At 48.6% G+C, this 72,089-nt stretch overlaps 1 protein-coding gene and 1 long non-coding RNA gene across 2 annotated transcripts; one reads left to right on the plus strand and one right to left on the minus strand.

Annotated features, from left to right (window-relative positions):
• The first annotated feature begins 8,909 nt into the window (after positions 1 to 8,909).
• On the plus strand, positions 8,910 to 47,465 carry LOC146869278 (UPF0739 protein C1orf74 homolog). Its single transcript, XM_085653654.1, has 2 exons — positions 8,910 to 9,123; positions 45,626 to 47,465. The coding sequence occupies exon 2, from the start codon at positions 45,792 to 45,794 to the stop codon at positions 46,593 to 46,595; it is 804 nt and encodes a 267-aa protein (XP_085509780.1). The 5' UTR covers positions 8,910 to 9,123; positions 45,626 to 45,791; the 3' UTR covers positions 46,596 to 47,465.
• Positions 24,757 to 50,406, minus strand: LOC146869279 (uncharacterized). The gene is made up of 3 exons (XR_014981383.1): positions 50,260 to 50,406; positions 35,639 to 35,756; positions 24,757 to 25,253 (listed from the first exon to the last, which is right to left on the minus strand). It is a non-coding gene; the product is annotated as an uncharacterized LOC146869279 (long non-coding RNA).
• Positions 50,407 to 72,089: the final 21,683 nt, after the last annotated feature.

Raw genomic sequence — 72,089 nt, forward strand, 5'->3', positions numbered from 1 at the left:
GTTTTCACGAGTAGTCCTTTGCCCTTTAACCTCTTCGATTACAACAGAAGTAGAAGAGCTGGTTATGTAAAACAAACACAGGGACCTTGGAACTCTGTTGCTCTAAACCAGGGATACTCGGGGACGGAAGTTACGCATATTACAGTAACCAGTGACTTATTCTTTTCGGTGCCTTTGCTTTAAAACAGTTTTGTCGCTTCTCCTGCTTCCAAACCCATATGCAGCCCCTCCAAGTCTCTTGCTGGTGTCCTCACAGCAGACATGCCAACCCTCCCGATTCAGGCGGGAGACTACCGATTTCAAGGCTAGTCTCCCGCCTCCCGATTCCTGCAAGCAAAAACCCGATTCCTCGGGGTTTCAGCTGACAGGGCTTGGTATTGTGTAACGTGCTAATTCTTCCAGTAATAGTCAGAGTGGTGATGCAGGGGCTCTAGAAGGGGTGAAAAACCAACAAAGCCCCATTAACAAGCGAATGGTCTTTTAAAGACCTGTGAAGTGCTCGGGGGCGGCTGTGTGTAAGCTGTTTCTGCCTGGGCTGCCACACACGGAGAGGGGGGGTGGTATGCACTGCCAGCAACCTGCCAGGCCAGTGCACAACTCTTGCATCACCCTCTCTCTGCCTGCCATTGTGCTCCATGCTTCAGAAAGGTAAGAAAACAACGTGCGTTTCAAATGTCCAGTCCTGCAGCAGCACGCTTCCAAAGCCCCTACATGTCAGTAACCCGATTCAAGGCTCCATTCTCCCGATTTTTTTTTTTTTTTTAGATCTCCCACTTTGCTCTTATGAGATGTTGGCATGTATGAAATCCGCCAATGTCAATCAACAAATCGACTAAAGTGGAAGGGTTGACATCCAAGATAGCGCCCACTACCAGGACTACCTGAAACCAGAGGGGTAAGAATGGCTGTCTAAATAGAGTAAATCTTCAAAAGTGTTGGTACGTCGCAAAAGGGTCTACCCCCACCCAAGTATGAACCAACTTACTTTCAGATGGGCGACACCGTGGGGCTCAGCAGCTGTAGCTTTGCCACTCTAGCTCTTTTCAAAAACACCCAATCCCGCCCGAAGGCGCGCGCGCTGCCTCATGGGAAGGCTGCTAGGGCGAGCACTCTAAAGGCGGGGCCTATGTCGTACAGTTCCTCGGTTGCTATGTGCACCGTCAGGTTTCACTATAGTCGTAGCCACACGTGATGTAGAAAAATGACTAAAAGAAGTCCAACTTACCAACTGATGTGGAAACAAATTGAGCATCCAGAACACGAATGAACCCAACGTAATCTAATCATCAAACTTTGCTTATGACATTATGTGCCAGCTACGGTGTTATAATAAAGAATGCGGGGGTTTGTATGAAGAACACATTTGGCAAAAGTGGTGGGAATTTTCGCACCACTGAATGGAATGATATATTGTAAACCGACCTATTCATAAATGCCAATTGCCCCGAATCCAACGGGAAACTCTCTGTTTTAAAGCCAAAAGCTGCTTTATTTTATCCTCCTGAAAATGTCCAAGCAGCGGCTTTTTTGGATTCGGGGGCGTGTTTTTTTCTTTCTCTCCTCTTGCCATTGGCTGGAATGTTTACATTCCAGAGGAGAGAAAGAATCGAAAAAACACGCGCACGAATCTGAAAAAGACGGGGCTTGTTTGGAGAGACAAAGCTCTTCTCCAATGGCTGCCCAGCATTTAAGAGGACAGCCAATGGACAAGAGGAGAGAAGAGGGGCGGGTTCAAGCCCCACTACTTCGTCATTAAATCTCGCGAGCGAGACTGCGCAAGCGCAGCCTTCGCTAGCCGAGACCTAAAAAACAGCAGCTGACCAAACCCTACTGGAAAGTTTGGCATTTTATATGGACATACTATCTTAAATAATTTAACCTTTGGATAATTTTGGTCACTTGAGCTCCTTGGAAAGTTGTGAATAATAGAACTTTTACAGATTGTTTAACCAGTTAGCCAATGTTTAATGATCTTTATTAATGTTATTCAGATTTTAATATTGCCAAGCTCATTGCTGATAAAATGATATTTAATGGAAGAATAAGTTTAATTCTTTTTTTAAGTGTAAATTGTAACAATTTTAAGAAATCATAAACAAAAAACTTTTGACTTAACTTTCCAGTGGCTGTTTTCACTGATGCTAAAGTAGCGCAGAGGATTAAGATGCCTGCTGCAAAGAACATGCTCTTGTGTGCTCAGAAGTTTTAAGGCAACAATACAAATGTAAAGGTAATTTTGGCGATTAATGGTCCTGCTGGAGAGAGATGGAAGTTTTATCTAGTGGCTGTTTCCACTCATGCTAACATGCTAAAGTAGCGCAGAGGATTAAGATGCCTGCTGCAAGGAACATGTTTCTGTGTGTTCAGAGGTTTTCAAGCAACAATAAAAATGTTTAAGGTTACTTTAGCGATTAATGTTTATGTCAGGCAACAATAAAAATGTAAAGTAAACTTTGGTGAATAAAGTTCCTGCAGGAGAGAGACAGAGTTTTATCTAGTGGCTGTTTCGACTCATGTTAAATTGACGCAGAGCATTAAGAGCCCTGCAAAGAACATGTCCTTGTGTGTCTGTAGGTTTTCAGGCAATAATAAAAATGTAAAGGTAACTTTGCCAATTAATATTCCTGCTGAAGAGAGATCAGAGTTTTATCTAGTGGCTGTTTCCACTCATGGTAAAGTAGTGCAGAGGATTAAGATGCCTGCTGCAAATAACATGTTCTTGTGTGTCCTGGGATTCTGAGTCAAAAATAAAAATGTAAAGTTAACTTTGTAAATTAATGTTCCTGCAGGAGACAGATCGGAGTTTTATCCAGTAGCTGTTTCCACGCAAGCTAAAGTTTCGCAGAGGATTAAGATGCCTGCTGCAAAGAACATTTACTTGCGTGATCAGAGGTTTATAGGCGACAATAAAAATGTAAAGTTAACCTTTGCAAATAATGTGTCTGCGGGAGAGAGATCGGAGTTTTATCTGGTGGCTGTTTCCACTCATTCTGAAGTAGCGCAGAAGATTAAGATGCCTGCTGCAAAGAACATGCTCTTGTGTGTTCAGAGGTTTTCAGGCAACAATAAAAATGTAAAAGTAACTTTGGCGATTAAGGGTCCTGCAGGACGGAAATGGAAGTTTTATCTAGTGGCTGTTTCCACTGATGCTAAAGGATCACAGAGGATTCAGATGCCTACAGCAAAGAGCATGTCCTTGTGTATCGAGAGGTTTCCAGGCGACAATAAAAATGTAAAGGTAACCGCGGCAATTCACTTTTCTGTGGGATAGAGATCAGAAGTTTTATCTAGTGGCTGTTTCCACTCATGCTAAAGTAGCGCAGATAATTAAGATGCCTGCTGCAAAGAACATGTCCTTGTGTGTCTGTAAGTTTTTAGGCAACAAAAAAAATGTAACGGTAACTTTAGCGATTAATGTTCCTGCAGGAGACAGGTCGGAGTTTTATCCAGTGGCTGTTTCCACTCAAGCTAAAGTTTCGCAGAGGATTAAGATGCCAGTTGCAAAGAACATTTCCTTGTGTGTTCAGAAGTTTTCAGGCAACAATAAAAATGTATAGGTAACTTTGGCGATTAAAGTTCCTGCGGGAAAGAGATGGAAGTTTTATCTAGAGGCTGTTTCCACTCATGCTGAAGTGGCGCAGAGGATTAAGGTACCTGCTGCAAAGAACATGCTCTTGTGTGTTCAGAGGTTTTCAGGCAACAATAAAAATGTAAAGGTAACTTTGGGGATTAATGTTCCTGCTGGAGAGAGATGGGAGTTTTATCTAGTGGTTGTTTCCACTGATGTTAAAGGATCATAGACGATTCAGATGCTTACTGCAAAGAACATGTCCTTGTGTATCGAGAGGTTTTCAAGCAACAGTAAAAATGTAAAGGTAACTTCGACAATTAATGTTTCTGTGAGAGAGAGATCGGAAGTTTTTTCTAGTGGCTGTTTCCACTCATGCTAAAGTAGCGCAGAGGATTAAGATGCCTGCTGCAAAGAACATGTTGTGTGTTCAGAGGTTTTCAGGCAACAATAAAAATGTAAAGGTAACTTTGGGGATTAATGTTCCTGCTGGAGAGAGATGGGAGTTGTATCTAGTGGCGGTTTCCACTCATGTTAAAGTAGCGCAGAGGATTAAGGTGCCTGCAGCAAAGAACATGTCCTTGTGTGTGTGTAAGTTTTTAGGCAACAATAAAAATGTAAAGGGAACTTTGGCGATTAATGTTCCTGCTGGAGAGAGATGGAAGTATCTAGTGGCTGTTTCCACTCATGCTAAAGTATTGCAGAGGATTAAGATGGCGGCTGCAAAGAACATGTCCTTGTGTGTTTATACATTTTTAGTCAACAATAAAAATGTAAAGGGAACTTTGGCGATTAATGTGCCTGCTGGAGAGAGATGGGAGTGTAAATTAGTGGCTGTTTCCAGTGATGCTAAAGTAGCGCAAATGATTAAGATGCATGCCTGCTGCAAAGAACATGTTCTTGTGTGTTCAGAGGTTTTCAGGCAACAATAAAAATGTAAAGGTAACTTTGGCGATTAATGTTGCTGTTGGAGAGAGATTTAAGTTTTATCTCGTGGCTGTTTCCACTCATGCTCTAGTAGTGCAGAGGATTAAGATGCCTGCAAAGAACCTGCTTTTGTGTGTTCAGAGGTTTTCAGGCAACAATTGGGCCAGTTTGATTTCTAATGCTGAAGCATCACCTGGAAGGGCTCCCACTGGCTCATAACCTTAAATATTTCAACTGTTGGGGGTGAGCAGCACTCGCGGAGCCAGAGTGTTGGCACGAAGAACTCAAAATGTCATTATCCTGCTCCGGATGACAATTAGATGCCCCGATGGCAGGCCGAATAGAGCAGCGGGAGGAGAGCAGCGCCCTACTCGCTGACTGCCCCTCCCCAACATGCTGCCACGGCCCCGAGAGGCTGTGGCCGTGCTGGTCGGCACACCCAAGCGGCCAAGGCCCTGACCTGTTCTGAGATCCCGCATAGCGGAGAGTGAACAGCGCGGCCTGATTACCCCCCCATGCGACACTTGCCCACGTGGGCAGAGGCCCCGTCTCATCTGCCCCCAAGCCTTTAAAGACCAATACGCCTTGGAAAAGACCAATAACATTCGCTCCTGGAAACGAGGGGAGAAAGTAACTTTACCTGCTACCCTGGCCGAGCCACTGTGGCGTTGCCCATCGTGACACTTCCCCCAGTACCTGATGATGCTTGTCTGGGAGTAGCCGAAGAAAGAGGGTGGAAATGCACTGCTGGCTCTTGCCTGCACAGATAAACAGAAAGTAAAAGCCTTAATCCACATTACCGCCCCCGTGCTGCGTAAGTGGCCCAACACAGCCAAACGGAAATTATTGCTGAAGTCACGATGAGGCATGTAACGCGTGTTGAAGCGTTTGAACCAATGACCGGATGTCCAGTAAGCGGGCCGGGCCCAGTCCTACTGCATGTGCCACCCCAAAATCACAACCATTAAGACCCAGGAAATAAACGCAAACCTTTGGGATAAGAGTCAGAGACCTTGCACCCTAGGCCATGGTGACTCATGCGAGACATCCCCGAAACCGCCCCCATGGCCCGCAGACATTGCGCTAACCTGATGATTCCGAGGCACCGAGGGGGGCCAGGTGGGAGGAGAACCTGTGCCGAAGAGCCCAGCATGTGCCTGGCCAAGAAGCCCCCCACACCATAATCACAATGCAAGACCTTGTGTGCAAAAACTTCAAAACCTTTTCATTTGCAAAGCCCATTGCTCTTGATTTATCTACGACCTCCCTAGCGAGAAATTTCCTTTGAATTCTCCGATGTATTTCCCGGCATCTCCTCCACTATTAGCAGAAGGATGTACAGACTGTATGGCACAACTGGGAGACACAGAAATATGCTCTTCTGTATATGGAATTTGCATTACAGAAATCTGGTAAAAGGCAGGGGTGAGATGACTATGGTCAAAGGCAAAAGGGGAGCTTTAAGCAAGGCCCGCCATAAGCCCAGCCAAGCGCATCTAAGTGGTGATAATACAATACAATCTGACACGCACCAGAATGAGGCAGGTTTCCAACAACTATCGCGATTCCACTCTGGCCCTTGCTGTGACTTAGCTGGAAATCGAGATGTTCCCCATGGGCGCACAGAGAAACATGTCAAGGTGCCTGAAATCACGCAGCACCTCTCGCCGTCTGGCCACTAAAACAAGGCATTACACCAAGAATGTTTAATTACTCTATACCGTGCTAGTGATGAAATGCAGGAAACCCATTACAATAGTAATGAAAAACTCTGGCGTGTACGGAGACCATAACCGAGGGACAGTGCCACCCCGTGGCGTAAACACCTTACTGCACCCAGAGTATTGTACATGTACAGCTAATAATAGTGCAAACCCCAGCGGTCCCACATGCCTCCAATCACTCCAGGGACCGCTGACATGGGGACCTCAAGGGGGGAGCAGGGGCTTTGCGCACGCGACCCTGAATGCCTGCGCTCCCCTGATAACACCGATGCGGACCCTGGATGAGCGGCACGCCGCATCCCACCATTCAAGGCCTCTCCGAGGAACCAAGCACCATATGAGCCCTCAGTACAACAAAAGCGGGCCAACCCAAGCGACCCCACATGCCCCCGATCATTGCCGAGGCCGTGCACCGGAGTACCTCCCGGGGTGCAGGGCAGGGGCTTAGCGCACGCGACCCGCGGCTTGGCCTCTGCACCCCCACTGTCCCCTCACCTAAATACGGCGTGATGCCTGAAAGCACAACACAACCTGTGAAATCACAACCCATCCCCGAGAGCGAACGACTCACTGCAATAGAAATCAACCCGGCCACCGGAGGAAAAAACAGCACACCGACACCAGACCAGGCCTCTGGACGGAGCGACCAGAAAGCACACAATCGGCGTCAGGGCGAGGGGACAAAGAGGCCGCCAGGTGGGCGGGGGAGGAATTTATACCTCTCCCCGAACCCCACCCCGGCCGGAAGTAACGCACGGGACCCCAAGGGGGTCTCTGGACACTAGGCTGCCCAGTGTGCCATCTTGTGGCCCTAAAGGGGCCGCCCTCTTATGAGCACTGTGCACCACCCATAAGATGCTTGGGGGTAAGGGCCCAGATATTGTTTCCTCTTTTGTCCAACCTTACAAAGCTCAAAGACAGTTACGCTCTAGTGATCTTCATCTGGAGTTCGTTCCCAGAATTAGGAGGTCTAGAAGCGGCGGCCGCCTCTTTTCTTATAATGCCGCTGTATTTGCGTAAAGAATCAGATCACTCCGTCTTTCGTAAAAAGTTGAAGACCTGGCTCTTTCCACACTGATTGCCTTAGTCTAGTGCGGTCTCGACCCTAGCGCTGGGATGCCTTTGGGTAACCGTGCGCTTTATAAATGCTATTTCATTTCATTTCATTTTCATTCATTTCCCCTGCGGTGACTTTGTTGGTCAGCCTGCAGTGTGCGGGTATTAACCACAGCATCCCCGTGAACTACGTGGTTCATTTGAAAACCTGCAGTGCGCGGGTATTAACCACAGCATTGCCGTGAACTACGTGGTTCATTAAGGGGCGTTAGCGGACCGACCGTACATGGTCACACGTAACAGCGCGCACCTTGTTTTAGTTATTGTCTGTGTCTTCACCAGGTTTCAGGCTGGCCACTGTATAATTGTCATTTGAAATAGAATTAATACGTTGGTGCATCACATGTGTGTCTTGGGATGCATTGTTGCCAACGACGCTGAACCCTTTTACTTTGCAAGCTCAAAGCCATACATACCCTCGTTTAGTGCAGCCCTTGAGCACCATACAGTCGCAAGGATCTTTGCTCCGGCAGGCTCATGCGGCTCCTGTTCACTCGCCACTCCAGCCTCGCGCTGATCCACCTTCCCAACCCCCTTTATAAATGCATGCGCAGTCTGCTGTCGGGGGACGTGAAACACTAGCGCAAAACGTATTACTTCTGCTTAATGTTGATACAGCTTTCTAAAGGTGGTCACATAAACGTCCCTGGCTCCTAGCAGCGTGCAACTGAGAACATGCCCCTTAACTCACTGATCTATAGAACAGTAATACATTTTGATAATCTAATACTCCATAATACTCTAGTACTCCGTAATAGTCTGTAATATTCTAGTATTCTAATTCTCCGTAATACTCTGTAAACGCAAGCTTGACCCCAACCCTGCAAGATTAATCTCCCTAATCAGGCGCATCATTAAATCGTCGCAGAAAAGGATTCTTCTACACCAGTGAGTGATACTTCACCGCCTCTCTCGGTCTATGTCAGTTGTGTAGCTCTGAAGCAGTCTCGCTGCTCCAAGCCCCCGTAACTGACAGGGAGCGCTGCTTGTACCCCAGACTCTGCGAAGGGTGGGTGAGTCTCAGGACGGTGCTGCAGGGGGTCGGTGAGATCCACTCCTGTGATATCAGGCTTGCTGTTGACAGCCCTACAGCGCCTCCTGCTGCTGGACCAGGCCTTTAGCTTAAGCTCTGACATTATTTAGTGTAGCGCCTCATAATCAATGTAGCGCCAAAAAGCATCTAATTAGCAGAGCGCTGCTCCCAACGTTAAATTTACATTCCTTCAGAGTAGGTCATTTATGCCTGCAATATGCTGTACAACTACATCAAGGCAGCCGCTTGCATAAGGCAAAGTGGCACTAAATAACAGCAATATGTGGCAACAAATTTCACGACTAGACAATGGTCTTTTACTAAAAATAACATTACCGCGTTGTTTTTGATTAATTTACAGATTATCTGACACGGGCAGCTGTTCCATTCTTTAGTCACCTTTCCAACATGGCGGCACATTTATTTTAAAGCTTTAGAGCGTATTTGGATAAACGTCCATTTTTTTTGTACGTCACCAGCATCAAATAAACTGATCACGCACGTTAACACCATTATACTCCAGGAGACACAATGGCAGAAAGGCAGGAGCACAGATGCGATCTTTTTTGGACACGGTGTAATGTTCTTATTTAATGCTATATACAGCGGGTCTGACACAGTGTGTTGAGCCAGCTTTCCTTTAACGACAGGACAAAGACAAGAGCTTTCACATGGATACACTCTGTGAATCAATATAGTTGGATTATTTAAATCAAACCTGCCCTTTATCATCGATCAGCATGGCATCATAACCGGTAAGATAAGGGAACCCGACTTTGCACTCAATTGATTCACCGCTATATATTTTTTTAAGAGAAACACGCAGCATTTGTTTTCTATTGAGGTCCCAGCAGTTGCACACTGCAGCTACCAGGCTGCCTGTTTAATTGTGTTAGCGCTCATACACATATATATATATATATATATATTTTTTTATTTTTTTTAAAAAGACCTTTATTGTTATGTTCACGATACACCGCTTTGGCCTACAACCCTTCGGGCCGGCCGCATATTGCATTCATGCACTTTGTCTTAACTAACACAGCCCAGTGCCGTCAACCCGGGGGTACGGCGGCGCTAGAAAGTGCATTCGTATCACAGTGAAAGAAGGATAATGCAGGCCTCATTTTCTCTATGTAAACCATAAACAAACGGAGAGCTCCCAACGGCGCAGGCGCCGAACGAGCAACTACTCCCCCCCCTCCCCCCCCAAACTTCCCTAGAACCAGTCACCACTCGTGCCGTAGATATACTCTGTACCCATGGGCGGCTGCGGCACCCCACCTCAGCCCCGGGAGCCACTGAAACGTGGGAGTCCTATATAGCCCCTGCATCATCCTGCTCGACTGCAGGCGGCTCACAAATACCACCCCTAAAGTCATTCCATTTGGACCATACTTCCCCCCATTTCCTGGGGCACCCTCTCTCAATATATACAGTCTTTTCTCGCAGCATGCACCAGTCCATGTCGCCGTGCCAGTCCGAGAGTCTTGGTGGAGTAGGGCTTCCCCAGAGTCTGGCAATGTTCCGTTTAGCCACCATTTGACCAAGCGTCACCCAGAGCCTACCCTTCGGTGGCAGGTCCGTTGGCTCCCAGATGTTCAGGAGACACCTCTTGGCCTCCGGGCGAATTTCCACCTCCCATACCTCCTCCATGCACTTCACCACCCTCCTCCAATAGCGTTGAATCTGGGGGCAGTCCCACAACACGTGGAAGAAGGTGCCCGTCCCCCCACATCCCCTCCTACAAAGAACTGTGTCAACCCTGCCCATGGTGTGCAACCTAGTACAGGAGAAATAGATTCTGTGTAGCAGCTTGAGTTGGATCAGGCGCAGCCGGGCAGATATCGCGACCTCCCTAGGGGAGGCTAACGCGTAGAGCCATTCCTCATCATCTATCTCAAGCCCGTCAGCGACCCACTTGTCTCTAAGGGGCAGCAACAGATCAGGGGGGTTGTTAATTAGTTTTTTGTATGTGAGGGAGATGGCGTGTTCTGGGAGGTACCCATCCAGTAGCCTATCTTCCAGCGGGGAGGCTTGCGGCGGCTTAGTGTCGGGTGGAATATTGGCCTGTAAGGAGTGCCGCACCTGCAGGTATCTGAAGTATTCAGTGTGCGCAAGCTCATATGTGTCCTGCAGTTGGGCGAACGTACGGACCCCCGCGGGGCCCCAGATGTCTCTGATTTGGGAGATGCCTATAAGGTCCCAGTTGCGGAAGCCCTTAGTGCGTCCAAGATTACCCAATTGTTCAGACGCCCAGAGCGGCGTGGCTAGTGTTAGGACTCCCTCCCATCCGAGCTTCCTCTGGGCCATACGCCAGACTTGAACCGAGTGAAGGGTAGGACCCGTGAGGTTGTGCGTACCTCGTTTGGAGTAGAGTGCTCTCTCATAGTTCCCACCGGGAAGCAGCCACCGATCCATACCGAAGGCTGGGTCGTTCCCGTCACCATATGTCCCGTGATTTATCGCTGTGAGATGGGCCGCCCAGTAATACTTACGAATATCGGGAAGGGCTATACCGCCGCCGTACCACCCCAACGTGAGTTTATTCAGCGAGATTCGGGGCGACCCTGCCCAGAGGAGGTCCCGCAGCGCCGCCTCTATCGCCGCAAAGTAGGTGTTAGGGACTAAGTCGGGATAGTTTTGTAACGCATATAGGAACCGTGGCAACCCCAGCATCTTGAATAAGGCTGCCCGACCCAACAACGACATTGGCAGGCGCTGCCAGGCCTTGGCCTCCCTCTGCAGCCGAACCAACGGTGGCTTGAGGTTGCGCTCGTATAACAGGGTCTTGTCAGTCGTGATGAATATTCCCAAATACCGGAAACCGTCGTCCGCCACCCTGATAGGGCACGCGTCTGGGAGCCTCGGGGGGTCGCCCTGCAAGACGTAAAGATGTGATTTGGCCCAATTGATCCGGAAGCCAGAATTACGCCCAAAACTCGCAAATATGTCGAGTGCCACTATGAGGGACCTGCGCGGCCTGCAAAGGTATAAGAGAATGTCGTCGGCATAGAGGGATATTCTGTCCTCCCACCCCTCCGTCCACGCTATACCTCTGAGATCTACGTCCTGCCTTATCCAGGCCGCGAGCGGCTCAAGGGAGAGGGCAAAGAGAAGAGGAGAGAGGGGGCAGCCCTGCCTAGTCCCTCTGGCAAGCGGGAACACCTCGGACAATTTGTTATTAACCAGTACCTGCGCTAGGGGTTCGGTGTATAAGAGACGCACCCAGGCTATAAATTGAGGCCCAAATCCGAATTTATGCAGAACTGCAAACATGTATGGCCACTCTAAGGTGTCGAAGGCCATCGTGGCGTCTAGGGAGACCACCACTGCGTCTTCCTGCAGTCTGTGGCGCTGCCCCAGAACACCGTGCAACCGTCTGATGTTGAGGGCCGTGTTACGGTGAGGCATGAATCCCGATTGGTCCGGATGGACCAACGAGGGAAGCACTGCCTTAAGCCTGTTGGCAAGCGTCTTTGCCAGTATTTTGGGCTCCGCATTGAGGAGCGAGATTGGCCTGTAGGAGGCACAGGAGTCCTTGGGTCTCCCGTCCTTAGGGAGTGCCACTATAGTCGCGATGCGCTGGTCGCGGGGTAGGACCCCACTTTCCTTGCTTCGGTCGAACATGAGCTTCAAGTATTTGCTCGTGACATCCGGACGGAGTTTGTAAAGCTCTATCGGAAGGCCGTTGGGTCCGAGAGCCTTTCCCGGGCGAAGTTCCCCTATTGCACGCTGCAGTTCGGATTCGGTGATCGGGCCATCCATAGTTTCACGATCTTCTTCCGAAAGGGAGGGCAAGCGAATGTCCGTTAAGAGGACCCTGGAGTCCTCCTCCGGCCTATCAGACTCACTCCGATAGACCCGCTGGAAGTGTCTCGCGAATTGGCTAACTATTTCCCTGGGTTCTGTCACTACAGTCCCAGACTCGGTGCGTATTTCAGGCACCACCTTGCTGGCTTGTTGTTTTTTCTCCAGCCAGGCTATCAATTTCCCCGCTTTATCTCCCTGATCATAGATCGTGCCAAGCTTATGTTGAGCCACTGTTTGAGCCTCCTGGGTGACCAGAGCCCTATATTCCGCCGCCTTCAGCTGCAGTTTGTGTCTAGCTTCACAACCCCCCCCCCGCAGTCGCCTCCCCCTCCAGAGCCTCCAATTCCGCCTCAATCGTGGTAACCTGCAGGCGCCGCTCCCGACGTCGTGCCGCTATGACCGAGAGCGCCTCCCCTCTAATCACGGGTTTAAATGCCTCCCATAGGGTGACCGGGGAGTCTACGGAGCCAAAATTCTCATCAAAGTACTGGGAGATTGAGTCGGACACGTGTTTCCTGGTGTCCTCATTTTTCAATTGCCAAGCGTTCACGGGCACTATCCCTCCCTCCCGGTGAGTGCCAAAGACGATGTGTGTACGGACAGGTGAATGGTCGGAGATACCCCTAGGCAGGAGCTCCGTCTCCCGGACTGTCATATCGGGCTGCAGGAGGGTAAGGATATAATCTAGTCGTGAGAAGGAGTGGTGCGACCCCGAGAAGAAGGTAAAGTGGGTGTCTGTAGGGTGGAGCAGCCGCCAAACATCTGTGAGTCCGAAGCTGTCAATAAATTCCGCCAACCACCCCTGCCCTCGAGGGAGGTCCCGGGGAGGCTGCCTATCACGGGTTCCTGACACCACGGCGTTAAAGTCCCCGCCTAGCATCAACTGACCCCCGGGAAGGGAAAGGAGTAGCGCCCCCAGATCCGCGAAGGCCCGGGCCTGGAGGCCCGGCGGGATGTATATGGAAAGCAGGGTAAGTGTACGTCCCTCCCACCGTCCAGAAACAGCCGTGAAACGGCCCTGCGGATCAGTTTTGACCAGGTCTATATGAAAGGGCAGTGAGCGCCGCAGGAGGATCCCCACTCCCCGGGAACCAGATGTAAAGCCAGAGTGCGCCGCCAGCATGAAACCATACCTATTCAGTGCCTGACAGACATTACCCATCAAATGAGTCTCTTGCAGCAGCACCACGTCCGGCTGGTGCCGTTTGAGGAATTGCAGGACGATAGTGCGCTTAAGCCTGTCCCCCAACCCATTGACATTCCAGCTTAGGACTTTTAGACTCTTCTCCCATCGGCTATCCATCGCCCTTGCTCTGCAGGGTGCCTCGTCCCACCACCCCAATGTTCCGGCTGCCGCAGTGATGACCTAGTTCGTGTGACCATAAACTCCCCCCTCCCCCCCCCCCAACTCAAAACCCCCAACCTCCCCGCCACCCCTTGCCCAACAGATCCCCCCCTCCCTGCCCCCTGCTCCGTGGGCTCAAAACTACCCACCACCCCAATTAGCAGAGCGCCTGTCGCCCAACCCTACCCCGGTGAGAGCCCACCGAGGAACTTACGTGGGAAGGTCGTGAGCCAGCCCAATCCTGACCGCCTGCCCGTGGTGCCCAGGTAACACAGCCCCCAGGTCCACAAAACATCTGCTACATAAGGAGCCCGGCTAAGCCACCCCAGGCGTTAAAGTCTAAGCACCTCATGGAGCATGCCAGTCTCACAGTTAACAACCATAATACTTTACTGTCCGTTGGCTTCTATGTCGGGCGTCCATGGCTCATCTCACTGCGTCGTCTCTAGGCGTGTCCCAACGAGGACTATTCGATCTTGACCGCCAAGACCGCTGGCTCTGCTCTCCCCTGTCCACTCGCCCCGTCGCTGACCCGGGGGAGGAGTTCCCCACGCTTCTCCGCTGTTCACCATCGCGCCGTGGGTCCCGGGACGTATCCTCTGAGTCCAGCCACTCCTGCACCGCCGCAGGCGATGTGAAGAAATGAGATTTGCCACCAGCTATGACCTTCAATTTGGCAGGAAAGAACATCATGTACCGAATCCCGCGGTTACGGAGCGCCGCCTTCACCCCCTGAAAGGAGCGCCTCTCCTGCTGAACCTGGAGTGTGAAGTCTGGGAAGAAGCGAACAGTGGCGCCCTCGTACTTCAAATCCCCGTGTTGCCTAGCCGCCTGGAGAATTGCATCGCGGTCTCGATAGTTTAGGATTTTGGCGATGATCGTTCGCGGGAAGGCCCCTGGTTTGGGTTTCGGGATCGGGGCCCTGTGCGCCCGCTCGACCGTGAACAGTTTAGACAGTCTCTTGGGTTTAAGGTGTTGAAGGATCAAATCCTCGATAAAGAGTTCCATACAGTCCCCTTCAAGGCCTTCCGCCACACCAACCACACGGATGTTACTTCTCCGGGCCCGGCCTTCCTGGTCGTCGAGTCGCGAAGCTAGCAGTCTATGCTGGTGGATGAGTTCGTTAACCCTCCCGGTGAGCCGCTTCTCGGATTCTTGCAGGGTGACGATGTCAGCTGCATTGGTTTTAGAGCGGTCGGTGGTGGTCCCCAAGTCAGCCCGGAGCAAGTTAACTTCTATTGTGATCTTGTCCATTTTCGTCTCCAGGTTGGTGCCCAGGGTTTGAATCGCGGCCATGATGGACGTCAGGGAGGGTTCCGCCTGGCCTGCCGCCTCCTTCGCCGTCCCACCAGGTTGCGTCGCCGGTTTGGCCACTGTGTAGTTGTCCAGTTTGTTGGACTGGGTCGCGGCTCCTCCTTTAGGCCGCATGGCGCCGCCGGTACCTCCGGGGACAGCGTCCCCCTTGCCCCCTTCGCTCGGAGGCGCCCGCAGGGGGCCGCGCCAGCTCCGGTCGCCCAAGTGTAGTCGGGCGCAATCCTGGCACCGCCGGCACTCCCCTGGTCGAATCGCCGGGTAGGGGGCCCCCCCGACGAACCTTGCGCGTCCGCTGTTTGGTCAGGAGCCTCAGTCGCCTTTCGGGCCGAAGATCGTTCGCCCAGGTCGCACCAACGGTAATGAACAGGGGCCCCAGCCGGCGGGCCACACGTGTCACCCCAAAGCAACTGCCCCGGCTGGTCTCACGTCCTTGCCCCTGCCGAAGCAATCCGGAGGTTAGCGGCCCACCGCCGAGATCACGGCGCCTCCTGTCTCATCGCCAGACACGCAGGGCCCCTGCCGCCGCACTCCGCTCCTCTCTCTGTTCGGCCCTCAGTCACCGATGGCAGGCTGCAGGAAGCCAACGGCCCCCAGGCTCCGCTGGGGGAACAGCGCCGTCCTCGGCGGCGCCCCTCCGCGCGCCGCACGCGTCAGGCCGAAGCCGGGGCTCCAAGTAGAAAGGGGGCGGCCCCGCAGCTCCGGAGCGAGGCACTCGGCCGCCGCCGTCGTTCGCGGCAGCCGCGTCAAGCCCTCCGAGGGTCCTCGGGGTCCGCAAAAGCACTCCGCTGGATCACTGTGCCCTGGGGGAGCCGGGGGGCATTCACTGACCAACCCCGCAGCTCGAGTAAATGTCGGATGGTAGAGGACACCAACGGTCCCGGCGGAGCTCAGGAATCAGGCGGCCATTCCGTTCGGCGCCTGGCCACGCCCCCTCCCACATATATATATATTTTTGATTTACCATTGTGAAATGCTTATCTGCCATTTTGGAATGGTATATTAAAAGTGGCAAAATGACTGCCTGTGTGTTATGTGGGAGGCACACATGCATACCGGCATGCATCTTGCAATGGTGAAAAGCTTTCTTTAGGTGTTCCAAAATGGCTACCACAGGCGTGCATGCATGCGCCTACATTGTGACAAACTAGCAGCAGTTTTTCATTTTTTTAAATTAAATTTTACTATAAAATATATATCCAAGGAGTGCCAATGGAAAAACACAGTGGCATAGTCGTCACTTCGCTTTTGAAGGCGAGACCTATTGGCCAATGCTTGTTGTTGTTGGAGCAGGGAGACCGCTTGTCTCTGTTTGGTGAAGGCCTCGTGAACACAGCCACTTCTGTCAGACTGTCACTGTATAGCACTAGCATGTTGTACCACAAGTCATTATTAGAGCTTATAGTTGCGTCCATCCCCGTCGGTACAACGTAACGCTGCATGCAAGCTTTCCCACCACAGAGGTAAACCTGACAGCATGCTTCCGCATTTACGGGGCGCAAACCTTATTTTGTTGGTGTGCGGCAATTAGAACCGAGATTGAGGGTCATCCGATAGGTCTGTGTCAAGCGTCGTTTCATTTAATCATATCCTGTATTGCCGTTTGGTTATCTTACATAATTGTTCATGTTTTTGGCCATTTCCTGACCACAAGTATGTCTGCGCACGTATACTACACGTTTTCTTCTTAAAGATAATCCTTCAGAAAAGCTACAGGCGCCGTACCTGGCTGAGAGCCGGCTGTTCCAAATTTTCCTGGAATCAAATTGGAACTGGGAAGGTAAAAGTGGCATCTGGACTTATTACGTGTGACAGTGGTCGAAGTGGGGGAAAAAAAGTAGGGGAACTGTGGGCGGAGAATCAGAGGGCGGGAATAACCCAAGGATTGGCTCAGTGGGCGGAGCCAGAGGTGTGGCCAGAATGCGCAAACATCCCAATTTTTAGGTCTCGGCTTGAAGGCTGCGCTTGCGCAGTCTCGCTCCGAGATTTAATGTTTAGGAGTGGGGCTTTAACCCACCCCTTTTTTTTTTACCTCTTCTCCATTGGCTGGCCTCTGAAATACTGGTCAGCCATTGGAGAAGAGCATTGTCTCTCCAAACAAGCCCCGTCTTTTTCGGATTCGGGGTCGTGTTTTTTACTTTCTTTCTCTCCTCTGGAATGTAAACATTCCAGCCAATGGCAAGAGGAGAGAAAGAAAAACACGCCCCTGAATCCGAAAACGCCGCTGCTTTTCTCTGAGGCATTTCTGCTTGACCTCGGAGAAAGGCGGTGGTGTTAATGGCGTCCTCTCCCCTTGCTGTCGGCTCCCGTGTTCGGCTGCTGCTCTGGTCTCTGGTTTATGTGTTTCAAACCACGAATTAGAAACCCGATTTGGCACACGGTCTATAAACCAGTCAGAGCAGTCGTCTTTAAGCACCATTAAATCCCGTTCGAACAAAATGTAAAAAAAAACAAAAAAACATTTTTTTGTTATTGCCAAGAACTTTTAAAACTTCAGTTTGCGCGAAGTTTGTAGTGAATGCCGGTAGCACAGTAAAGTACACAGTCTGCGTTTCAAGCCTCGCTCTGTCATTGGATGAAAGGTTCAACGAAGGGGTGGTGTTTCACAGGCATGGATGCCATTGGGCGGCAGACCAGAGGGCTCAGGGTGGGAACATGGCAACCGGAGCCGCCGCGGCAATGGCGGAACGAGTAGGAGGCTGAATTGAGCAGTGGAGGTACTTGTCTGACTCGGCGCGAAGGAAGGTGGGGAAAATACAGGTTCGCAGCCACGTGCGGTGGCCATAGCGGTTTTCGAGGCGGCAGGCCCAGTGGAATTCAGGGCAGTGGAGCACTGTGGGGCATGTAGTTCAGTCGCTTACATTTTACGACTTCAGGGTCTGGTAATGGAACTACCTATCCCATGAGGCCAGTTCCTGGTCCTATTGTACATTGGCGCTGCCACTTCCCGGTGGTCTTCTGGGAGTTGTTGTTCTTGTAGGTGACAAGCGCGCTGATGCCCCAATACATTGTGATTAAAAGAAAGACACCGTATTTTCCCTATAAACTGCCAGAATTTTGGCCAACATGTTCTTATTTCTACCACTAGTTGAAAGAAAGGAAGTGCTTCTTGGTTGATATAATCCCCGAAGCACAATCATGGCTTTCCGAGATAGGTAGCTAACTGGTAAACCTTACTAATGACTGCTCATTAGCTAGCAGTGTTATTCTAAACTAAACTATACTCCACGCTACAAGTGTAGCGCTTTGAGCAGCTGTCGTGGATTAACGAGGTGCCTTGATGAGGATGGTAAGAGACTCCGCCCTTCAGGCCCGCACGTGAGTAGGCCACCCAGCCTGGGTATTTTATTTACCACCACTGTTTATCCAATTACAGAGGGGGTACATGAAAATGTATTAGTTGTCGAAGGTCACCCGGTGCTATTAGTTAAAAGTGTGCAGATTTCATTAAGATATTAAGAGCACTTTACTCGCATCTATGAGAAAATCGACATTAACTAAACAAAATGCCAGAATGCATGTCAGTTTTCACAGTGTTTTAGACAGTACTGGTTGCTTAGTTTCATTGCATTAATTTTTGTATTTACTCTTTTACACAGCATCCAAAGTAGGTTACCTAATGCCAAAGCCCCAAGTTGTTAAATGACCCATAGAAGGGAGTGATTTACAGTTGAGCAAATGTGTCCAAATGTAATTTTGGTAGTGCCATGGAATGATCAGCCAATGAGGTACTCGATGAGCCGGTATTTAACTACACGTTCAAAACTAACAGTATTGTGGCTGTTGTTTTTTGTACACAACCTCCTCTCTGAATGTGTTTATTTACACAGAGCTTCATCTACCAGACAGTGCTCACAGAGGGGCGACTAAAGCACAGAACAAAATATATTCATTTATCCTGAGTGTGAAGGCACCCGGAAGGCTTAGGTGCCCGCCCGGAGAGGCTAGGGATTCCAGTGCTTCTACAGACTCTGCCGTGCTCCTCTATACCAGCAGGGCAAAGCTCAGAATCTGCCGCTTCTGCTAAGAATAGGTGTGGGGGATGAGGTTGGGGCATGCGGAAGTTGCCGGCAGATTTCCAGGTTATTGAAAGTGATGATACTGCGTGAGGCAATGGAGACTGACTTTGTCAGTTTGTCTGCACCAGTCTATTTCTCTACCATCTACCGGGCTCACTGCCATGTATCCCTTTATCTCTCTTTGTTAGAGGTGCGCGAGCCAATATATTAATTAACAGGTAGAGCCAGACGGAGACTAGCCAAGCGTATACGAGCCAGTGGGCGAGCCGTGAAAATGATCGGCATGATAATCATACAGTAAACATGATGTAAATGTGTGATAATGTCTCTTCAGAATTCAAAAAAGTGCATTTCTTTAGCGCATCACCTCAGTACACAAGATCATAGCACTGAATTGAGAGGAAGTTATTAAAAGTGCTCATTTTAAGCTTGAGTTAAAACACTGCCGCTCCTCCCGCCCAACAACAATGCCATTTGTGAACTAAGAGGCGTCAGTTGCCATGCATACCCCGAATGTCGCCTAGAGTCTTATTATATTTAGGGTAACATTAAAATGTAGTTCATTAAACACGATCAGTTTTTGTACAGCACGCATCTTGAACTCGCATATTTCAAGGTGCCAATAATAAAGATGAAAACGGAAGTGCCGGCAGGCAAGAAAACACGAACGGGAGTTGGGGGGGGCAGGGGAGGGTGAGGTCTAGAAGTCACAGACTGAGGGTGGTTGCACTGACTGGCTTATTTAGACATGAACACAACAACAGTCATTTATTAATGCAATATACATTAAAAATTACTATCACCTGCCACCTAAGCCATTCTTATAGCTTTGGGGGCCTGAAATAGTCCGAATTGTCTCATTTGTAGGAGTGTGATGGTTAGTAGTTGTGTTGTTATGATCTATAGCAGCATGTCAGGGACAATGTGTGGTGCAAGTTTCAATGGCCTTCTGTCCAGAGCCCTGGCACTTTTTTTTTTTAATACAAATTAAGCACTGCCCTAGAGTGCACTGGCTGGCTCTGTGGGTGGCTCTGTGGGTGGGTGGCTCTGTGGGTGGCTCTGTGGGTGGGTGGGTGGTTCTGTGTGTGTGTATGTGTGGGTGGGTGGCTCTGTGTGGGTGCAAATGCAATAGGTCTCGCATTTGAGTGATTAAGCTTTTGACATTGTAAATAACAATGCCGTTTCTTTAAATGTTTTAAAGACAAAAACATAAACAAAAATAATGTCATGAGCAATGCCAATAGCTCTAACTTTAACAATGCCGAGACCATTGCATTGTAAATGCTTGTTAGTATTTGTTTGGCATTTCACTGCGTAGTTTACTGAACCATTGGATACACATGATTATATAAGGTTATAATGAGTTATTGACATTAAAACACATTCACAAAGTGGGATATGCTTCTAATCACAGAATGTCCCAAATACGATAAAATGTGGAAGCACAAGCCATTTGTCGCCGAGCCATGGAGTTTGTCATCAGCACTTCTCCCTTTTTCCACAACAGCAGTTCAAACATGAATGGCAAAATATCCTAGTTTGCAAATGTTTTCTATATAATTATGGCTCTTCCATATTTGCCATCTAATGCGAGATCTGTTGCATGATCTGACCATTTAAACTAATAAATTGTTTACAGCTCAAACGTATCAAAAGTTTATAAAAAATGTGAATTGTTTTCTTATGAGTGGATGGCTCATTGCAAAGGTTGACTGATCACTTTTCTCACTGTTGCATTTGTATGTTACACTGGTACTAATAAGGCAAAATCTTTCCAAAGACTGTTAGCATGTGTGCACATGTCAAAATAATAAACCATACACTCTTAAGTGCATTATAACCAAACGGTAAATGCAAACACCTTGGAATCATACCCCACACCAGTAACTGGTGTGGGAGTAGGATCCCACCCTTCCAGAGGGAGAGACATGACAGCACCGGTATATCCGGTACCAGCTAACAGAGCCCTGGCATCACAAAATGGATTCTGCCAGCCACAGACACAAGTCTGCCCTCCTGCTGCTGGATAAAACTCTGGCAGGGGAGGCCTGGACAATAGGTTTCCTGTCACAGGGAGGTGTCACCACCTCCCAGACAGGCTTTAATGTATTGGGGCTGGGTGGGTGCACTCCAAGAGTGCTTTGAAGTTCAGCACTGGGATCACATTTGGTGTCCCTGTGCATGGTCCAGCTCAAACCGGTTGCAGGGGCTACCAGCCCCTGCTCTTGCACAAAACTGGACAAAGGAAATGGGTGCAGCCACCCCTCTTTCCTGACCCTCCCATAGGTGGCTCCCTAGAGTTTGTCCCACCCCTTCCTTGGGTATAAGAAAGGAACCCCTGGCTAAAGGACTTTAGATTACACCTGGACAAAACTCTGATACTGAATCCTGGAACTTCGATGATCTACATTGAACTACATGAGTGAAGAATCTCCCTTGGAGTAAAGGAGTTACTCCCCCTTCAAGGCAGGTACCAAAGACACATCTGACCGGTTTGCATCTCCAAAGCTCCCGCCGGACTCCGAAGAATTTTGCAACACAGGAGGTGGGTTTCCATGGTCGTAGAGGTTGATCAGTGTGCACAGCAAGTCTGAGGCCCGTATCCCTTGTGGCGACCGTGCAAATCGAACCCCTGGACACCACGTCACTTTGCAGAAGCATCAGCTTTCCAACGACTCCTGCAGCTGAGCTTTGGGTCACTTGTAGTCCTGACCCCGAGCAGCATTTGCATTGAAGATTGGTCACCTACACTCCACGAGTGTTCCGTGAGCTGGCCCTTTGTGTTTTCTCTCTAGGTCACTTCGCGATCCCTAGTCTGTCAACTGGTGGGTCCCTGTAAAGGTAACTTTACTTCTAATTGGGCTTACCTGGTTGCTCCAGACATGCCCTGACTCTCTGTTGCTTGGGGAGTCCCCAGAACCTTGGCGGTCAGCACCGAAGCATCTTTTCTCTTCCTGCGTGGGTTGCTGTTTCCAAGGCTTGTTGTGTTCAATCCGAGCACCAACACCGCAGCACTCGACATCCTTTGTGGGACAGCTCGAATCCAGCTCCTGGTTGTCGTCGACGCCTCCTGGTCCTTGGGGCTGCAGAGTCAAGCTTCGCCTTTTCGCATCTGAATCACCCGACATCGTTGGACATTCGTCTATCGTGCCCCTGGTCACTGGCAAGTGACCCAGACACTGTCCCCTCTGCTTTCAGGTTCTTCTGATCTTTGATCCAGGCTTGGATCACACCAGACACTTTCTCCTTCCTGGCAGCAGCACTTTGCAGCAGATCGCCATTGAAATCAATGACGATTCCCGACACCATTTGACAACTATGCACCCGGCGTCCTTGGGTGAGGTAACTCCAGTACTCCAGTGCTCCCATGGGTGCTGGCCCTAGAAACCCCTAAGTGCTGCCGAAAATTGCTGGAGGCCAGGAAGGAGGCAGCAAGCGCTTTTAAAACCTTAATATACTTGCAAACATAATGCCTCCACCCAAAGTCAGCACCCGGTGCGGTCACACCGGTTGCACTGCCCTAGAGCTAGCCCTTCTCACGTGTCCTGTGACCTCAGTGACAGAGTCACTGTCACTATGGTATGCTGCTTCATAGGCCTGTCTGCAAGACTGGAGGTGAACTTTAGTATGGATTGTGGTGGACAAACCTTGAAGGTTAACCCACACTTGCCACTGCTAGGGTCCACCTGATGGTCTAAGGTCTTGCGCAGCCTTCTAAGGTCTAGCATAGGAATGTGCTCCCTCAGGAGTGTGGTCAGGTGGACTGGTTATTAAGGCTGAACCTGGTTCCCCAGTTCCAAATTCAGTAGCTCTGGCCATAGTGCCACATCCTTTCCCCCACTGAACACCATACTGCCCCAATGAGAAAAACTCACACTGCCTTCAACTACAACCCAATTGCTGCCTGCTATAAACACCTGGATGCGGCCCAATTTAAATGACGCACTAGACAAGAGCAATGTGCAGCCTACAAAAAAAAGTAACAACATCCTGGAAAAAGCAAACCCTCATAGGGAATGCAAAATTTAGCAAACCATGTGAAATGTAAGCAGGAACAACATGGTTACCTTAACACGTTTACACTCACTATTCAGAAATCAGTGAGTGCTTATGCCTGAAAAGTTAAGGACATGACTACAGGGCCCTGAATGGACCCATTTCAATGTCCATTGCTTATATCCTTACAAAACGTAAGCAGTATGGTAAAAAGACCACATCCCTGGACACAGTCGCAGTACACATTTTGTTTTCCAATCCACACTTTGCAGTACCTCCAGGATTGTTGCACCAGTTGCAAGCCCAGGGAAAACAAAGACAAGAAAACAAAAATAGGGCTTTAAACAAAAAAAGCGCTTCACTGGCAAACTTTGTAAAAATGGCGCTAATGTGTTTGGGTGTAAATAAAATCAATCTGGACAGTTAGCTACCACTCTGTCTTACTTTATTTAGTTATCTTTCATATTTTTAACCTTTTATTCCAGATGCTGCACTTTGGAATTAAAAGACGACATTTCCAGCAAAACATTTTTTCTTTTTGTATCCATTTCACAGGGGAGCAAATAAAAGAAAGGACAGGAAAGAGAGTGAAAACCCTGTCTTGAAGTCTCGGTTTTCAGTAAGAGAAGAACTGCTAGACAGAAAGAGAGGGAAGAAGGAAAGAGTGGTGGGAGAGTGGTGTGGGGGGGGGGGGGGGGGGGGGCAGCTGAAGCGGCAGAGCAGAAGTGGACACTGTATTTTTCTTCTCTGGGCGAGAAGGAAAGGACAGAGTCTTATTACTTCTCTGTCGCCCGTCCTCGAATGCCAGGAACACGCCAGGAACTCCGAGCTTTATTTATAGGTGATGGTGATTTCTTGTGTCCTGGGACGCATTTTCAAAATAAAAAAGTAGGGGGACGGAATCCCTGGAATTGAAGAAGTAGGAGCACGCCGTGCCCTGCCGATCCCGCCCACTTTGACCGCTGGTGACACTTCACCCAGGCTCTACATTTTTTGCCAAGAGAAATATAGCAAGAATTCTTTTCAGAACAGCAACAAAAATGATTTAAACATGTGCCAACAAATCGAGGTGGCCCTTTTGAACACAAAAGACATAGACGGTTACTTTAGAATGGCACTTAAGGGGTTCTAGTCATTTACTATTTAAGGCCTCTGCTGCACGGGGCAGGTGATGCTGTGACACAGTGGCATATAACAAATGACAGCATTGTGCGTTTTGTAGCCTTAAAGGTCGTGTTGTGGTGACACTGGCCTATCTGGTAAACCACTTCTTCTGTGATGTGCCAGGCAATATGAGAACGAAGGACATAATTAGTAATGGCATGCTATATGTATTGCAAAACTTTAAAACACTAGTAATTCTAACAGAGTCTCAACCATGTCTGTAATTATTGGCTTGTCAGTGAAGGTGAGAAACGAAGCTGAAATGAGTAAGGAAGGAAAACTTCTGTAAAGCGCATACACACCAGCCATGTTTATCTTTGTGTAGTATCTTCTGAGCAGTAGCTTTGGATGAGCAGTCAAAGCAGTCAAAGGCTCCTTCAGGAGGGCGGCGGGGTAGGGATGTGTAGGTAGAGATTAGTGAACACAAGTCATAACTCAAAGTGCACTCAGTAATGTCAATAAATCAATGTCCAGTCAAATAATTGTTTTTACCATAGAAAGAAGTGTTTTATTTCTAACTCTGTTCATTCAAAGAAGTGTACGATATTCGGAAACAATAACACAATCCACTTGAGGCCGGGGCTCTAGTCGTTATCCAGCAAACCCCTTTCCCACACTCTCCCTTGCAGTGTGTACAGGATAATTCTGCTTTCACTGATGGCCGCATCCAGGGAATGCTCACTAGTAGGCCTTACTCAAGAGTCCTCTTTGACTCTCGGGAAATCGTCAAAAGTGTCTACAGTGCCACATCACCTTCAGCAGCTAATCACCCGGGGCACAAATCAAGTCTTACCCGCTCCAGCAGCACAGAAGCGTTCAGCACTTCAGCGGGTGCCCGTCTGTTGGCACTTGCAATGCTCTGAACCTGCTCCGCATATTCGGGCAGCTTGTGGTACACGCAGCAGCAGTCGCAGGCTCTCTCCCAAGCAGTGCTGCCTGTCTCAACAGCGATTGGAGGTGCTCCAGGCTTCTGGTGGTGCAATAAGTTCAGCCAGTCCCCACACGGGGGGGAAGGAGTTGATCTTGTACTCCCAGATTGGATGAAAGCGGCGGAATGAAGTCCACTCGGCGTCCTCCTTAATCCACAGGGTCAGTGAGGGGGCAGGTCTTGGTGCTCAGTTTCCACCCGCAGGTCGCAGCTTTAGTTTTCCCTGGTGATGGGGCGAACTTGACAATACTTTGTACCATGTCGCTCCTGGCATATGGGGTTGCTGCAGTAACTCTCCTGTGCCGTAACCTATACCATATAAACACGAAACAACAATAGGTGGCTGCGTCATTTTAACAATTTTACTTCTTGTGAAGATCATTTTTACTCAATAAACATGACCTCTGTATATTTTTTTACAAATGCTCATATCACTTTTTAATCTTAAATATCTTTTCAAGCAAGAGAGAAATATCAACTTTCTATTATGAAATGTACAACGTTTAAAAAAATCTTTGTGTTCATTGTGACAAACAAATCTTAGAGCATAAACAAATAAAAAACATATAAAATTCAATATTCAACCAGTCCTACATTTGGGGAGCCAGAGCGATAGATTAACAACAGGGGCTCTTGGTGTACAGTATGGGGGTCCAAGATATCTAATATGGACTTGATGGGATTGTTTTTCTTTTACACTGAAAATTAATTTTTAGTCCTCCATATTGATCTACGTTGTGCAAGGATACCCCATTAGTCGTGGCCTATGCGTTTCAAACCCTAATTCCTTTACGGGTTCTCCTGAGGACAAGGTCTGGGTAATTTCTGAAATAGGAAACAATTGTGTATTACTTGAAGAGCGAGGAAAAGAGTTTTGTGTTGGAAATGTCACTGTTTCTTTAGTTTAGGAAGAGTAAAAATCTTTCCGCCTCAAGGCAGAACCCAAATTTCTTGTTTGCGTGGCTTGGTTCATTAAAGGTTCATTTGTAGAAACAGCAAAGAGTAGAACGATCCTCTTTGTGACCTTTTATGACTTGTATCATTCTTTCTTAAATAAAGATGAATAATAGCCGGCAGCGTCAAAGCACTAAATTCCTAATTTGTGACTTGTTTGAATTTTTCTGATGCTAAATCCGTGTGTCACTGCCAGGGCTCATTCGAATCAGGACGTCAAAACATGTACCATGGCAGCCCCTCCTGGCATACTGGGTTGCCACTAAGGCATACAGAAGTCTTGGCACTTTGTTGGCAATATTACTTCTATGGTCGCTCCCTCTGGCATTCTGGGTCACTTCAAAGAGCCGGTATGGGCTTGGCGGTCCCTGCATAGAACTCAATGCATGGCGCAGCCCACAGTGTCCCTCTCCTGGCTTACAGGGGTCACCGATTCACACTTGCACACGGGCAAAATAAGCCTTGCAGTTACCATCTGGGATGGGTCAAGCCAAATATCCCCTTCCCATGCAAGATTACAAGCTCACCCTCTCAAGGGACCTACAAAAGGAAAACAGCCTTAACAACCGAGCTGACTCATGACTGCCTTTCCACACAAGCAGAACAACGCTTGCCTAAACCACGCATCTGCCTTAACCATGCATATGTGTGGTTAAGGCATTCAGCGGTCTAGATGGGCGGGGAGAGGAACACATGGAGTATCTCCTGGCAGAAACCTGGACTTTGACAGACGTGATTAAAAGCCATGGGTGGTGTTAAGTGTCAAGAATTCCTGTCATACAAGGGAAACACGCCCTTATGTAAACAGGAGAGCTGTTACATAACTCAAGGAAAACACGCCCTTATGTAAACAGGAGAGCTGTTACATAACTCAAGGGAAACACGCCCTTATGTAAACAGGAGAGCTGTTACATAACTCAAGGGAAACACGCCCTTATGTAAACAGGAGAGCTGTTACATAACTCAAGGAAACACGCCCTTATGTAAACAGGAGAGCTGTTACATAACTCAAGGAAAACACGCCCTATAAAGGGAGGAACCGGGAGGTACAACGCTGTCGGATATTGTGTTCACACCGACGTACCTGCTTCGTGAAGAGCAGTGTTCCGGAGTGGTGCTCCAGTAAGGCAAGAACGGAGGTAGGTCGAGTCGTTACTCCCTGGGCCGTGTCTTGCCCCATCGTCACCTGTGAAGGACCCGGAAGCTCTACCGGTCAACCATTGAGCTTCGCTTTTTGACTCGGCTGAGTCCAAGCGCAGTGGCGCTTTTGCTGGTTGGAGTCGTAACTCCCAGCCCGACCAGAGACACAGGGACTGCCAGCTGTAACGCACACCAGGAGGTGTTTGCCGCGTTACAGACTCGGAAGTCCACAGGATCGATCGAGCGGCTGCTCTCGGTTCAGTCTTCTTGTTTGTGATTGGGGTATCGGTGACGCATCACCAGGAGGTGACTCCGCGTCCCGGTGCAGTCTGAGGAAGAGGTTGAGCGGCTGCTCCCTTCAGGTAGAGACCCCGGCTGGGTGTTTCCCTGACTCCTCGATTCTCCCCAACACTCTTCGTGCCCCTCACAGCCTACCGATTGGCATTGTCGGCCATTTCATTTCTGCCCTCTGTTGGCATACGCCGGGACCGGCGTATATGCAGAGGACGGTTAGGACCATCCGTGCTGTGGGCTGGTAACGTACTTAGCCTGGAGGATTCCAGTGACTATAACTTTTGTTTATTCTTTGTATTATATTTGCCTTCATTAAAACAACTAACCCTTCACTAGTGGTTGCGTCTTCATTGTCGTGTCTGTTAAACGATCCTGAGACGTTCAGGGCGTTACAAAATATCCGACCTTAATAACACTAACTGTCTCCCGGTCGATAACAGACATGGCAACACTTGATGATGTGCTGGCTGCTTTAGCGGCCATGCAAGTTGAAGTGGCTGCCTCTAGGCAAGAAACAGCCGATGTAAAAGCCAGACTGGATGCTATCCAATTGGACCCGCTCACGCCCAGCACCTCCCTCACGAATCAGACCCCTGCGGTAGTAGTGGAAATGCCGGTAGCCATCCCCTTGGCGACACCAGAGAGGTACAGTGGGGATCCTAACACAGTGCAGGTATTCCTCACACAAGTGGCGCTACATTTATCGTGCAAACCAAAGGCGTTCCCCACGAATCAGGCTCGTGTGGCTTTCCTTATATCCTATTTGGCTGGAAACGCGGCACAATGGGCCGTACCTCTGGTGAGCAGGGACGACCCCATCTTATGTGATTGGGGTGCTTTTCGCGAGGAATTCCTGAAGGTATTCGACAGAAGGGCTGACTCGTACACGGCGGACCGTGAAATGCTTGAGTTGAGACAGGGATCCAACGACCTGGTGAAGTATCTCAACGCGTTCCGAAGGCTGGTTGCGGAAACCAAGTGGCCTGTTGCTAAACAGACGGCGCTCTTCCATCAAGGGCTGTGCGATGAGCTCAAGGACGCCGTGGCTCATATTGACCCTCAACCCAAGACATGTGAGGGCCTTATCAACCTGGTATTACGGCTGGAACATAGGCTAAGTGAAAGAAAGGGGGATCATGGGAGAAAAGGAAAATCCCTTCCATCCTATGTGACGGTGGGAAGTCCTGAAACTTCCACCGCATCCAAGGGAGAACCCATGGACATCGGCGCAATACGAGCGAGCCTCACAGCCACGGAGAAAGAGTCATGCCGTAAACAAGGATTGTGCCTATATTGTGGCAAAAAAGGCCACTACGTACGTGAATGCCCTGCCAAACCGAAGACGTCACGTTATCGGGCCAACCGGTCGGTAACAGCCGTGGTGGACATACCGGCGGAAAACTGGAGGACTCCAAGACCAGAGAAGGGGCATCTCGGAGTCACTCATCCATCCCTTCACTTTCCAACTCGGTCACTAAGGGACAACGACACCTGTTTCTCACGGTGCACGTGGGAGTGCATGACCAGTGGATACCCGTTGTGGCCATGGTGGATTCAGGGGCCACTGGCATGTTTATGGACCACAACGAGGCATGCAGACTAGGGCTAGTGCTTCTTCCCAAAGCTGTACCCGAAGACGTCTATGCTGTAGACGGAAGGCGATTGGTGACGGGGCCCATCGGGCAGCACACGGGGGTCCTTCCGATGAGATATGGGTGGAACCATTTGGAACAAATCGATTTTAACATCATCCGAGCGCCCCAATATGGCGTCATATTGGGATTGCCGTGGCTACAGAAACACAACCCCTTTGTGGATTGGCCAACACATCGCATCGAAATGACGTCACCGTATTGCATCCTGCATTGTGGAATAAGAACGGAATCCCTTGACGCAGATGAGAGCGGGAGTCAGACGGTGGCTACAGCGGCAGAAAAAGATGTTGCTCTCCCCCAGGCTTATCACAGTTTTGAGGATGTATTTGATGAGGTGAAGGCGGAAGTGCTACCACCACATAGACAGTTTGACTGCCAGATCGACCTGGTGCCAGGGGCCAGCGTTCCCAGCGGCAGGCTGTATGCCCTGACGGAGCCTGAAAACGTGCATCTCCGGGGGTACCTGGATAAACTCCTCAAGCTAGGATTCATCCGCCCGTCCAAGTCTCCGGCCGCCTCGCCACTCTTCTTCATCCCGAAGGCTAATGGGGAGCTGAGAGCCTGTGTGGACTTTAGGGCATTGAATGCGATAACCATAAAAAATCGGTACCCCTTGCCTCTCATCAGTGTACTTCTGGAACAGGTCAAGAAAGCTCGTATCTACACCAAGTTGGATTTGAAAGGGGCATACCATCTGGTGCGCATGAGGGACGGAGACGAGTGGAAGACCGCCTTTAAGACCAGGTTCGGCCTTTTTGAGTACCTCGTCATGCCGTTCGGTCTGTGCAACGCCCCGGCAGCCTTTCAGTACTTTTTGAATGAGGTATTCAGAGAGGAGTTTGATATCTACGTGGTCGTATATATCGACGACATCCTCATCTATTCGTCCAGTGTGGAGGAGCACGTACACCACGTCAAAGCTGTGCTCCAAAAGCTGAGGGAAAACATGCTGTTTTGTAAACTCAGCAAGTGTGACTTCCACGTCACATCCGTGGAATTCCTCGGAGTGATGCTGAGTCCAGAGGGACAGGAGATGGCAGAACGAAAGATCAAGGCGGTGAAAGAATGGCCGGTGCCCCAAAGCGTGAAGGACGTCCAAAGTTTCATTGGCTTCGCCAACTTTTACAGGCGGTTCATAGATGGATTTTCAGGAGTGGTGGCCCCAATCACACAGCTACTGAGGAAGTCCAAGGAGTTTGTCTGGTCCCCTGAAGCGAACAAAGCCTTTGAGGCCCTGAAAAGCGCCTTTGGTAAGGCGCCGGTGTTGGCTCACCCCGATCCGGATCTCCCCTACGTGGTGGAAGCGGACGCATCGGATGTGGCGCTGGGGGCTATCTTGTCCCAACGCAACCACGACACAGGGGTGCTTCATCCCGTTGCGTACATGTCCCGCAAACTCAACGACGCCGAACGCAACTACCATATTGCGGAGAAGGAGCTTCTCGCAATCAAGGACGCCTTCACCGAATGGAGGCATTGGTTGATGGGGGCAAGACATGTGGTATCGGTGTACACGGACCATCGGAACCTACAGTTCATGACGGCCACTAGACACCTTTCTCCCAGGCAGCTGCGGTGGATGATCTTCTTTGCGGGGTTCAACTTCCGCATCACATATCGGCCGGGGACGGAAAACCGAAAGGCGGACGCCCTGTCCCGTCAATCTGCAGTTAAGGAACCATTGCCTGCGACCGAGCGTTCCATCATTTCCCCGAGGATGGTATTGGGGGTTATCCAACCGGATACTTTCCTGAGGGGAATAAAGAGAGGGATCAGGTCATTCGCATGGCGGAGGTGGCTCCTCAGTCACAGAGAATGGCAGCTGAAGGACGGGATACCCCTGAAGGGCAGGTGCCTATTGATACCCACGCCTAGGCTAAGGAAACAAGCATTCATCTGGTGCCATGACTCTCCATGCGCAGGTCATTTGGGCTTTGAAAAAACGGTGGCTAGCATGGGACGGCATTTCTGGTGGCCAACCATGAGAGTGGATGTCAGGAGGTGGGGACAGGAGTGTCCTACGTGTGCTACCATGAAGGCCGACCATGGCCGAACCCAAGGGCTCTTACATCCACTTCCAACCCCGGATAGACCATGGGATAGCATATCACTGGACTTCGTGGTGGGCCTACCGGTAGACCAGGGGATGACGGCAATACTGGTGGTGGTGGATTACTTGACGAAAATGGGGCACTTCATCCCCTGCAAGAGAGTCCCTACGGCCGGGGAATTGGCGTCACTACTCCTAAAGAATGTGGTACGACTGCATGGATTACCTGGGGTGATCGTGTCGGACCGGGGGTCGCAGTTTACTGCGCAATTCTGGAAGACTTGGTGCACTGCGCTGCATGTTAAGACCGCCCTGTCCACCAGCTACCACCCTCAAACGGACGGCCAAACCGAGCGCCTGAACCAAACGCTCAAACAGTATCTGCGATGTTTTGTGGACCAGGGCAGGGAAGAATGGGTCGACTTGCTATGGGTTGCAGAGATAGCCTATAACAACGCCACTCACAGCTCCACACAGTCATCTCCGTTCTACAGCAACTATGGCCAACATCCCAGGTTCTTGCCATTTCTACATCCGTTCAGAGAGGACAGGATTCCCGCCACAGCGGACAGGGTGGCACACATAAAAGACACATTGATGCGCTCAAGGGCTGTCCTAATAGAGGCCAAGAGAAGATACAAGGCTGCGGCAGATAGGAAGAGAAGGCCCGGGCCACTGTACCGCACTGGAGACTACGTCTGGATATCCACAAGAAACATGAGGTTTCGAAAGAACAGTGTGTTCCATCCCAAGTACATGGGCCCCTATCGAATTACCAAGTGTATGGGTCCCGTGAACGTGAAGGTGTGCTTGCCCCAGTCATTGCGGATACACCCTGTCTTTCATGTATCATTGCTCAAACCAGCACCCTCCAAGCCGTCTGGGACACCTCGGCCGGTAGGCGTGGAGTCGGAGGTGGAGTATGAAGTGTCGGGCATACGGGCGTCCAAATGGCGCAGGGGGAAGCTGTGGTACCTGGTTGCGTGGAAAGGCTATGGCCCGGAGGAGCATTCATGGGAACCGGCTGAAGGGGTTCATGCTCCGCGCTTGGTCTCCTTGTTCCATCGGCGTTTTCCTGCCAGCGCTGGACCCGTGGGGAGCCGCTGAGAGGGAGGATGTACTGTCAAGAATTCCTGTCATACAAGGGAAACACGCCCTTATGTAAACAGGAGAGCTGTTACATAACTCAAGGAAAACACGCCCTTATGTAAACAGGAGAGCTGTTACATAACTCAAGGGAAACACGCCCTTATGTAAACAGGAGAGCTGTTACATAACTCAAGGGAAACACGCCCTTATGTAAACAGGAGAGCTGTTACATAACTCAAGGAAACACGCCCTTATGTAAACAGGAGAGCTGTTACATAACTCAAGGAAAACACGCCCTATAAAGGGAGGAACCGGGAGGTACAACGCTGTCGGATATTGTGTTCACACCGACGTACCTGCTTCGTGAAGAGCAGTGTTCCGGAGTGGTGCTCCAGTAAGGCAAGAACGGAGGTAGGTCGAGTCGTTACTCCCTGGGCCGTGTCTTGCCCCATCGTCACCTGTGAAGGACCCGGAAGCTCTACCGGTCAACCATTGAGCTTCGCTTTTTGACTCGGCTGAGTCCAAGCGCAGTGGCGCTTTTGCTGGTTGGAGTCGTAACTCCCAGCCCGACCAGAGACACAGGGACTGCCAGCTGTAACGCACACCAGGAGGTGTTTGCCGCGTTACAGACTCGGAAGTCCACAGGATCGATCGAGCGGCTGCTCTCGGTTCAGTCTTCTTGTTTGTGATTGGGGTATCGGTGACGCATCACCAGGAGGTGACTCCGCGTCCCGGTGCAGTCTGAGGAAGAGGTTGAGCGGCTGCTCCCTTCAGGTAGAGACCCCGGCTGGGTGTTTCCCTGACTCCTCGATTCTCCCCAACACTCTTCGTGCCCCTCACAGCCTACCGATTGGCATTGTCGGCCATTTCATTTCTGCCCTCTGTTGGCATACGCCGGGACCGGCGTATATGCAGAGGACGGTTAGGACCATCCGTGCTGTGGGCTGGTAACGTACTTAGCCTGGAGGATTCCAGTGACTATAACTTTTGTTTATTCTTTGTATTATATTTGCCTTCATTAAAACAACTAACCCTTCACTAGTGGTTGCGTCTTCATTGTCGTGTCTGTTAAACGATCCTGAGACGTTCAGGGCGTTACATTAAGTCTAGCTGGGTGGCTGGATGGCGGTGGTGGAGCCTTTGGTTACTTGGGTGGCTGTTGGAGGTGTGCTGAATGCTGTGCGCTCCTCTTGTGTTACATGCGCAGAGCATGGCTGGTATGTGCCCTAATGTTGGAGAGGCACAAGTCGCACCGTACTAGTGCCGGCCGCCTCCATGCCTAGCAGCTGTTGTGTCGCGTCTCTAGAGCCTTACCACCTTGCTTGCTTATGCCGGACCCTTGCTCTGGACATGTATTGCCGGACGGTGGACCTGAGCATGGGGCACTGGGGTGTATGGAAACTGACGGGGATAGGGATAAACCGCCAACTGCAACTGGATCCTATTCATCCCCGAGGAACGTTGGTCAGCAAGTGTTGCTAATGGTGGTCTTGTGTTTACTGAGGAGATGACTTGCTGTGTGCTGCGGGCAGGTTGCCCCGGAGCGGTCAAAGCTGCCACTGGTTGCTGCAGACCGTCCCGCGGGCGTGACCGGCAAGTAGATGGCTAACCGGACCAAGGAGGTACCAATACGGCGGCCTCTGCTGTCTCCTCCCAGCGTCTGCACTCTGCTTTTTCTGCAATGCTTGTGGGGCGGTGGTGGCTAATGCAATGGGTGGCAGGGGACTCAACCCTGTCGGTCCCAAGGCCCCCGGAGCCGCCACTGACGGACCGGGCGTGGTCGGCAAGTAGATGTCAAGTAGACAGCTGACTGGACCAGGACGGCCCTAACATGCCCCAGCCCGCCCCTCTCCCCCATTCAGTTCTGCATATTCTGCCTCCACGCCGCTCCACAGCCTCTGCAGCTGCCTTCTGGTCTCCACCCGGCATCTGCACACCTCTGCTCTCTCCGTGTTGCTCTGTATGACCCAGAACCGGAAACAATGAAAAGTCACCTTCGAAAGTTCACCTTAAAGTTTGTATGCCAGGGATTAATTTCTGAAAGAAAGTTTGGCTCCGCAGCCCGCAGCTTGTGCTATTGAAGGTCAGGATGCTTAATACAAAGGCTTCTGTAAACATGGCACCATGTCTCCCGAGCATTTACACACAGAAGGCATCTTGCTCCCAGTGGCTGGTAGACGCAATGTCATATTTATAACTGAAAATTACAGTCATTTTTTGAAGCGGGAGAAATTTAAAGTGCAAAAACATGTTCCATATTATATTATTTTTTGCTCTTTAAATTTCTTCCATTTAAAAAAAGGGTTGCATATGGCGAAGGTATGTCCTGTGCCACAAGTACATATGACAGACTCATTCACCCCATACTCATATATCCCATTTATATACACACATGTTCATACATCTCCAAAGGCCACACTCACTGACACACATGGCAGTCCTGTCAGAGTGCCCTTTGTCAAAGTATTTTGTTAAAACCATAGTCTTTGGCTCCATGGACACAAGGCATGATGAATGAAACGGGCGTGGGGGTGTCTGGTAACATTGCGCGAGTGGCTTGGTCTTCAGTAGCTCACAATGATTTCAGGGGAGACTAGCTACTTTTAAAATAGATAGGGTACAGCGCGCCGTAAAACTCACCGATATGTTGCCTGTTGCCCTTCCTGACAACGAGCAGGAAAGAAAGGTGGTTTATTTCCTGCTTCCAAATACAGCCAATCCTTGAGCTGGATTGGTTAGAGCAGGCTAACCAAAAACTTTTTTGGAGGCTGGTGCCTGTGCCTGCAATCCCTCGACTGTTTTACAGCATTGGGTTTGCAGGCTCTGAGGTTCGCATGACAGATTTGGCCAATCTGTCATGATCTGTCATACCCAGTTGAAGCAGTCATACTGCAATGTGCAGGAATCTGTCTGCTCCCCCCCCACCATCACACTTGTGGTAGCTTGGCCAGCGGCACATAGAATAATAAAATGGTAAGGTAATGACCATTTTATTATTCTGTGTGTACCTGCTGCACCCGCAGCAGGTGGGGCGACTCTCCTCCGCATTAACGGAGGTGCCGCCGTTGAATGATTTTCACTGATCATAAGTAGCTCTCACTGCAGAAAAGGTTGGAGACCGGTGCACTAATGTTTAGAAACCTAAAAAACACTGAATTCCACAAGATATACATAATTTACCTAATTATAACTTGCACTGTCATCGATTACACTGTAGATTGCAGATATCATCAGTTATGTAATATGTAAGCTGATAAGCAGTGTATCATATCGGTGCATGGCATGGTGTGGAAATGTGTGGAGCGCAGTGTTGGCAACATTTTCCTTCTTTTATAAATTCTTTTTTGAGCCAGCGGGATTCCTCAGGAGCCCAGGGGCTGCTCTGGCATGATCACCCAGGGGACCTCACTGGGCCCCGTAGGACTCTTGGTGACAATGTCAAAAACTCTTGTAAATGTACCACAGAAACAGCGCACAGAAACATATATAGATTTATACAATCAAAGAGATACCTTGGTTTCCAGGGTCCGGCCCCTCCAGATATACGAGGTATCTGGTTGAGGTCTCAATGATGAAGCTTGCCATGGCGAATCTCAGTTGGTGAGAGTCCTTTTAACACTTTAGGGAGTTCTGCATAGGTGTAAAGAGAGGGATAAGAAAAGCAAAGAAAATGTTCCTGCATGTTGTTTTCAATAGTCAGGCTCTGGGAAGGCGAGCGAACCCTGACATTATTTCATTAGAGCGACAGCTTAACTATAACGTCCCTGTAAACTCTATTTCCTAACTAAATAACGTCCCTGTAACCAGTGTTTTTTTAGTTAAAAAAAATAAATAAATATATATATATATATATATATATATATATATATATATATATATATATATATATATATATATATATCTTTCTGCAGCCTTAGATCGTAGGGACTGACCATGGGACATACCAGGTGCCCAGAGCCTAATGACTGCAGTACTTACAAAGAATAACATTTGGCCAGAAGTTTTTTCAAATATTGTGTATGGTAATTTACATGGGAAATACACTTTTGGAGCCATGACCATACCTCTCATTCACCCATACATCAAATGGGGCAAAGGTTATAGGTGCCAGAGTGTCTTCTGTGGACTGTAGGCAAAGCCACATACATGTACCAGTGCATACTGTGCCAGTAACATGAGAAAAACACAGGCAGTGTCTTCCATTTGTCCATGCCCGTGCCATTGCATTCTGGTGCTGGATGTAGATCAGCATTTGTAGCACAGAGTCTGGGTTAGGTTCAGAGGCATTGCATTATATCTTCTTGTAAATAAATCCACCTTTATGCTGTATTCTGCTCATTTGTCTGCTCTGGACACCGTATTTATTGATCTTTCTAAGGGTAGCAGCCTGTCGTTCAGTACCAAGGAGTGCTCTGTTTAAAAGAACATATACTTTGGTTTCCAAATTCCTATAGCTGTCACTCTGGTAAGGCAGTTCATGAGCAGGTCTGCAGGCACAAAGAACAGTGGCTCAGAGTACAGGTATAGGAAGTTGGAGAGGAGGGTGTATTTTTACAATATCAGTGGGAAGGAGTAAACTCTTGAGGCATAACAGAAGGAAAAGCCAGGTGAGCTAGTGGATCAGTGTCCTATTGTAGGTCTTGAACAAGGCCTACCTAGGGAGGGGATGGGAAGGAGGGATTGGCGTTTGACACCCACAGTGATGAATTGGAAGGGATATGACTAGAGTTTGGAGGCAGGGGTGGAATCTGCACAGCTCACATAGGGATTTGCTGTTTTTGTGGATGGAAATCTGGAATAGATTTAATACTACAGATTGAATGTCCAGGAAAAGAAATGCATCTCTTTGCTGCAGCACTGTCAATGGGAAACCTGGGAACTTTATTAAGATTGGTTGGAATTCATTCTCTCAGTGACGTGGCCAAGCAACATGGCTGACAGGACGTGAGCTCTTAAGCAACCGGCCAGCCTGATCCTGAAATCCTACCGAATCCTGCAGGCCGGTAGCAGACACAGACCTGCTTCGGCAGACGCGCACTGGGCACCTGGCGGCCACCATTTTGGGCAGGGGCCTGTGATGACGTCCTAGGGCCACATCCTGAGCTGCGGTGCACCCTGCCTCATGAGCGAGGGCAGAAGGAGGAGGATATCGGCTCCCCAGCTGTGGTGGTCGCTGCCGCATGTCGTCGCACGGTGCAGCATGAGGAGGAGAGCAAGGGGTGCTTGCAGCCCCCGGTGGGGTGAGGACTGCCCCAGTTGTGGCACCCGGCGAGTGCTGCGGCTGACATCGAGGTGGCCGGCCCTTGCTTGCGACCTGTGCCGTGGCCGGAGCCCCGGTGAAACTGCGGACGAAGAGCTGGTGGGGCCACTGCGTCAGTGTGTGCTGCGATGTTATTGAAGTGGTCCTGAGGGACCTATGCGGGGGGTGAGAAATTACGGGAGAGACAGAGGGCCATCGAAGAGAGGTGGGGACGGGGCCCCGTCTGGCCTTCAGATCGGTGAGTCAGCGGAGAGGGATCCGCCAGGCTGGGCAATAAGGGATAGCTGCGAGCCCGAGGAGATGTTGGCGGACCTGCACAGATGACATTGCGACCCAGTGGCTTGTCAGGGGCCCCTGAGGGTTCTGTGGGGGGCCCGCCCTGGGCACAGCAGTGATCCTGGAACCTGGAGGATTCCCACTGAGTCGTAGGAAAGCCACGTTAGCAGGGGACGGACCCGGGTCATGAATAAGCACCACACAAAGCCTACCATATCGTTCTCATGTGGCCGCCTTCCCAGTTATGGGTAGAGCTGGAGAACTCTGATTGTCTACATGAGCAGTGGAACTGACCTGGAGCGCCTTGTACTTCGGTGCCCCCAGGGGCTTGACCACGGGTGGCTGGATTGAGGGCAGACTGGGTGGGGGTGCACCAATGGCCTTGGCCCTCGCCATGGGGCGGGGCGTTAAATGGACCCAGCAGCGCCCTAGCCTTCTTTTGAACATGCCATTGGAATTGTTGGCTGAAACACAGGATGCCCTGGACCTCTGTGACATGGGTAAGGATAAGGCACCGTGTCCCCTCCGCCAACACAATAACTCAATATACCACGATGCAACACCCCCAACAGGGGATAACTAGACAAAAGGGTACCAGCGAAGAGGGGGCAGATAGAGGTGGGGAACCCTCCAGCGTGGACCTGCTGGCAGCCATATAGGGCTCCAGAACGGCCCTGGAACACCAAATAGAAATAGTCTCGGTGGACGTGAATCTAGTGAGGGCGGACCTGAGAAAAGTAGTGGACAAGGTGTCCACAGCGGATGGAGACATTGTTGAGCTAAGAGGAGAGGTGGTTTTTATGAACAGCAGGTGGCTTATATGGCCACGACCATGAGGGCTCTGGAGCGTCGGGTCGAAGATGCGGAGGGTTGGGCCCTGCGCAGCAACATCCGCGTCCTGGGGTTCCTGTAACAAGTTGAGGGGAGCTCGTCGGAACAGTGGATCCATACTCCATTGTGCCCATGGTACCTGTCTGACTTTTTGGTTGTGGAAAGAGCGTTGGTGCCGCCGCACCCCCCAGGGGCCCAGCCGTGGACTATTCTATCCAAAATACTTAACTACTGTGACCCCGACTGTAAACTGCATGTAGCATGTGAGCGCTAAAACCTTACCCATGGCAATAGTAAAATCACCATATACCCGGACTACTCCAGGCAGGCGAAGGAACTGCTCAGGTCATTTCTGGGAGCCAAGCAGCAGCTGCGGACCTTGCAACTACAGTAGATGCTTTTGTACCCAGCTAAACTGAAGGTTCTGGTGCAAGGAAACGCACATTTCTTTGATACGGCGGAGGAGGTGTGGGAGACTTGAGATTCGGGGAGATGCTCTCCTTCCCCATGAACCGCGTAGCCAGAGGTGACGATGGGGCTCTCATGTCCAAGTGGGGGGGTGCAACGAAATGGACAGACCCCAGGGTGGCCTAGCGAGATGCCGCTGGGGTAACAGAGGGTCACCTTTCGAGAGGATGGCACCATGCACCTTGGGACGTTAGAAACGCAGGCTTCAGACTCACATTCTACCTCGTCCATACTGGAGCCTGGAGATGTGCCAGTGACCCTGAGCCCAACAGAAGATGTTGTTCTTGACTCCCTGCCAGCACCAGCACCGGAAACGGAAGACGACTGAGAGTGGTGCCCAAGACTATACCTTTATTGTTTCTTCTTTATTGTTATGATAGTGCAGTGACCATGTGCACTTGTGCTGTAGACCCTGGTTTCAGTGCGTGTGGTAACGCTGCAGAACTGTTTGATGGTCGAGTGGTGGTGTGGCTGGGCGGGAGACTTGGGAGGGATGGTGGATGAGAGGAGCAACTGTCGCCTGCATTGTGTACACACTGGAGATTGATACATTGTTGCCCCTTCGTGGGCTATGGCTGATCACAATGATGGTTTGATCCCGGTCAGGACTCTAGTTCTCCCTGGGGTATTAACCAGTCCCTGTTGGACTGATGGGTAGGCTGTGCACATCCTGGCACGAGCAGGGGGAGGGCACTAACGATTGCACAGTTGCACGTTATTTGTCCATGGGTGGGGGGGGGGGGGCTGTTAATGTATTGCTGGTTTATTAGATGCAGCTTTTTGCAGCAGCAGCACACAGTGGTTAAGGGTCGGCAACAGGGGATTTATTTGAAACACGCAGTACATGGGGATGGCAACTGAATTTAAACTACTGACCTGGAATGTCCGGGGCCTAGGCACTTGTACCAGGAGGCATAGAGTGCTTACCTTCTTGAAAAGACATCACTTATCTATAGCATGCTTACAGGAGACATCTAGACAGGGTGGCCAAGAAATGACATGGTCAGATGTACCATTCTTCCTATTTGGCTTATGCTAGGGGTGTGTTGATATGGGTGGCTCCCGGGATAACTTTCACATTGACATATATGGAGGCGGAGGCGGAGGTGAACAGTCGCTATGTGCTGATTAGGGGAACACTAGACGGTTGTGATTACTCCATTTTAAGCTCCTACGCCCCGTATGCCAATGATCCAGCGTTTTATCAGGTCATGGAAGACTTAATAATACAGGAGTTGGACGTACCCATTCTGTAGATGGGGGTCTTTAACTACATATTGGACTGTCCAGAGGAGAAGACGTTGTAGTGACACACTTAGCTCGTTTTCTATCCGACCATTCCCCAGTTAACTCAGTATTGAAGTGGGGAGGTCCTGTCCAGGTACCGAGGACATGGAGAATGTCTGCTAAAATCCTAGAGGACCCGGTAGGCAGGGAGGCACTGTCTCATGGACTGACGGAATATATGGCATTTAAATGGGAGGGGATGGCTAGTAGGGTCACGGAGTGGGAAGCACTGAATGTGGTGTTGAGGGATGTATGTATGTGACTAATGTGTGGGGTCTGGCGGGAGCTCAAAGAGCAGGAGGACGCCCTGGGGGCAGCCCAAGCAGAGGAACAGGTGCATTGGAGCGCTGATGACAGAGAACTGTCTGCGCAGACTCATCAGCGACATATGGGATAGGCTAGATAAACGCACACTCCGTCAGTACAGAGAACGTTACACAGGAATAGGGACTAGCCTGGGCACCTTTTGGCCTGGATCTTGCGGAGGGAACAAGCCCTATCGCTGACTACGTGTCTGCTCACGCCGGAAGCTACAATAGTGTACACCAGAGCAGCCATTCTTGAGGTATTTCAGCGACACTTAAGAAAAGTGCACAAGGCGGACCCTGCTGTCCAAGCAGACCGCTATATACCACTTTTGGAGGGATTACCCCTGGCGCACCTACCCCTGTTGTGTGTGGAGGCAGTGTATGCCCAGTTATCATTGGAGTAGGTGGGCGCAGCGCTACAGGCGCTCCCTAGGGCGAATGCTCTGGGGAGGGCGGACAGATTCCCGCCAGAGTTCTATCAGGCATTCTCGGCTACGGTGGGGCAGTCCCTACTACAAGAGTACGGGGAGGCACTTGATCGGGCATGAATCTGCAGCTGTAATCTCATATATTACATGAAGCGAAGCATAGAAATGAGGAACTGGCCCTGGTGTTGATACACCTGGAGAAGTCCTTTGATACTGTGGATTGGGGTTACCAACAGGAAGTGCCGAGAGTGGTGGGCATAGGGCCGTAGTTTCAGTGCTGGGTCAAATTGCTCTTCCGGCCCACACGCTAGGATTCGGGTGGGTCAGAGTCCCTCAAGAATGTGAATAGGGGAACGTGTCAGGGGTGCCCACTCTCACCACTGTTATTTGCCCTGGCGATTGAGCCGTTAGCCGTTTGGGTGCGGCGAGAAATTGGTAAGTGGGCCTTTCGTCTAGGTGGAGCCGCACGTTACATTATATGCAGACAAAGCTTTGTTCTGCATAGCTTCACCCTGGATGGCACTACTTAATCTGTTGAGGCTCCTTTATGATTTTGGGCACTTGTCTGGCCTGCATCTAATTCGCCACAAATCCTTAATCTTTCCTTGGCGAACATGGCAAAGTTACCCCATGAATGCTTCCCTTGCCTTAGGTTGTGCTGGGAAACTGGCACATTTTAGCTATCTGGCTGTACAGGTAGCGCTTACAGATGCCCAACTGCTCAACCTAAATGTGGATAGAGTAGTTGCTGCATTGTGGAGATCGGTGGCCTTTTAGAACTTGTTGCCGCTCTCACTGTTGGGCAGACTGGCACTGTCCAAGATGGTGGTACTCGCACACTGTCTTTATGCTTTGCAGAATACATTATGCGCTATCCCCAAGATTGTTTGCAAACAACTGAACTCGGTGTTCACATCTCTGCTCTAGGCGGGTCCCAATAGTAGGGTGGCACTGAGCACCCTGTCTCGATGGTATGAGGAGGTGGGACTGGAGGCGCCAAGGCGGGATTACTAGATTATTACACGACGCATCTGCAACATGCAACCCGGTGGTTTGATGAGGGAGACAACTGGGAGAAGAGACTATTGGTGTGGTCACAGGCGAAGTGGCCTACATAGTAGGTCAAACCTCTTCTGTTTGGCAGTTGTACATGGAATCAGTCCTGAAACATGGCCCGTTTCATCAGGAACTGCCTGTATGGATATTGGCGCCAGTGCAACAAATGATGGCACACATGTCATTCCAGGATTGGAGGGACGATGGCTGCGAAGTGATGGCAGACTTATACACTGGTGAGACTTTTAAAACATGATCAGGCGTGTGGGAATCTCACACTGGTACAAGGGCACTACTTGCACTACACAGGGTTGGTGGAAGTGTTTAAAGTGACATGGGCTGCCTATCCCGTGATCCTGCAGACAACACACACCATAGACCTAATTCGAACCTGTGGCGCTGGACGTCGATTGATCTGCTTGCTTTACGAAACGATGAGGTTGAATGCTGCTGGTCTTCCCCCTAGGGCGAGGGAGGCATGGAATGCAGACCTGCAAACACCCATGTAAGATAAGATGTGCACCGCCATTAGTGGGCTGACACATACAGTATCCTGTAAAGCACGTTTTAGGTTGGTGCATTACAATTTTTTGCCCCACACATATATGCCAGCGAAACTTGATCGTATTACACCTTCTCGAACAGATCACTTTCCACGATGTGGGGATAGAGCAGCGGATTTTCTACACTTAGCTTGGAGTTGCCCTAGGATGGATGTATTGTGGACCCAGGTAAGGGCCGATGTACAGAGGGGAATATTCCAAATTGACTGCTCACCGCTACACTGTTTACTGGGTCACATTAAAAAACCTAAAGGATGTAAGATGGCTTACAAGTTAATGCAGCTGCTGTTAGTGTTAGCAAAACGTAGGGTTGCTATAACATGGATGGGGCATAACTCCTCCACAGTAGATGCATGGCACCGCAATGTGAGAGAGTGGACCATGGCCGAAGAACAACATATGAAATTGAGCCGAAGGGATGAGAAATTGGCAGATGACCTCAGGGAATGGAGGGAACTGAGTGGGGTGTTCTTAAATGCAAATCAAGATGAGCCCGATATTAGCGTGAGTGAGCCAGAATGGGAAAATAATCAATGATGGCTGGAGAGGAGAGCCACAATGTGCTATTGTGATCAGTAAAGTCCTGAACCTAACTAGCCGAGCTCCTCATGAAGGTACTGTGGATTGCAGCCAATACTGTTTGTGTAACTGCTGCAGGATTGTTGAAAATGAAAATAAAGGTGTTAAAAAAAAAAAAAAAAGATTGGCTGGATAACTTGCTGAAAGACCGATGGACTGACTGGTTTATACTTTAAAATACCTTACTTGACCCAGTCTGAGCAGAGAATTTTCTTGGATCTGAAAAGGTGAGAGGTCTTAGCTGCCTGCTGCTCTGATGAAGTCCAACCTGTCTGCTTAAGACCATTGATAAATGTTGCTCCAGAAGTGATGGCACTAGTCTGCTGTTGACTTGCAGGGCTAAAGGTGACTAAGGCCCTGAAATGAATGCTTATGTGTCATTATGAAACTTACCTCCTGAGGCTGAAATGTGTGGAATTTCCTGAGATGGAGGAAGATACAAGAAAGAGTAAGCCAAAGATTCCTCAAAGATACAAGTTTACTTTTCTTGGGTCAGACTATTAAGGACTTGTTGGAGCTCAGTCACAGGACTATTGTATGTACGTATGTATGTGTTATATGTATAGCGCATGCCTTCCCAAAAGGCAGCCGAGAGCTGTACAGTGTCAAAGGCTAGGATGCAGTCATTTAGTGATTGGAAAAATAGTTGATTCTTGATAGCAAAAGTGTATTTCATCACGATGTAGTGTTCTTTAAAGAGATGCATATGCAACTCGTTCCTAAAGTGGAACAGGGATGGGCTAGTATTATTGGATATAGGGATGTTGTCTAAGATCCTTGGTGTATAGCCTAGTGCCTCTTTACTCTATAGCTTAATATCCTAGTCAGTAAAAGTGAGTCAGTGAAAGTGTGTTAGGGAATAAAAAAGGCTGTATGTCACCCCTTGAGTCAAAGTGTGATTTGCCACTGGTGGTTAGTAGTTGATTTTTGTGCGCCATGGAATTTTTCCACCCCTCCTTCAGTTTGTGATGTACCCACTTTGCTCTCATGAGACTGCACAATATTTTTTTACAATCCATGGCTTGCGCAAGTCTGACAAGTCACATTAAGAAATTCTCAATTCTCTCAGCCTGTGAGTGATGGAGTTAGATTCAGAATTCAGACGTGCGACATTTTTAATCTCTCATTTTTGGTTGTTTTCAGAATTATTGAACAGATTTACACCAGACCAGAAAAGTATTTACATTTTGGCCAAGCAATACCATCTGGTTCAAGTTTGGGTTCAAATTGTTTAGAGGTTTTTGGTGTGTCAGTGAGGAAATATGCTTATGGGATTTTAAATGTGAATTACAGGTTTTGGAATGTCTTTACTAGACTCATGAAACCTATCAAACCCATGTGCTTCCGCATCTGTGAAAGGTTTGAGGATGACGTCTCAAATGGATCCAAAAGATATTCGAGGTCAAAAAGGTTGTTCTTATCAACTAACGATTGCAAACAGAACTACCACGGGCTCTATGTTTTTAAAGTGTTTTTGTACCCAAGATAAATTTATGGATGCAAACATTTTGATTGCCTGGCAAAAATTCCTGATTCTGGTTAATGAGAAATGACAGACTTTTCAGTACATGCATTGACGAGTGCTGCAATTTTGCTAGTATGGTGGACTTTTCACAATTGTAAAAGTAGTAGTAGAAGTGTATTAGGTAGTGGGCCTTCTGGGTTTAGTCGACCTGTAAAGGTTCTTCAATGCCCACAGAAACTTAATCTTGTGGGTAATCTCCAACAATTTGCAAGTAGTTTCCAAACATGGAAAAATATACAAATGGACTTCTTTAAGTTTGCTTCCACAATATGAATGGTAAATAATTGCCACCAAAATTAAGAGGGGATATAGAGAAAATGGTATGTGCAGAGGGGAAAATACTTTCTTTGTGGAGAAATAAAAATTTTACATGTGCAAATAGTCACTCGTGTTACATTTCCTATGAGGTTTTGAAAACTTGTACACATTCTGCATGTATACATTTTACTCCTGAGACTTTTTGAGAATTTCGAAATAGATATATTCTTCAAATGTAGGAGCAGTCCGGTAGGGGCAAAGTCCGGCACAGATCTGTTATTCCGATTCTGTAATCCCCTAACCGCCTTTAATGATTTTACTGCTGGACAATTCTATCCTGATTCCAGTAACGTTATCCAGCCCCACGGATGCACTTATCATTGAACTAGAGGCTGGTGAGAGCATTCCAGTAGTAAATGTACCTGCCTGGCCATGCGAATATACTAATTGGGAAGTAACAGTAACACAGACTGTACCATGTCTGAGTATTCTGTGTGACCAACTGTAATAGTACTTTGACCATTCTTAATGCTAAACCCTGTTGACGTGTATCTACTACTTTGTCAAGTGAATCTTTTCTTCACACATTTGGTTACATTAATCTAAGTGACTTATTTATGTAACTTGTAATAATACATAGTTCTTTTTTTTTTCTTTCAGTGAATGGAAGCATAACAAAAGCAAAATTACATGTGTAATGAGTTCACAAATTTGAGAGCAGTGATCGCATGGAATCAGCCTAATTCAATAAGGGTTCAAGATGGTTTCTTAGATTAGTTTACTGAAACAGACACTTTTTCAAAATGTTTGCTTGAACCGCCAAATAATGTCTGCAGCATTTTCTCCACTGTTGATCGCAGCAGCACAACGTCATCTAGGGACAGGGAAGAAGAAGAAGAGTTTCCCTCCATCCATCGCCTTGAACCTTGCCACTGAAATACTAGCTGTAGATTGTGGGTTGAAACCTGCCTTCCTGTATGATTGCAGCACAGCTGGGATTGTGCCACTCTGCAACTTCCTTCAGGAACTTCAACTCATTGGTTGGATCAAGCACCACGTACATCTCCTTGACATAGTAGATAACATAATTGTGGTGAATGTGGAGAATGCAGTGTTGAATCTGGAATCTGCTCTGCACAGAAATGCTGTTGCCTTTGTTGATGCTTCGACAGGCCAGACAAGTCCGACGGTCTGTGAACCATGCCATTCCGAGGAGATCAAGGGACACGTTTTTGAACTGTTGAGTCATCTCACCCTATTTAGAAATGGTGAACCTGGAACTGTGTCTATGGGGGCAGTAAACTGCCAAGAATGGAATTTGTGCAGCATATTTGGCGTTCTTTTGGGGTATCCTGCTTCCTACTGGTTTGATACAAGGAAAGGGTTTGAAAATTGCTTAGCCCTCATGCCTCTTCGGGTCTTCAGTGCAGATGGATCATGTTTAAAGATAAGCGATAGCATGCGATTTCAGCTTTACTCCTTTAGCGTTCCAGAGGAATTGCACCACTACTTGAGGGAGCATCTAGACTCTTGGAATGAAAACCTGAAGAATGCTTCTTCTAAACAGAATTGTTTTACTAATTTAAGTGTGACCAGTCGTTTGACAGTCTTGACAGCTGTAGCTTTGTAAATCACATCCATGTTTTAAAAATTAGTGGTGTGAGCCTTCACCACAAATCTGCATACGCCTCTGGCACTGTATCTCGCCATTGCTGGGAATTGTTGTTGGACTATACCAATACCATCCTACTTCGGAAGAATAATTGATACGGGGAATGTATTTCACATTTCTCTCCATTCATGCTTTATTTTTTTTCTCTATCTTTGGGTAGGAGATCTATGTCTTAATGTGAGCACTTAACTACATTTTGTAATCCAGGGAAAATCACAGTTACAGGAGACCAAAATCCCAGTTTTATTCCTCTCGTGCACACATCTTGTAGACACCCCAGCTTTTAAGGAGATTCCTTCCTGATGTTGTGGCTTTTAGTAACTGAACAGCATTTGAGAAAAGTTACACGATTTAGAGTTTTCTTTTGTAATTATGAATATTCAAAGGGCTAATTTGATAATCATCTCAATTTTAGCTTACTTTTCGAATTCAGTTGTTTTCGTTACAGAGTGTGTTGTATATTTAATACCTCGGTGCGATATGCCTGTACTTCTCAGGTGTCTTTCAAATGTGTTAATTCCCTAAACTGTGAATAGATAGAAAGTAAACTACAATGCAGCCGTGTGTGTTCAGCAGAACCAAGACTATTGCAAAAGTGTCTAGTGCCAGGACCCTGTGCCGTTTCACCAAGAAGTGATATATTTCTGAACAAGCACAAATCAAGGACACGTACATGGTACAGATGTGCTATTCGGATAGCTTATTACAGACCAGGGAAAATAACGCCAGAGGCTAAATCCCCACAGATGTTCGTTGTCCTTTTGGATACACTGCTTGTTGTTAAACTGGTCTGTTCTCTTTTTTCGTTCTACAAATCTGAGTTTGCTTCTAAAATGTTTTCAGGTATTCATATTCAAGTGTACCTTTCTAATATATCTTTATACTTAAACATCTCTTTCTGGTGTCAAGCATTAGGACTTTGAAATTAGGTTAATATTTTTGGTGTATCGAGTAATGGGCAGTATTTTTCTTTACACAGAAATGTATCCAAAAGCATCTGCAGACTAATATATAGAATATTTTACCCAGTTAAGATTTTCATGAACTCGCGGAGCATGTCTACAAGGTGAATCTTCTGCATCTATTAGATCTCAAAGGGACTTTTCAATTGGTCAGTTGCTGAACACATACCTTATAAGCAAATGGTAGTGCACACCCACCCTCATCTTATGTGGAGATCAGCAAGAATGCAAGGAGATTTAAAGGCAGGGAACACATCCCTTCTAAGCCAATGGCAGTGCAGACCCGCCCTCATCTTATGTGGAGATCAGCAAGAATGCGAGGAGATTTAAAGGCAGGCAGAACTGTTCCTCTTTTTTCTCTCCAGCCATATGGTTTCACCTTCGAGATCTACAAAACCTGTACTTGACTAATAAACAAGCTAATCAAGCTCTTGCGATTGGCTAAAGAAAGAATGAGTAGTGGTGACATCACTACTTCACCAGGTTTGAGTCTCACTGATGCAGACTATAGGTGAACATGCCTTGCCAAAAGTGAGGGAAGTCAAAATAGATCTAGGACAAGAACTGAACCAAGAGATCGGTAACCTAGAGAAGGAGGTTGTGTGTGGGGGTGGGGTGGGGCAGAATACTATTATACATTGCTCTCCTGAAAGTCTACAAGGGTAGCTACTGTATATTACGTGGATCACATTTTTTTTTGTTGAACTATGTTATCAAAAAGGCTCATGCTAAAAAGAGTTTAACTGTCCAGTTAAATGTGCCAAGGCAACAGGTTTCCAACAGCATTTTGTCCCGCCAAGCAAATATTTTGAGAAAGAGGGACAGCCCAAAGCAATAGTATGTAAGCTACTAACATGTCCCTAGTTGCAAGTAGGGTTGCTAACATTTGTTTTTTTAAATACTGTACGTGTAGGCTCCAGCCAGGTGGAAAAAGGTTCATGTGAGAGACTCACAATTGTAGTAGTCTCTGTATGCAGCCAAATAAAGTGTCATTCTATCATGCGACAGCGCCTACCTGCCTAACCTGTCCTGTCACATTACTGCTAAGCTCTATCCATTTAGATAATAAAAACCGACAACTTCAGCGTCACCCATCATATGCTCCCGCTTCCAATCACACTTGGCAACTCTGTACCGGAAGAGCAGCAGAACTGTCAAGTGTTATTATCTTACATTCTCCCAAATGAAAAAGTCAAACTCCCCAAGATGGTATAATGAGGTGAAGGTTGTAAACTTGGTGCTATGCCACCTTTTCAAATGGTTGTTGCTTCATATGTAACCGCTACAGCCCAGTACAGTCGGGAGCTATGGTCTGTTTGCAAAACTGTGGACTTTGAATCTGCGCACCTAGGTTCAAACCCAGGATTGGCTCTTGATGAAGAATAGAACCAAACTGTGTACCTGTATCAATGTTCTACAATACAAACGTGTTACACGCAGCGTGGTTCAGTGCAATAACGTGGTAGATGAGCAATGCAACTGGAATAAAGAAATACCAGTAAACACCTATCTAGTATTTGTACATTGCCAGCACCCGTCTTGAAGCCTTAATTACTGGAAGGACGAGAGAAAAATCCTACTTGCAGGCACGGTTTCCTCTGAAGTTGAAGCTGCATAGTCCAGCGGATATTACCACAATTAAACATTATATCTGTATGGCAAGTGGGATTGCAAACGTTCGATTTCTAATGGAGTCGACTGTCCCAGCTAGACTGTTGGCAAGTAATGATGCAGTTTATTGAAGACATTAACATTATGGATCATCTATCTACAAGTTGGTCTCTACAGCTACAGATGTCCTGAAGATATGAAGCTTAGGTCGTGTTTAACTCTGGGCAGCGGTTGACTAAGGCAGGTCAGGCATTTTGCTGCTGCTGAATTTATAAAACAAAAGAATGATCCCTTCAGGCGCATCAACCCTATTGATCAAGGCAAAGGTACAGAGCAAGCAATGTTTATGTGAAGGGAACCAAGGCCATCCTCAATGTACAAGGTAAAGCATGAATCAGCAACCGCGGAGAAGTAAAGCCTGGACTCAGAGCAGTTACTGTCTGTTCATTTAAGACTATTGGAATAGGCAGCTAAGTTCCACTTTATTGAGAAAACACAGAAACAGTCACTGTCCTGTGGAAACTATGAGTTCATAAGTGGCGGTGTGAAAGAAACGAAGAGACTTCAACCAAGCGTTTCCCACGTAAAGAGTGTGCAAGAGTGGTTGTAGCGAGGCAATGTTGAAACCACCACGATCCTGCCTAGTGTCGCTTGCTCTTCGTTCTAATTTCCTTGAAAGCCTGAAGCAGAGACACGGAGCACAGTGCGATACTATCTTGTTATTGTCTCCAACAAAGAAAATATTGCTTAGTAACTGTGTACTAGAACTGTAATTTGCCAAAGGCTTTCCACAGAATCCACCATGTTTTTGCATGTTAATGTATAGGTTACAGACAATCTGGCAAGCAATATAAGATTAAATGGGTTAGTTTGCTTTTTCCAGTATGGTGAATATAAAACAAGAAAAGAAAGAAATTAAAACCATAATTTCAACATTTGTAGGAAGCTTTATTAAATAGTTTCCTAAAATTGCAAGCAGGCAAAATACTCCATAAAACATTATTTAAAAAAATATTTTACAAATACGAAACTCCTGAGAAAGATTTTACCACTTTATGTCTAACGTCAGTCTAAAATCTGTAAGATGCATACTCCAGCTTATCGTATAAAACTGTGCTGTGGAACAATGATGCAGAATAGTGCTGTCGCTGTTGCTAGGAAGATCATCAGACATGGAAACCAGCAACTGCCGCAGCACCCCTAAAAAGAGAAAGGAGTCCGGCTGTGACTGTCACATAAAGTAATGTGCAGAAAGGAGAGAGACCGAATGAAAAAAGCCCCACACACTCTTTGAATTTCTTTGTGTAACAACAAAACCTGCTCTTTGGAATAGCATCATTTAACCAAATCTTAAGTGACATGGGAGGCGTAAGAGTGCACTACCTAAAGCAGCTCCCAAAACGATGACTTTTTCGTTACTATGTTCAAATATCTAACTCATTACTCCTTTATATTAAGGTTCGAAAGTACGACTTATTTTATATTGAACTAAACAAATGGATCGCTGATTAGTTTGCAATATTTCTGTCTATTATTTCTAGAAAAAGGCGCTTTTATGATCCTGGTGATCGAAATCAAGTTTTACAACCAAACAAATATTTCAAACATTCGATTTTACCTTCTGCACATGACAGGGACTTGATCAAAAGGGTCTCTATTTATGTGTAGCACACTGTAGGCATCTTTTACCTTTGGCCTCTTAGCCTGAAATGTTTTGCTCTGGTTTCTGCATTCACGAAGCTTTGTCTGGCAGAAGAGGTACTCCTGACTCAGACAGTCCAATTCAGATTGAAGGTCAGCACACTGAAATCGGAAAGGAGTCAGAAAAGTTAACTTAATACCAAGATAACAAATACACTAAGTGGTTATGACCAACATTAGAGTAATTCCACCCTGGCAGTACTCTGTAAAACAAGAAAAGTAAGCACCATTGACTGCAAATAACATACACGAAGTGCTTACCAATCCAGTATTTTTGTTTTTCATTTTATGTTTTTCTTACATTTTCATACAATATTTCAAACTAGCTATCACTATCATGTACCAGCTGTAAATGTAAAATAACCTTTGCAATAGGATTTTAAAATGTGAAAGTGAGATATTGTACATCCACAAGATATCAGAAGTAGAAAAGATTGGCAGCCGTAAATCAACATGAAAACTGTAGGAACAGTCCATGACAAATTGTTTTTATGGTTGAGTACACATCCCTATTTTGAACCTAGAACCCAAGTTACAATAATGCACAGTAAGCAATCGCAGTCAAAGATTGCGCCACCATTAAGGTGCCTTGAAGTGGTGTGATGCTGGCATCAACACTATCTCTGGCATAGTCTCACTGTCACTGCCAACACCTGATGAAAAGTGTTGAACCACTTTATTTCTCCTAGAGATAAATCCCTTCATGGCCCTCCATGATTATCACCACTATCCTACGACTTTTTGTACCAGAGATTAATTGCAGCGTACACGCATCACTGAAGATAGAGTGGGCAGCTGTTGCCAGAGACTTCTAGAGACGTGGTGCAGTACTAGATGCAGAATCAATCGCTCTAACAGAACTTGCAAGTTGGCACACAGCCACTTGTAGACATCAGCATCATTTCACAAAAATGCTATAGGTAGTGGAGACATCACACACCATTTGACCTTACTTTGAGTCACTACACATGCTTACACATACACTCACATTTAAACACTCTCACAAGCACGCATACAACATTAGTTAAAAACATTTTTGACTTACCTTAGTTGCCAGATAGGGTCACATTCCAGCTAATTGTACTCCATGTTTATTACACTAATAGTATTATTTACTATTTGTGTATTTGTAAATAAACAAATTGGTAGAAAACCAGGAAATGGAGACCCGACTGACAACTATCAGGAAGAGCTACCCCTGTGTTCCAGGCACTGATTTTGCCACCTTTGAGAACAGTGGTCGCAAGGGCCATTCCAGTGGTCGCAACTGCGACCCCTGAAGAACGTCCATAGTTGCAGTCGGACCAAACAACAAAAAGCCCATTGAGAGGTGCTTTTGTGATATGGGTATTAGGCAGCAGCGGCTCTTCAGTTAAGGGGGAGGAGCATTGCTGGTCAGCTGGAGATGTTAATGATTAGTGTCAATAAAGAGTTTGGATCAATAGAGGTGTGCAAACCCTATCTTTACAGATTGCTTATATATCCTATTTATACTCGCGTGCTAAATTGCGTTTGCGTGTACAGAAAAAATACAGACTGCAGTTCAGACCGCTGTTATAAAGGAAAGACCATTGGCTTGGAGAAATGCATAATTGTGGTTACGCCCATTCCAGCCTTAGAGACTGTCACCAAGGCAAGGGTTCTAACGCCAAAGCCTTGCATCCAAGATGGATACAAGACGCCACCTCCTTAGCAGATACTGATGTTGACTGTCTTTGATCCTACTTTGTAAACACAAGGATTTCTCCAATATGAACAAATATACCCCGTGCCGGTGATATTTTGCCTCTTGAACAGTATGATTTTATATACGGATGGTTCAGCGCAGCCTGCAGTTGGCACTGAGCAACGATACCGCATGTGCAGCAGTACGTGGTGTCATTGAAAATGGAGAAATTCACCCACAGTAATCTTTTACACAGTCCTTAGGCGGACTCTACCGATCAGCAGACTGAATTGAAAGGTTTAATTCTGGCACTAGAGAACACTGGTCGTGAATTCCCCACACTCATAGTGTGTGATTTGTATTACTGTATCCAGTCTTTTAATGAAAACCTATATTATTAGTGCTTGAATGGATTAAAAAATTCCAAAGGAAACACCATCAAGCATAAATTGCTTTGGAGAAAAGTGGCCCATTTTAAAGAATGCTTGCCATGCATGGGCTCATGTAGTTCATACATTGGGTCATCAGCGTGTTGGAACACATGTTGCAGGGAATTCACTGGCTGATGAAGCCGCCAAAGCAGCCGTTCAGATGGCTGTTGTAGCTGCGATCACTCATTCCCACAGAGGTGGATGGTGACATCAAGGTTGCTGCTGTCAGTGCTTTATGCAGTTGCACTCCATTAACTAAAACAAAATACTATCTATTGAGTGACCAAAACATACCTTCTGCTCTCATTCCCGGAGTGGGGGATCGAGTGATACCCACCCAGGACCGCAGGGCTAGAATGAATCATAGCAGCTCATGAGGGATTAGCATCTGTCCAAGCAGGTGTGGTGGCTACAGTTTTAATATTTCAAAAACGCTATTGGTGGCAGACAAAACAATATGTTGTCAGTTGTGACATCTGTCAGCAAATTAAAAGTACCACTGCAGCTTGTCCACCTCTTTTAGTTTCAAATAAACCTCTACAATGTGTCTATTTGGGTAATTGTCAACCTCTTAACTCAGATGATGCGTTTCCATTTATTCTATTGGCCGTTGATTCATGTTTCTTGATTTCTATAGGTGTAGCCACAGCGATCGGGTGGAGCTAAAACTGTTCTGAAAGATTTGCAGTTCTTTGGGTGGCGGGGAGCATGATGGTTGTGAGCTAAGCGGAGGAAGGAACTTGTTCTTTTTTGCTATAGTGGGCTTCCGGCCCCCCCCCAACCCCTTTGGCATATACCTTGTACCTTATAAAATAACCTCCGTGCCCTGCGCCAAATTGTCTGTCTGCAGCGGCCCTCTGAAGCGAAGCAGTGTCTAACGCGAGGCGGCTGGTGTGGAGATCCCACGCTGGGATGCTGCCGCCAGGGAGCTGCAGTGGATCAGGGCAGCCCACGCGCAGGCTCACCACGGCAGTGGCAGCACAAGTCAGCAGAAAAGTTAGGAGATCCTTTCACCCGCTGCAGCTGTATTTCTGGAGGCATCCAGCAGCCCTCACCTCACATCCAGGGGAGTAGTTGGTGGACTAGGAGGCTGCAGAAGAAGTCATGTGGGCCCAGCACCCTATGCTAATGGATAAAAGAGGTCAACCCACTTATAAGACTGGTAAGGTTAGTGGCAGGTTCTTAAGGTACACATAGCATACCCGAGCTATAACAACCACAAGGGTAAGTCCTGGGCTTGAATTTCCTCCGGTTTATGTGGCCACTGGTGCTAAGAATATGGTGAAGGGGCAGAAATGCCTGCCTGGAAAGGCAGCGAATGCTGAGACCACAGTTACTAATTTTGGGAAATCTGCAAAGCTGTTGGGGAACTGCCTGCGTGGAAGGGACAGAAAGATTCCAACCCCCCAGATTAAGGTTACCTCTTTCCTTAAATCCTTTTATAAAGTCCTGACCCTACTGGCCTCACAACGTGCAGAAGGAGGTGCGCAAGAGGACGCAAGCCATAGGATCCTGAGCATGGATAATGTTTGTCGCATCTGTTGCTGGTAGAGATACTCCTTCAAGCAAAATCATGAATACCGAAGCAGAAAGTGGGTCACGCGAAGGCTTGCGCAGCTCAGGTTCCTACGAATAACAATTGTAATGTTCTTGCAATAGCAGACAAACCAAGATCAGTTGTAGAGCATTGTCAGCAGGTGACTGAAACAGCAGGAGGTGCAGTTAGAGGGCAACCTGATGAATCATTGGCCGCCATCCTCTTAGGTTTAAAAGAGGAGATGAAAAACAGATTTAAGATATCGGAGGCCAGTTGGGCAGATATCCAAGCCTCCTGTACTGCACTAGAACTAAAACTGGAAGAAGTGGCTGCTCGTACCAGAGCATTAGAGGAGGTGGTAGCCATGATTAGACTGGACATCGTAAAAAACACATCTGGGATAAACCTGCTGATCAAGCAGAACCAAGAATTAAGGGAAGACCTTGGGAGGGTTGAAAATCACTCATGGAGGAATAATCTTAGGTTTTTGAATATCCCAGAGGCGGAGGAGGGAACTAATATCAAGTCTTTTATAAACACACTGTTGCGAGACACAGTCCTGAAAGACAGGCCAGACATTATTCTTGAGCAATAAATACAGAGTGTACATAGAGACTCCTTCAAAAGGAACCTTCAAAGTCAGAAGCCAAGGAAGATTTTGGTGAATTTTCTCACCTATGCAGCAAAAGAGGTGATACTGAGTACAGCCTTCGTCTCCCTGTTCTCTGAACTATACGCTGTAGAGGTTTACCCAGACTTGGAGAGGCTTAGAGATTGGCGGAAACGTGTAGAGCTCACAGTGAAGGGTAGAGATGTTTGGAAGCACCAATAACCAACGGGGAAATTAGGGAGTACTTCTTACATATAAAGAACGGGAAGGCTGCCGGTTCAAATGCAATTCCATCAGAACTCTATAAGCTCCTAGTAGAGGGGATTGTCTCAGAACGGGAACCATTATTTAACTCAATATATCGAAGGGGGGGAGATACAGATCCCAAATTCGTGGAAAGAGGCCACAATAGTTTTGGTTTTAAAACCTGCTGAGGATCCTAAGAAGGCAGACTCCTATCGTCCAATCTCACTGTTAAATGCAGATTATAAAGTCATCACAAGCATCCTGGCACGGAGACTGGCCAAGTAAGCCCCCTCAGCTGATACATCCGGATCAGAAAGGATTCATGCCAAAGTGGCACATCTAAGAACTAACACAGCAGTTGATTGGAACTATTTATCATGTCACTGCTCGCTCAATCCCCTGCCTAGGATCACAATAGATGAAGACAAGGCATTTGACTGGGTATGCTGGCATACTTGTGGGGGGTCTTGGAAATATTGGGTTTTAGCCCTGTTTTATCTCTACGCTTCAGAAACTTTATGAAAACTCATCAACTAGAATTCTCCTTAATGGCTCATTGACTAGGAGTTTAACCTCATCGCTGCGGCGCAAATTCCGCCGCAGCACTGCCGCAGTGCTGGACATTCCATTTGTGGGCGTGGTCATGACGTCTCCCGGCCGTCGTCCGCACACGCCCATCGTGGACTCATGACGGCCGGGAGACGTCATGAGCATGGAAGAGGTTAAGTATTCAAGGCAGGGTTGGCCCCTGTCGCCTCTTTTGTTTGACATCTATATTGAGCCATTCACACAGCTACCAAGAAGAGACAATCTGGGTATCCCTTTCCACTTCCCTTCTCTTAGCAGTAAGATTAGGATATACACCGACGACCTGATCATTTATACATCTGACCCTGTTCAAACTATGCCTAGGGTCGAGAGACTGGCGGCGGAGTTTGGGGCCTTCTCTGGATACTTGGTGAATAACTCTGATAATGTGTTCAAATTAAGAAGACTGGAGGGGTGCAGACATAAAATATCTAGGAATTGTTATTGTCAACCTTGTGGATGAAATACCATTATATAACTTGAAAAGGGTGGCAAAGGATATAGATACTCTATTGTCCTGATGGAAGAACTTGCCATTAACAATATATGGGCGTGTGAATCTCATCAAGATGTCGATCCTTGAGGAGGAGGAGCCTAGTGCGCAACCAAGATGGCCGCGTAGGTGCGAGGCTCCCGAGGACCTCCGCAACCTCCCACGTCTATCCTGAATTCATCCTGCCTCTGTTGAGGGGACTGTGTTGGTGAGCCTGAGCTGAGGTGGTACCCGTTTTCCGTTCTCAAATCGGACCTCGGGTGCCGGAGTGAGCACCGATTGAAGTTTGCGGCCTTCTTCTCGCCGGACCCCGGATTTGCGTTGGGGGGTGACCCAGTGGCAAAGTGAACAACAACGGCGGGCCGGGCCTGGCGAGTCGCGTACCCCGCACTTTCGCTTTCGCTTTCGCACCGTCTCTGCAAGTGAGATCGCGGAGCTTTTTGTGTTGGTGTGGCCTCGCTGGGGGACCCTGCCTGCCTGCCGGCTGTGACCCACCCCGCCGATCTGGGGTGGCCCCCCCGGAGCTCGTGGCCCTGATTGCCTGCCCTCTACGGCGTTGCTGGTGCGATTGTGGGACCAGCGGCGATGGCCACGAAACAAGATGGAGATCGGTCAAAGACCAAGTCGACCCGGCGTGGCACCGTCCATCAGGCCAACAGCATGGACCGCTATACCCTCCAGAGGGGATCTCCCGGCGGACCGCACAAGTCCCCTGAGGGCCCTTCTGATGCCCCGGACTTGCCCACGGATCTGACTCTCCACGACATCATGGGCGCCATTTCCGAGATGAAGGCCTCGGTGGGCCAGCGGTTCGACACCCTGGCACAGAAGATCGACGCGGTCCTTGTGGATGTTGGCCTGGTGAGGGCCGATCTTTCCAAGACCAACGACCGAGTTGATTCTTTGGCCCAAACCGCATCGGGCCTTACGACTGAGGTGGCGGCACTACAAATGGAGGTGCGCCGGCTTAGTCAGGCGAGTGCACTTATGGATCGGCGCCTTGAGGATTCCGAGAGTCGGGCCCGGAGGAATAACATCCGCATCATCGGAGTACCCGAGGGACGGGAGGAAGCGGCGGCGGATCTATTTGTGGAGGACCTGATCGCTACCCATCTCCAGCCTCGGGGACTGAGTACATTTTTTGCCGTGGAGAGGGCCCACAGAGTTCCCGGGGGAAGGCCGAAGGTCGGAGCCCCTCCGCGACCTCTCATTGCCCGGATTTTTAACTTTCGGGACAGAGACGCGATCCTGCAAGCCTCCAGACTACATGGGCCGGTTAAGCTGGAAAATATGGAGGTGAACTTTTACCCTGATTTCACCCAAGCGGTCCAGAAGCAGAGACTGAGCTTCCTGGGCGTCAAACGCCGACTTCGGGACCTGAACTTAAAATACGCCATGCTCTTCCCGGCCAAGCTGCGAGTGGAGGTGGATGGTCGCACGCACTTTTTTGATCGTCCCGAAGCTGCCGGGGACTGGCTGGACACTCTGTCTGGGGATCGTGATCGAGATGGCGGGGGGGGGGGCGGCGGGAGGAGACGGCCCACTGGATCGGGACTGAGGGGTCAATATTCGGCCTCACTCTGGACGAATACGATGCTATTTTCGATCAAGCGTCTGTCTTTGTACACTCCCCTCCCATGGAGGTTGTGTGGGGTCTAGAAGGGGTACTCTTTCCTCCTCTAGGGGGTCTAGCTAGTTTCATTCTATAGGGGCGACAGGCACACTGCAAGTTGGGGGGGCTGTCCGGGCTCATGCAGGGGTGCAGGGAGGGGGGAGTTTTGTTGGAGTGGGTGGGTTGGGGTGGGGTGTTGTTCGTTTACACCACAAGGCAAACGTATCATTGTGTTATCTCTACAGTGCTCTCTGGGGGACGAGTGATGACTTCTGTTTATGATGGGGGGTAGGGGACTGAGTTTGTTGTCCTGGAATGTTAATGGACTGGGGGACAGGATAAAACGAGGTGTGGTCCTGCAGTTCTTGAAGCGAATTTCGCCCGATATAGTTTTTCTGCAGGAGACGCACCTCATTGGCAACTCCTTTTGCGCTATGAATCGACGGGGCTACCGCCTTGTGGCCCATTCGGGCTTCACGTCTGGTTCAAGGGGTGTGGGCATTATGGTTAAAAACTCGCTCCCGTTGGAGATTGATGAGGTGCGCCCTGACGATAGGGGACGTTACACGGTTTTGGTGGGCAGAATGGAGGGCAGAGTGGTCGTTTTTGTGTCAGTATATGTCCCGCCGGGGCTGCAGACGACCACCTTTGCGGACCTGGGGCGCCTCCTCCTTGGCCTTCCGGAGGGGATTCTAGTGGTGGGGGGGGATTTTAATGCTGTAGTTTCCGGAACTGTGGATCGTCACCCCCCTAGGGATCTCCCCCGGGCCCAAGCGTGGTTATCTGGCCTCTTGGATACCCTGGGGCTGGTGGATTGTTGGCGTTTAAAACATCCCACGCAGCTACAGTACACCTTCCATTCAGGGGCTCATGGTAGTCTCTCACGGCTAGATTATGTCCTGGTCCCAGCGGCTTATGTGGGGAGGGTGGGAGAGGTGCGCCATTTGGCACGGGGTATTTCGGACCACTCCCCGCTCTTGTTGCACTTTGATATTTTGCCGAGGGGAGAGGGTAGGGTGGTCCCGATCCATCCCTGGTACCTGCGTGACCCCACCATTCGCGCAGAGCTGATTAAATCCCTTAAGCGCTATTTTGACGAGAATGTGGGGTCTGTGTCATCGGCGGTCTCACTGTGGGAGGCGTTTAAGACAGTACTCCGAGGAGAGGCCCTGTCCCTTAATTCCCACTCCCGGAGGCGCGAGCGGGAGTAGGTGACCCGTGTTGAAGCTGAGATAACCGAGTTGGAGGGTGATCTAGAATGTGGGGTGACGGATGACAAATTACATGTTCTCCAACTCAAGCAAGCGGCCTATAAGGCCCTCGTCACGGAGGTGGCCAGGGGCCTCAGTAGAGAGCAACAGGGGAGACTGTATGATGTGGGTGATAAGGCTGGTAAATTGATTGCGTGGCTGGACAAAAAAGAGAGAGCGAGTCGAGTTTTCCCGTTGATTGAGAAAACGAATGGTGTGTGTGTCACTGAACCGGAGGAAATTGTCTCCTGCTTCGCGGACTTTTTCCGTGGGGTGTATTCCCCGGTGTCTTCCCGCTCTGAAGAGGATTCCCATGCCCTGCTCAGAGATATCGCGCTGCCTTCCCTTTCGGAGGAGGACAGAGTGTCGTTGGACGCCGCTCCAACCTCCGAAGAAATTGCCCTCGCCATACGCTCGGTCGCTTCCGGCAAGGCCATGGGTCCTAATGGTCTTCCCATCGAGTTGTATAAACTGCGACCGGATACGCTGGCGCCGCATCTCCGTGCTATGTTCCTTGCGGCCCACTCTGTGGGTTCCCTCCCGCTAGACCAGCGTCTGGCTACCATCGTGGTTATCCACAAGGAGGGGAGGCCACGGGACCGGGTCACATCCTATCGACCCATTTCGTTATTGAATGCGGAGCCCAAAATTCTCGCCAAGGTGTTGGCCAATCGGCTGGTCGGCGTAGTGTGTGACTTGGTCCACCAGGACCAGTCCGGCTTTATTCCCCATCGCAACACAGCGCTTAACCTGCGGCGTTTGCATGGGGTGCTCGCACGTGTCCCGTTCATACGGGAGCCGGCCATCTTGGCGTCCTTGGACGCCACTATGGCGTTTGACACACTTGAATGGCCATATATTTGGGCGACGCTCGCGAAATTTGGGTTTGGCCCAGGGTTTATTAGCTGGGTTAAATTGTTGTGCTCTGGCCCACTGGCGCAGGTGGTTGTGAACGGTAGAGTGTCGGCTCCGTTTGAGTTGGGCAGGGGCACGCGGCAGGGCTGCCCGTTATCGCCGCTCCTTTTTGCGCTTGCCTTGGAGCCCCTGGCGGAGTGGCTGCGGTGGGAACCTTCTATTCGTGGTCTCCGCTGGACCCCCGAGTATGAGGACCGCGTATCTCTATACGCTGATGATATTCTCCTGTACCTGGCTTCCCCACGTAAATCACTGATAGTACTGGTTGATGTACTGCATTCATTTGGTCGTAACTCCGGCCTTGTCATCAACTGGGCTAAATCGTGCGTGTATGTTCTCTCTGGGGAGGCTCCTATCCTTCCGCGGGGCTGTCCTATCCAGATCGCCCCGCAGGGATTTAGGTACCTGGGTGTCTTCATTACCCTGGACGCGGAGGCCCGGTATGAGCGGAACTTGCTTCCCCCCCTCCAGCGTCTGAAGGAGGATGTCGCGCGTTGGCGGCGTTTGCCGCTCTCGCCGCTCGGCCGGGCGGCATTGTTTAAGATGATGTCGCTGCCGCGTTTCCTGTACGCTCTGCAGAATACAATGGACCTCGTCCCGGCGCGCTACTTCCGCGAGGTGGAGAGTTTGCAACGCCGCCTGTTCTGGGACGGGAGACCGCGTATCGCCCTGGCGAAGCTGACGCTCCCGTGGTATGACGGGGGGATTGCCCTCCCGGATATTAAACGGTATTATTGGGCCTCCCAGCTGGCTGCGATTAATCACGGCCTATACGGGCCCGCCCTAAACCCGGCCTTTGAAATGGATAAGATGCTACTGCCGGGTGGTGACTATAATCGAGCGCTCTACTCCAGCTCGCTCGACGCACGTCTGACGGGCCCCACGCGTGTCATGGTACGAGTGTGGCACGCGGCTAATGTAGCGATGGGGTGGAAGGATCGTTTGACCCGGGCGTCACCACTATACGCATCTGAGCAGTTGGGCTCCCTGTGGACCTCGAAGGGCTTCGAGAAGTGGGACATGATAGGCATCAGCAGGGTGGGGGATCTCTGGACGGGGGGGGGGATTCAAAACGTTCGAGATGCTGCAGACGGAATTCCAGTTGCAGGACAGGGAGTACTTTCGGTATATGCAGATCCGTCATGCACTATGCTCCGCCTTCCCGGACGTCGCCTCCATCCCGGAGTACTCCCCTCTGGAGGATAGAGTGCTGGATGGACATGTACCGGAAAGCACGATCTCATTAATCTATAAAAAACTGATTAATGACCGCTCGGATTGCTGACTAATCTTCGTGAGGCTTGGGTTGCCGATGGATTGGAGCTGGACGACGAGGACTGGGTCTCTGCGGTGGCCTCCCCGAAAGAGGTGGCCATACCGGCCCGCCTTCGCTTCGTCCAGCTCAAGATACTCCATAGGGTCTACATAACGGGGCCAAGGCTATTGCGTATGGGCTATGCTGTGGACGGGTTGTGTAAGCGTGGGTGTGGTTCTTTGGGGACCTTTCTTCATATTTTGTGGGAATGCCCAGAGGTGGAGCGATTCTGGCGTGGTGTGCATGAGGTCCTGCGGGTGGTTACGCGTGTGTCGCTACTGCCCGAAGCGAGGAGATGCTTGTTGAACGTGTGGGAACCAACCGACTACTCGGCGCCACAGACGTGGTGGGTGACTCTGGGATATATGGTGGCCAAGCGCGATATTGCTCAACTGTGGGGTTCCCAGAGGTCCCCGACTGTTTCGGCCTGGAAGGAAAATATGGACTGGTGCATGTTTCGGGAAAAGGTGGTGTATGTAGCGAGAGGTAAGCCTGGGACATGGGTGAAAGTATGGGGCCCCTGGAACGCCTACCGCGGGGGAATCTGTGCCCCGCCGTTATTGCCCGCTCCATCGCCTGCCCCGTCCCCTTAGCCGGTTTAGCTCTCCGGTACCGGGCACGGAGTCCACCCAGTCCCTGTCCTGACCTTCTCCCCCCCTTGATACTCCTATGGATCGGTAGGGTCCCCCTTCTAGGGGAGCACATGCTGCTGTTTTCGATTGTGGGTTGCCTTGTGGTTTGATTTTTTGTTGTTATTTATGTTAAAAAGAAACCGTTATGTGGGGTCCGGATGGTGTGGCCATCAACGCTGCTAACTCCTGTACGTTTCCCTTTGCCGCAGCATGCGTTCTACTGTGTGTATCATATGCTCCTCTTGTTTGCTAGCGGCTGGCCTGAAGGTTGTAGGCCCATCTTTGTATATTCTTTGAACTTTGTAATAAACGGTTTCAAAAAAAAAAAAAAAAAAAAAGATGTCGATCCTTCCCAAACTGACATACCTTTTTAATTGTGCCCCCCTTACATTTCCAACACAAGTAGAATTAAAATCCAGGGGAGAATAATTAGTTTTATATGGGCCTCTCGCGGGGCAAGGCTGGTGTGGAAAATGTTGAGGCACAGGCTTGAGAAGGGAAGCTTAGCCCTCCTGGACCTGAATCTGTATTGCATAGCTTTTCAGTTTAAAAACTTCCTAATGCTACTGAGTAAGCCGGACAGTTCAACAAGGGGATTACTTTTAGCAGAAATGATCAGGGAGTTTGGAACTACCGGATTTTTGTATACGTTTGAAACCCTGAAATCTTTCAAAAAGGTACGATTGAAGGTTTTAAAGACAGCATTAAATCTTTGGTGCAGGAGGAAAAAGATCCTGAGTATTGTATATTATTCCAATTATCCACTTATATGGGATTCCCTTGGCACCCCAGAATGTATGAAGGATGGGCTGAGACTTTCTCTATGTTGGGCAGGGTTGCTACCTGGGGGAATTGATGACAGTGCAGGGGGTATTACTCTGGAATGTCTTGAGAACTAAAACTGGAGAGTCCCTATCAAGTTTCAACTATGTGCAGCTGTCTTCCTGGCTCACGATTTTGGCCCTGGAGACCCGGGAGATAGGTAATTTGAGTCCACACTCCAGGATGTGGGATCCAAAAGTAAGGAGGTTGCTATGTAGTACTTGAAACTTCTGGAGGCTGAAGACAAGATGATGTAACCATATCTAGTGTGGGAAGATACTTTCCAGGGGGTGGACAATATGGTAAAACTATTTGAAATTATTTTTATTCAGTGGTTAAGCAGCAAATATAAAGCAAAATCACCTTTTCACAATTAACAGATTATATTGGACCCTCCAAAAGATCGCAAAGTTTGTGTCGCAGCCCACCCCAGATGTAGAAGGTGTGGTCTCAGGAAGAGACCTAATGAGGAACATGTCTTTTTCACTTGTCCTGGGATTAAGGCATTCTGGGTGGACATTGAGAGCATCTTAAAGGACATTATGGGGGTTACTATAACATCAAACCCTGTATCAGTCCTATTGGGGGTGGATATGACTTCACGTAGTCTATTGAGCAGGGAACAAAGAGGCCTCTTGTTCTATCTGATACTCTTGGCCAGGTTGGAGATCTGTAAATACAGGATTGATCCCTCGCTCCCTTGTGTTACAGACTGGCTTTAAGCAGTGAATTGAACGTGTCATCTAGATATTGAATGCAAGTCTGGCAGATTGACAAAAGTATGGGCTAAGTTTACCACTTTGGGTGGGATCAAGTGAAAACTTCTGATAGAGCAAGAGTTCCTATGATTACACCAAGGCACCGCTCTAGACGATAGTCCGGTATGCTTGGTCAGTTTGGTGGGACCTAACCTGAATGCAACAGACAGCGAGGATGATAGTAAGAGTAAAACGCCTGAGACCTGCAGATGCTATGGTGATATGAGGACAAAAAAATAAATAAAAAAAGATTTGCAGATCTTTATAGGGACCCATGCAGGAGCAGCATTCTTGGACATGCAACTATCGTTTGCCTCTTCGGTTTTCCGGGACTACCATGGGAACCCTTGGTGTTGCTGTGTATTATTCCTCTCCATCGTGCTGAGGAAATTCGCTAGTGGAAAAGAAGAACTGTGACTTAAAGCAGCCCTTAACAGCTAGAGTATTAGGTTCAGGTCGTAGTTGGATCCATCACTTGTATGGAATTCAGAGAGCTTTAAATAATCTGCCTAGAAAACCCCTATGAGGTCCTCTTTGGCATCCAGATGTATGTTTTAGAACTTGATATAGGAGCAGGTCCTGCCCTTGATTTGGGGATGAAACTCATGGGTAATTTTGTCGTTGTCTCTGAAATTATTTTTTCTAATGTTAAAGGTGAATCAGCGTCTTAGTCTATACGCCAGCGACTTGCCGTGGTGACAGCAGCCGACCGCAAGCGTGAGTTGCCAGTTATCGTTGCTAATATATATACACATTTAGGACACAATAGTTTGGGAACTAGACCTTCAGTACCACTACTTGGCAAGCCTACCATGGACAAGGAGGCCAAACCAGCCTGTGAGTTTGCTAAAAAACAATGGGATAAATCTAAACAACAACAAAAGAAAAGTAGACAAAGTGGAGGTTCTCTGCCCCTGGAGTCCTCTGAAAGATGATACAATTTTCGTGATCTCACTAAAATAAAGACTCTCGATAGGTATCCGGCACCTGATGCAAGTTCTCCTTGTTGCTTTCAGGAATTGTCTGATCAACAGTATGACAGAGGAGGGCGACCTGACTGCAGACAACAGTATGTGAAACCAAAATGCTCATCTGACATAAAGATAAATAAGGAGGACAGGCCTCCTCCATGTAAACCCCTTTTTCAGGAAAAGAAAGCTGCGGCTTTAACTGCTAAATATGCCACTGACCATGAGAACCCTCCTCCTGGACAGTTGGGTGGTGACTCTCCTGGACAGCGTGGCTAAAGTCACAACAGTACGCCCGACTCTCCACCAATTTCTGGTAGCAAAAGCTACTGAAACATTTATTACAGTTGAAACCGCGGATACCTGCATGGCCCCTCCAGACAGACTATATCACTTAGATATTAAAATTGTATGTGACGTTAAGTGGACCATTAAAGCGATATCTTGGGACAACTTAACTACGTCGTATGACATACTTCTGGCAGAGGTCGATTGCCCCCTCCCCCCCTTTGTTCTTGCATCCCCCAAGGTGAGGATGTGATTCTACCTTTTTTTTCACACTTTGTCCCGGACAAAGTCAAACAAGCTTATGCTTCTGAATGCGCCTTTGCATTGGCCCCTGCACTTTATTGTAACCACACTGGTTGGTAAAAGGATTGTCTTTATTATGTTATGTTATAAAATTCTTATAGAGCGCACGTACACCAATTGGTTTCATGGCGCTGTTTCTAGGACTTACCTAACCCTGTTGGAGTTATTCATAAGCTTGTGTAAACAACCATGCCTTAAAGGATTTTCTGAAGCTCAGTAGGTCAGTGCATGACCTAATTTTCAGGGGAAAGGAACTCCACACTCTGGGCACCAGGGTTGCAAACCTGCAGCCCCCTTGATGCTTTAGCTTAAAGGCAGGAGTTGCCAGGAGATGGAAGTGAGCCAAGTGTAGATTACGTGAGGGAGTGTACCTTTGAATAAGGCTATCGATTAATTTGGGGCACCATCCATGTAGGGATTTAAAAACCAGACACACTACTTCAAAAGCACCACATTGGGGGATGGGAAGCCAGTGCAGCTTCCTCAAAAATGGGGTGACATGTTGCCACCTAGGTTGTTGGTGAATCAATATAGCCGCTTGATTCTGTACCATCTGTAGACGTTTGGTTAAGAACAGTGGCATGCCAAGGTAGACTGAGTTTGTGTAGTCTAAGTGGGACATAATTGTGGCTATCACAACCTGTATTAATGCTGCCTATGTGAGTAGTCTGCTGATCTTTCTAAACTTCCGTAATTGGGAGAAGCAGGTAGAGATCACAGTGCAAACTTGGGTTTTTAGTGACAGGTCGTTATTGTGACGCCAAGGCTTTTTGCAGAGGAAGAAGGGGTGGGGGGAGGACCCTAGTTCGATTGGCCAAAAATGTGGGCCCCAAAAATTGCGGCTGCCCCCCGTCAGGACCAATTTGGTATTGCCTGGGTTAAGCTTTAAATGGTTACAGTCCATCCAATGGCGGATGTGCAGCATGGTAGACTGAAATTCAGAGGCTGATTTTACAATCTGATTTGCTTGAAATATGACACTTGCATACACGTGTTAATACCACGAACCTCGTCATCGGACTTTTACCGGGCGCAATTGGATTTACATGTCACCTTTAATGAGGGCGAAACAGTTCCTATAGCTTATAAATCGCATGTATATTCCGCTGCAGAAATGTTTTTGATTCCACTGAAAAAATACTGATTGCTTTGTAAATGGCACAAAGGAAACGCATTATTGTTGTTACTCTCGTGCTGGCCTTTGAAGCTGTCACAAAGGCTAGCGTTCATGTTAGATCTAGCATCCTTGGTGTGGTTTTCCCTGCCTTTTGGCCTGTACCTCCTGAATTTGTGACTGTGTGCTGGACTTCGTTTTTGCTAGTTTAGGAACTTTACCACTGCTGATCAATGCTAGAGTGCAAGTGCTCTCTGTGTGAATTGTGATTCTGATTTGTTATCCACGATTGGCATATTTGATTTACTGGTAAGTCCCTAGTAAAGTGCACTGTGTGCGCCCAGGGCCTGTAAATCAAATGCTACTAGTGGGCCTACATCACTGGTTGTGCCACCCACATAAGTTGCCCGGTGAACATGTCTCAGGCCTGCCATTGCAGTGTCTGCAAGAGCAGTTTTAAACTGCCATGTCGTCCTGGCAAGTGCACCCACGTGCCAGGCCCTAACCTTTCTTTTACTACATTCAAGGCACCCCTAAGGTAGGCCCAAGGTACCCCCATGGGTAGGGTGCAGTGTGTGTGAAAGGTAGGACATGTACAGGTGTGTTTTGCATGTCCTGATAGTGAAATACTGCCACATTCGTTTTCCCTATTGTAAGGATTAGCTCTCCCATAGGCCATCATTGGAGCTGCCTTGTAACATTTTACAAGTGTAACTTTGTTCTGTTATGTTACGGTTATTTCTAGAGCGCACGAATCACCCTGGGGCATCTCGGCGCTATACCTGGTAGAGAACTAAGGGAAAGATGAGAAAGAAAACAGCGGGAAGCGAAAGCAGGTCACGGGTGATTAGAACAGAAAGGTTTTCAATTTTTTCCTGAAAGTGATGAGGGAAGGGCAAGAGCGTATGGAAATGGGGAGCATATTCCAGTAACGAGGGGCGAGATATGAGAAGGATCTTCTCCCCCCCCCCCCCCCCCCCCCCCGAGCGGGTAAGGCGGATTCGTGGGGTCTTCAAGAACCCTAGTGTATTTGACCTAAGGTCACGAACTGAAATTTGTTTAGTAAGTCTGCGTGATAGATATTGAGGGCCTTTTCCGTTTAAGGCCTTGTAAGTAAGACAACAGGTCTTGAAATATGCTCGTTTCACTATTGGGAGCCAGTGAAGGTCAAACAGTAGAGGGGCTGACGATGAGCCCGGAGGGCGGGTTAAAATCATTCGCGCCGCAGTATTTTGTATGACCTGCAGTTTCCTAAGCAGTGTCGGGCCTAAATCTGCCAATAACGCGTTGCCATAGTCGAGGCGAGAGATCACCATGGCCTGGACCAGAGTTTTACGATGCGTGGAAGGTAAATAGGGAAGTATTTTTCGTAGGAGCCGTAGGCTGTAATAGCAAGAGCTGTAAGTTGCTGCTATATGATCCTTCATGGATAGTGCTTGATCAAGTTTGAAACCCAAGTTCTTTACCATTTGTTTGGCGGCGGGGGGGGGAGTACCCAGATCGTCGGGCCAGCAGCCCTGGGACCAGCACAGAGAGGCCTTCCCAATTAGCATAATTTCTGTTTTGCTGGGATTTAATTGAAGATAATTCTCAGTCATCCAGTCGGCGATGTTGCGCATTCCGGCTGCGAAGCGAAGATGTTCGAATTTTGCTTCAGGGTTGATTTTAAAAATGAGCTGCGTAAGAGATTATCTCAAATCCAGATGATTCTGCTATCTTTGCTAAAGGGGCCATGTACAAATTAAACAACGTGGGGCTGAGGCAAGATCCCTGAGGAACCCCTTTGTCCACACAGTACTTGTCTGAGCGGTAAGGTCCTAGCATGATTGTCTGGCTTCTATCCGACAGGAAATTCTGTATCCATTTTAAAGCCTGATCTCGAATACCGCAAGATAGCAGTCTCACCAATAGCTTGGCATGTGAGATAGTGTTGAATGCTGCGGACAAATCCAGGAGGACCAGAATAGCTGATCTTCCGGCATCCATTTCTAGTCTCAGTGAGTCCGTCACTGCCAGGATCGCGGTTTCAGTACTAAATCCTGGCCGGAATCCTGACTGTGACGGATCTAGATGATTGTTAGATTCTAGGTGGAGACTTAACTGTCTGTTAATGGCCGATTCAAGAAGTTTGCCCAATAAGGGTAGCAAAGATATAGGCAGATAGTTACCCAGTGAAAGAGGGTCTGCCGCCGGTTTCTTCAAGATGGGTCGAACAAAAGCTCCCTTCCAGGCTGGGGGAATAATACCCGAACTGATAGAACAGTTGAAAATTTCTTGAATTTCCGAGGCGCAACATGGGGCTAGCAGGGCCATAATTCTGGGGGGGCACAAGTCGCTAGGAGAACCTGATTTAGCTGAAGATATTAGTTTAGAGACTTCTGTTATAGAGAGAGGTTGAAATTGTGTAAGATTATCGGAAGACTGCTGATAATTTTCTGTAGAGCTCCTACCGGGGATTACGGACTGGGCTAGTGTGGGAGGGAAATTAGCATAGATCAGGTTGATTTTTTCCTGGAAATGAGTCGCAAGGGAGTTGCAGAGATCCTGTGATTCCAATTGAGGTGATCTGCATGCTTGGGGTGAGACTAAGTCTCGAACTATATTGAATAGTGTTTTTGAGGAATTGGTGGCCTGGTCAATTTGATTTAGAATGAACAGTTTCCTTGCTTTTTTATATTTTGATGGTATTTTGATAGGGACAATTTAAAGGTATGTCTGTCCAAGGGTGCTTTGCTGGATCTTCAGCTTCTCTCCAGGACCTTACATCTTGTTTTTTCCGTACCGAGTTCGCCTGTATACCAGGGGGCTGATGGCCGTTGTTTGAAAGGGGAAATTTTTTTCCCAGGAATCACCGAGTCAAAAGCCCGGGTTAGTCTGGAGTTGAAGTTCTTCAGCAAACTCAGGACAGATGGGTCTGCCGGGGTATCTGCCTGAGAGTATACCTGATAGGCGGCCTCAAATGCCTCTAGGGATAAGTTGTTCCAAGGTCTACGGCGTTGCTTAGGTCGAGGCCCAGATCGTGGTTGTGCCATTGCATGTTGCTGTCGAGTGGAAAAAGGGACCATGAAGTGGTCAGACCATGTTAGGGGGAGGGGGGGGGGAAGGACGAATAAATGCCCAATATTGGTGAAGATCAGGTCTAGGGCATGACCTGCCTTATGCGTAGGGGCCATTGTCAGTAGGGAAAGCCCGATTTGAGTTAGGCTGCTTAGGAGGTGATTCACCTCAGGGTTCAGAAAGTCTTCACTGTGGAAATTAAAATCTCCAAGCAGCATAAAGTTGCTGGAGGCTAGAGCCTGCATGGCAATCAGCTCGACTAATTCATTTGCGAAATGGGTCCTGGGTCCTGGTGGGCGGTAGATCAGGGCCCCATTCCAGCAGTCCGAGGGCGACCTAGTGACTTTAAAAAAGCCTAGTTCCAGGCCATCCGTGCTCTGTGTATCAGTCCATTGGACATTTAGATAATTCTTAAAAGCGATTGCCATCCCACCCCCCTGTTTTCCCTGCCTATCCAGATGGATACATTTGTACCCATCCGGTATAGCAAGATTAATCTGAGGGTGGTTTGTGGGATTTAACCAGGTTTCGGTCATAAAACATAAATCCGGGGTATGGGAACTGATCATGTCCCAGATTTCAATCGGGTGTTTAGCCAGAGATCTAACATTACACAGAATGAATTTTGGAGTGTGCTGGACTGTCTCGGCCTGGTCAGCCCTTGACGGTATATCTAGCTTGCAGCAGAAAGGGCAGATTTTGCATGCTACTGGTCCTTCCAGGATGCAGGGAAAGGTGTTTGGGCAACTAATCATGGGTATTGGCTGGGAGACTATCCTATTCTTAATGTCTAGTGAGCCTGTGGCGGAATAGGTTATCCGAGTCATTCTGCGGGAAGTAGTCATGTTTTGGGCAGCCGTTCCTGGCTTAGGGCTTGTAAGGGCGCGGACAGGCGCAGACGGGCTTGCCTTGGGCGCACCTTCGGCGCACCCGCTGCGCGCGTCCGCTGTGCGTGCGCTCAAGCTGGGTCATTTATGGTGGAGAGAGCCCGACAGCTAGCCCGCTACCTGCTTGTCCCACCCAAGATGGCGGTCGTCCCAAGCAGGGAGATGAGCTTTCCGCGTCTGGTGTTCAAAGCGTGGCTCTCCAGAAATGAGGGATCACAAGTATTAAAAGGTAAATTCAAGTGCAAAATACCAAGTTAAAAAAATTATGTTATAGCAGCAGAACGATAGTTAAAACAAGCGTAAATATCACCGCTAGCGCGTGTTTCCCGGCTTCCGCCTCAGGAAACTATCAGGTGGGAACAGCCAGAGATTTGACATTTGGGCTCCCTGAGCTCAGGATTTGAAAATACATCTTTTATTGAAGGTGGTTTTTAAATTGTGTGCTTGAAAATGCCACATTTAGAAAGTGGACATTTTCTTTCTTTACCATTCTGTGCCTCTGCCTGCCTGTGGAATCAATGTCTGGTTTAGACTGGCAGGGGCTGTTTTGTGCATTCACTCTAGACAGTCTCACAAAAGGGAGCTGAGTTGTGCCCTGCATATCCTGATGACCCATCACCAGCCTGATGGGTCTTCCTGAGCTAGAGTGGTGGGAGGAGCTGTCCCCTGCATCTGAATAGAGCAGTCTGTTTTTCACAATGCTGTCTCCACCCCATGTAGTGTGGGTGGACCAGGGAGGACAGAACTGGTTCCACTAAGCAAGAAAGTCTTTCTTTGAAGCCTGCATACTTTAAAGTCTGAAAGTACTATAAGTAGTGGGGCTCTTACCCCGAAACTTTAGAACACTTCTGGAGTAAGAGGACCCTGCCAAGAAGAAGAGCTGAAGAGCTGTCAGGAGGAATACTGCCCTTTTGCTGTATGTTGCTTTGCTGAGTTGGCCCACAGTTGCTGTTTCTGTCTGTCGGCAGTGGAAAGGACTGGGCTTTTACTTTGCAATATCCTGCTTAAGAAGATTCTCCAAGGGCTTGAAGTAGAGTTTATCTCCTAAGAAGTTTCAGGGACACAAAGACTTCACCTACAGCGCCTGGACTCCATTGCTAGAAGTACTCAACCAGCCAAATAGTGCCAACCCCAGTTCCTGGCCACTTGAGGTATTTGCTGAGCTGTAAATTGCAAGAAAAGTATCGTCGATGCTGTCACCGGTGCAACTACCTGCACCAACGCTGTGGTCACCGCTCGCTGAGTGAGCGCAGCTCCGATCTCAAAGACACCGCAGCCCTGGTCTCATTGATGACGTCGCACCTTGCTGAACTCAACGCCACTGCTTGGACCAATGCCGTGGTCATGGCACCGACTTTTTCAGCACTGCAATGTTGACCTCACTGTCGACAGCATCATCGACTCCGACACCAGCACTCCGTACCGACAGCTTGCGCTGCCTGCACTGAAGCCACAGACACTGCATCGTGAGGAAAAAACATCAAACTTTGGAGTGAGAACTGGTGGCCCAACATCTTTGGGAGCGCACCTACCCCTAAATCGATGGTGAAAAACTTAGGGTTATGGATGGACTCAACCCTCAGTTTTCAGGACCACACCAAAAAATTTGCAGGCACGAGTTTCGGTCTATTACGTGGACTGAAACCCCTTTTGGATTACTTTGACCCATCCACTAGACAACTGATT

Source organism: Triturus cristatus, chromosome 1_1, assembly GCF_964204655.1.
Source record: "Triturus cristatus chromosome 1_1, aTriCri1.1, whole genome shotgun sequence".
Taxonomy (NCBI): Eukaryota; Metazoa; Chordata; class Amphibia; order Caudata; family Salamandridae; genus Triturus; species Triturus cristatus.

Excerpts from the sequence above, each read along its gene's own strand:
- LOC146869278 (XM_085653654.1), top strand. The coding sequence starts at position 45,792 with ATGTCTGCAGCATTTTCTCCACTGTTGATCGCAGCAGCACAACGTCAT.